General features: G+C 37.1%; 3 protein-coding genes across 4 annotated transcripts; 1 reads left to right on the top strand and 2 right to left on the bottom strand.

Moving 5' to 3' along the window:
* Positions 1-22092: 22092 nt before the first annotated feature.
* Positions 22093-23724, bottom strand: LOC145070982 (UPF0481 protein At3g47200-like). The gene is made up of 2 exons (XM_079017934.1): positions 23626-23724; positions 22093-23539 (listed from the first exon to the last, which is right to left on the bottom strand). The coding sequence occupies exon 2, from the start codon at positions 23501-23503 to the stop codon at positions 22193-22195; it is 1311 nt and encodes a 436-aa protein (XP_078874060.1). The 5' UTR covers positions 23504-23539; positions 23626-23724; the 3' UTR covers positions 22093-22192.
* Positions 23725-39344: 15620 nt separating this feature from the next.
* On the top strand, positions 39345-41118 carry LOC145071465 (UPF0481 protein At3g47200-like). 2 transcript variants are annotated; one of them, XM_079018342.1, is made up of 2 exons: positions 39345-39472; positions 39554-41118. In XM_079018342.1, the coding sequence occupies exon 2, from the start codon at positions 39592-39594 to the stop codon at positions 40900-40902; it is 1311 nt and encodes a 436-aa protein (XP_078874468.1). In that variant the 5' UTR covers positions 39345-39472; positions 39554-39591; the 3' UTR covers positions 40903-41118. The 2 variants fall into 2 exon arrangements, with proteins under 2 accessions (XP_078874468.1, XP_078874467.1); XM_079018341.1 differs by having other exon boundaries at positions 39568-41118.
* A 25906-nt stretch (positions 41119-67024) lies between these two features.
* Positions 67025-70273, bottom strand: AIRP2 (RING/U-box superfamily protein). Its single transcript, XM_079015462.1, has 5 exons — positions 70011-70273; positions 69569-69719; positions 69214-69280; positions 68623-68857; positions 67025-67414 (listed from the first exon to the last, which is right to left on the bottom strand). The coding sequence occupies exons 1-5, from the start codon at positions 70073-70075 to the stop codon at positions 67204-67206; spliced, it is 729 nt and encodes a 242-aa protein (XP_078871588.1). The 5' UTR covers positions 70076-70273; the 3' UTR covers positions 67025-67203.
* Positions 70274-72089: the final 1816 nt, after the last annotated feature.

Consider the following 72089-nt stretch of genomic DNA (forward strand, 5'->3'; position numbering starts at 1 on the left):
TCCATCTTTTTCATCATTTTCAGATACCTTTGAAACTAGAGCCAAAGGACCACCAATAACGAGTTTTGATTCTTCATACATTTCTGAGACCTCAGATTCATGTGTTTTCAGTTGATTGTAGAGATCATTCAATTTGGTTGAATCAAAACTTTGTTGATTCTTAATCATCATGCTTACACTTCGCCACTCCTTGCGAAGTCCCATTATGAAAGTTAAATTGAATTCCATGATAGATCTAGTGATATCGTACCTATTGCAACGAAACACAAGCTCATTCAGACGATCATAATAACTTTCGAGAGTTTCTGCATCCTTCTGTCTGAATTCCTTCAGTTCAATCAGACATTGCTTCACAGAATTGATCTTCGTCTTTTCGCTACCTTGATACTTCTCTTTTAGAGTATTCCAGATGTCTTTTGCTGTTTTACAACTACGAATGTAATTGTAAACTACAGGAGGAAGAGCACCTTTTAGTTCCCTCATGCATCTCTTTTCGTTATCCTTCAGACGTTTTCGTTGATCTGCAACATCAGGAGATCCAGTGGATGAACCAATTTGTTGAACATTTGCAGGAGCTTGAACTGTTCCATCGATACAATTCCAAAGTTCTTCATCAATTCCATTTAAGTAATCTTCCATTCTATCAGCCCACTGATCATAGTATTCTGGAATCAACATCGGAATTTTGGTTGAAGAACCAAGAAAATGAGAGAAAGAAGTCATCGTTTTCATGTTGAAGTTCGCCATTGATGAGAAAAAAAATTTCAGAAAACTTGAGAATTTGATGAATTTCAGAAATTAATCAATTGAATTGATCAAAAATCGCTAATCGAACACTCGACTTAACAATTCAAATGCAGAATCAATTCAAATCTGAAGATCAAAAGTGATTTTCAAAACCAAAATTGCGCGGAAAATTTTGAGTAAAATTTGTAACTCAAAAAGCAATTGATTCTTATACGAAAATCAGATCTAAGCAGTTTGAATCCTGCTCTGATACCAATTGTTGAGAATTGTTATCGAGAATTAAGATGTAAAACAATAGATTTGAATGATGAAAGATAAATAACACACGAAGTAAATATTAATCAGATCTCATTTTATTAAGACTGATTACAGAATAGGCTGAAGAGAGTTTTTGTGTTTCGATCTCTCTCTCTACTTCAAGCCTACGTCCCTATTTATAGGGAACTTACAAAAAGTATACTAAGTCTAATACATTGAAACTTCGCATGCTGTACTTCGCATTTAACATTGACTTAGTAAAATACATACAAAATGCGAATCATTACAAGACATTATTCGACTTTTACAACTTAACACCTACAATTACATTACATAATATTGTTTAAATCTTTTTGAAAGAAAAGTTATACAAGTGTTTTACATATGTAATATAAACAAAAGTAAAGACGAGTCTTCGGGACGCTCCGTCTTCTCCAAATGGTTGCAGTGTACCTGTCTAACGCTGACCTGAGAATACAACCGATTTGAAAATCAGCATAAAGCTGGTGAGTTCATAAGTGGTTTAGTTTTGAAAAGAACGAGTTCCTTTACTTTCTAGAAAAGTTGTTGATCAAGAAAATCCCATATTTTCTTATGAAAACGGTTTGGTTATCCTTTGTTACAATTTCGAAAACAGTTGATTATGTCGTTCCAAGAAAATCCCATATTTTCCTTATAGTTTTAGTTATTCATTTGTTACTTTATCCGTTTATGTACTGTTATGCTACCCAGGAAAATCCCATATTTTCCTATGTGTTGAGTTGTGTATTTGTATCTAGATTCGTTACTGATTGTAATGTTATCCCAGGAAAATCCCATATTTTCCTATGTGTTGATTCTTAGATTTGATTTCGTAGTACTAGTAATTACCATTGCGAGTAGTATTAGTTATGTGTTCTAACCCTTTAGTTATTCTACATTCGGATGACTATAATCTACTAACTTAGTTGTACTTTCGAATATTTGGAATCACACAGAAGTGTACATTACAGTATTTTCGAAGTTCTACTGATTTCCAAATGAGTATATTAGTTGTGTATTCGAAGCTCTGTCGACATTCTGAGGCGGATATATTTGAAACTCAGTAGAGGTCCAGAGGCGTATTTTTGTATTAGATTCGAAACTCTGGTGACACTCAAGGAGTACACTAACTGTATTTTCGAAGTCTTAGTGTCAACCAAAGGCGTCATTTCGTATTCGTATTCGTATTTGTATTCGTATTCATATTCGTTTTCGTATTCGTATTCGTATTCGTATTCGTATTCGTATTCGTATTCGTATTCGATTACATTTGTTGATCTTCAATATGATTAGTATGATTTCTTATTCAAGAGAATATACTTATAACCCTCTTAAAAGAAATCTATGTTTAACCTGCAATTCGAAACGTCAGTTATCACAAATCTTTGGAAATCAAAACATTTAGTAAGTAAAACCATTGAGTTGAAAATCAGTTTAAGTACAAAATACACTTGTACTTTTGCTTGTATTCCCCCCCTCCCCCCCTGAAAACATTGAAAAATCATTGAAAACACGGAAAAAGGGTAGGGGTATGAACTCACCGGACTCGGAAATGCGACGATTTCGGACACTAAACGTCGGTTCGGGGCCTGATTACTCGCGATGTCCCTATGTAAAATGAAATAATGTCCATATATATCTTATTAGATTTACAATCACTAATTATATGGAACATTATACTCCAACGAGGTTAAACACCTCAAAACGAGCGTTTGGAGTGACCCGGGTGACATCTACGGACGGGAATTGAAGCGAGGGACTTGGAATTTGAGTTTACTCCCCAAGAGTAAACTCCCTAATGAAGTTTACGGCCTAAACACCCATTCCCCATGAGTTTATGGCCGTAAACTCATGGTAGGGTGGTTTATGATGTTTAAGGGGTCACAAATGGATATAAACACTTGGAAATGCTTGGAATAATTTTATCTAAGGATTGGAATGGATTAAAATCACCAAATACAACACTTAAGGGAGTTTACAGCCTTGGCATGGGGTCTATGGCCGTAAACTCTCATATCCCCTTGAATAAGTGTTTTTAAGGTCCCAAAATTAATCACATGTGATTCTAAAAATACCTACAAGCCTAGAAATAAATTTTAGGCACCATTTGACATCCTTTTAGGAGTTTACGGCCATGGAGCATGTTCTATGGCCGTAAACTCTCATATGTGAGGTTTTGTTATGTTTAAAGCCCTTAAATTATTTTTGGTTGGTCCTATGATTTATTCCAAGGCTTTTGGTGGTGTTGGATGGCTTTCTAACATCTTGAAAATGTGTTTATACCCGAGTTTAAGGATTTTACGGCCCAAGCACAAGCCTTGGTCGTAAACTCACACAAACCCATCAAAATTTATGTTTAAGGTGTTCTAGGTCCCTTTCCAATATTCTAAACATCATATCTAAGTCTTGTTTGTGTCTTGGAAGGGTTAAATGGCTTAAAACCCCCTTTAAATATGTGTTTACGGCCTAGGCACCTTCCAGGGCCGTAAACTCATATACAAGGCTTTAATTTATGGTCCAAGGCATTCTAAGCTCATTCCATAAAGTCATTTAGCCATAACTAAGGTCCATTTGTAGTTTGGAAGGGTTTTATTGCTCCAAAAACCCCATTTATATGAGTTTATGGCCTAGGATAGTTCTAGGGCCGTAAACTCATGGTAATGGCCCTAATCCATGGTTTAAACTCGAATTTGAAGGCTAGAGAGGTTGAAAAACAAATTAGGGAAGGTACCTTGATGATTTGAAGCCTTAAACTTGAGATTTTTACCCTTAAATCTAGTTTGAGGAGAGAGGTTGGAGTGAAAGTTGTAAAATGGAGCAAAAGCTTCAAAATGGAGACTTGGATCACTTTAAATAGTGTCCAAGTTCGGGACACGTTAGAATTCTACCCGATACCGGCGTTAGACAGGGCTTTTGGTCGCACCCGGCCAATTTGCCGTAACCCGATATGGCTGATTCTAGAAATGTTCCGATCATTAATATGAGACGTTAGAATGATTTCTAAGGTTATTAAGACATTTATTAAGTCATAAAATAAAAATCCACATTAACGACTTAATAAAAGGTCGGAAACGGAAACGAAATCGGAAACGGCGATTGGATGATCGGAACGAGTTGCGAGAAGGGTTGCATTTAGGGATATAAATTTCGGGTTGTTACAGCGGTGCACAAGGCTCGCTTGAGCGTTTAGAATGCTCTTTCTTATTTCTCTTCCCAGTCAAAGGACACGCCTTTCTAGGTCAGGGTTGTAAGAGGTTTCGCTATGCTGGAGAAGTTCTAAATCAACCTGCGACAGTAGCCAGCAAGACCTAGAAATTGACGAATTTTTGTAGGTGTCTTCGGTGCTGAGCATTTCTCAATGGCCTTAATTTTGGAAGGGTCCATGTGTATTCCTTCTTCGCTAACCACATGGCCCAAGAATTCGACTCGTCGTATCCAAAATTCGCACTTGGAGAACTTCGCATAGAGCTTCTCCGCTCGCAATGTTTCTAAGATTATACGGAGATGTTGACTATGTTCCTCCTTACTTCGAGAGTAGATAAGTATGTCATCAATGAAAACAATGACGAACTGATCCAAGTAAGGACGGCACACCTTATTCATCAGATCCATGAATATTGCGGGCGCGTTAGTTAATCCGAACGGCATCACCACAAACTCGTAGTGTCCATAACGAGTTCGGAAGGGTGTCTTCGGAACATCCTCCTCTAGCACTCATAGTTGGTGATATCCGGATTGTAGATCTATCTTTGAGAAGTAGTTGGCTCCTTGAAGTTGATCAAATAAATCGTCAATGCGGGGCAAAGGATAACGATTTTTAATGGTAAGCTTGTTGAGTTCTCTATAGTCGATGCACATACGAAACGATCCATCTTTCTTCTTGACGAACAAGACCGATGCTCCCCATGGTGAGAAGCTTGGCCTAAGGAATCCCTTCTTGAGAAGTTCGTTAAGCTGACTGGAAAGTTCCTGTATCTCGGCCAGTGCCAGACAATAAGGAGATTTGGCTACGGGAGTAGCTCCTGACACTAAGTCAATTCTGAACTCAACTTGGCGTTATGGAGGTAATCCAGGAAATTCTTCTAGGAAGATATCGGGAAAGCAACGTACTTCGAACATTTTCTGAATGTCTTTCACCTCTTGACTCATATCGACGATGTGTGCGAGGAATGCATGATATTCCTTTCGCAAGCACTTCTGGGCTTGAATGCATGAAATGATGCGAAGGGTCGTACTAGGTTTGTCGCCATGGATAACTAAGGTTTCGTTGTTAGGAAGGTTAAGACGAACTGCTTTTTAAAAGCACATGATGTCGGCGTGAAGAAGACTCAACCAATCCATGCTGATGATAACGTCGAAACATTTAATTGGGACCGACATGAGGTATATCTTAAAAGTATGGCCATCTAAAGTTAAAGTACAACCTAAGTATATGCAGTTAGTACTCTCTATTTTCCCGTTATCCATTTCTACCATGAATGAATTATCTAATGCACATGGTTTTTGTTTAAGCAGGTGTGCAAATTTATGACTTACGAAACTTTTCTCCGCTACACTGTCGAAAAGTATGCAAGCATATGAGTTATCGAGGAGAAACATACCAGTAACTATCATAGGATCAACTACTGCTTCCTCGTAGCCCAAGGCCATAACTCTTCCTACTCCTCCAGCCATCCCCGCTTTAGGGCAGTTCCTCTTGTAGTGGCCTACTTCGCCACAACCATAGCAAGCTTGGCCCATACCGACGTTAGGAACCTAGGCGGCCTGAGGTGTTGGAGTCTTGCAGAAACGGGTTGTATGCCCCTTCCTATTGCAGTTAGAGCACTGCATCTCCTTGCAAGGTCCGTGGTGCTGGAAGCTACATTTGTTGCACTTCGGGAGAGTTCCAGCATAAGCCCTTGCTGGTAAGGGGTTCGCAGGGACAATGGGAGTTATCGTGGTAGCATTGATTGCCACAAGTTGCTGTCTCTTGGAGGATTCTTGCGAAGCCCCTCTTTTCCTCTTGTTCCAACCCTTCTTGTTGTTGTTGACCTTTTGTGGTAAGGGTGCAGGGATTGTTGGGTTCTGTTGTTTCCCGTGATCTATGACAGATTGTGCCAGCTCCTTGGCACTATCAAAGGTGACAGGCTTGGAAGCTAACACACTTGACTGGATCTGGGGCGATAGTCCCCAGATACATCTCTCTATCTTCTTGCTCTCGAGAGCAACCATATCAGGGCATAGGATTGCCAGATCACAGAACCTATTTGTGTAGGTTGATATGTCAGATCCAACCATTTGTAGACCCCAGAGTTCCTGCTCGAGTTTTTGTATTTCACCTCGAAGACAGTACTCTCTCATCATCATGTCCTTCAAGTGTTCCCAGCTGATGGAATAAGCCACCACTAAAGTCAGATACCTAACATGGCTGTTCAACCATGTTAGTCCTCTGTCAGAGAAGGTACAAGCCGCAACATGACCTTGTTTCCCTCCTGGCAAGCACAGATTTCAAAGATTGATTCCATCTTTTCAATCCATTGTCTTAACACCATAACCCCACCAGTTTCATTGAAGCTTTGGGGCTTGGTGTTCGTGAAGTCCTTGTAGGTGCATTCCTGAGGATGTCCATGGCTTTCGTCGTGGTTTAAGGGATGTGCACCTGATCCCGATCCACTAGGGATAGGAGCATTGATGGCTGACACAGCAGCTGCTACTGCTGCTATGAAGGCTGCCTGGAACATAGTGGCATCGAAAGGAGAAGGTGGTTGAGGAGGTTGAGGTGGTGGTATCGGTGTTTCGTTATTTGGGTTACGCCTGGGATTCCTGCGTGGCGGCATCTTTAACTATACGTTTAAAAGATGACGACATGGATAAGAATAGATGAATAATGATAGTGACTCATGGACTAACTCCCCTTAGTCCAACAACACAATGAATAGTATAACTAAATGAAGATGATAACATTTTGATAATAACTTCCATATGATTACATATCTGTCAATAATACTGGGATTACTGATGTAACAAGTTCAGGAAAAATGGCCTAGAAGTAGGCCTTACATCAACCAAGATAGGAAAATTTTTGACAGAACTATGACTAGATCAAGACCTAACAGGTCTAAGATTTACAAAGATAGGAAATTAGACCAAAGTTTTTACATAAACTAGGTTATATCCAAAAGATCAGTCGATGAGATTCTATCGGTGACGAGAACTACTAGCATGAGTTCTTGATCCCGACAGTAGGCGTTATATGTCCCTTATACGCCTGTCAGCTCTCGTTTGCTGAGCTCGAAGTTCCCTAACTTCAGCTTGAGTTTCAGCAAGTTCCGTCTGCAGAGCTGCATTGCGGACCAGAGTCCTTTCATGAGCAGACTCTAGTTAGCGAATGTAGACAGTGTTAACGCCAGAGTTGGCGTCAATCTCCAAGACTCGATTGATAGTTTATTGACCATGCATCGTGTTCCTAGAAATCCTACAAACCATGATGGGTAGGACCCTATCAGCGGAACCTCCCTCAGTAAGGTTGTAGTAACTTCTGTCTCCGTTGTAGGGAATGGGTTGACCCTGTTCCTGACTCCATCTATTCAAGTTAGTGGCCCACAAAGGTGTGGGTCCTTGAAATGCGGGACGGGGGTTTAGGTTTGGGTCTTGAGCAGCTGGGGGTAGGTTGTTGACTTCAGGCTCCGAGTCAGAACTATCGAAAAAACCCTCAGCATGGTGATCATCCAAAGGGATTAGGTGATCATCTTCTGGTTCTTCCTCTAGCCATCCAGAGTTGCCTTGGTTTGGGAAGTACGGGTCGCCATGGTGAAATCTAGCCATTAAAATCTACGCAAGAAAAGGGATATAAGAAATAGCTAAATAGACGAACTGACTAAGATAATTACAGTAAGACCAAATACCCCTATGGTATTTCTTTATGGTTGTGTTGGTAAGTTTTTAGACTTGTTGCCACATCACAACCATTCTTGGGCATATGCTAATCACTCCTTGGACCAACATAGTTGATCAGGCTATGCCATTCCTAAGACTGATTATATATCCCCAGGCTTACTTGTGATACTCAACAATCATAATATTTTTGTTCTTGTCGTTGTGACACAGATTTTAGTATGAATGCAGGCACGTATACTTACTTAAATATTTTATTATTTAAAAGTATAAACTCTTAAACAGAGTGTTTTAATCCCAATGTATTTATAGTTAGTATATATTTTATTGGTTGATATACTATATTCACTATAAACAATGCTCTGATACCAATCTGTCACACCCCAAAACCAAAAACGGCGGAAATGTTCCGGGGTGGAGGACGTCATGTACAATATCACAATAGTGTAAAATAGTAAACAAGAAACAACATCATCCATTGCATTAAAAGTAAAGTTTTAATACATGTGTGTTCTTTCATTGTAATAAGACACCAAAATATACAATCAAAATAAAAGACGAGTCTTGTCTGTGCTCCGTCTTCTCAAAACCTGTCCATCGTACCTGTCTACTGGTGACCTGAAAATACAAGTTATTTTGAAAGTGAATATCAGCATAAAGCTGGTGAATTCATAAGTATTTAAGTGTCATTGTCTTGTTTTGGAAAGCAGTTATGTATGCTATGTAAATCTTTGAATGAAACAGTTGATATAAGTATGAAAACCCTAGAAAATCCCATATTTCCTACTAGTATGAAATGTAGTCTTCTACCAAGACCCGAATGTTTTGCTATAAAAATAATAGTTTTTCCTTCCTTTTGACTATTACAAATAGTACTTAGTCTAACTCATCGTTTATGTGAATGTATCACAAAATAAAGTAATAGGAAAAATGTAATCATGTAAGTGTTCTCCTTTTGTATTAGGATTAACACGACATCGCGTCAAGCGAAATGTATAACCTTTGAACATCCGTAGATTGTTCAATTTTCCTCTGTAGCTGCTGCAGGTTTAAGGAATGGTTAATCTCGTAAAGGTACTCCTAATATAAGTGTTAACTGTAGGCATCCGTAGATGGTCATTTACCTCTATAGCGAAGAGCAGGTTAAAGGAATGGTTAGTCCCGTAAAGTACCCCTAGTATAAGTAATAACCGTAGGCATCCATAGATGTTCAACTACCACTGTTGCTAACAGGTGGGTTCCCGAATGGTTAGTCCCGTCTAGATATCCCGTTGAACTGGGATAGGCTGGTCAATTTACACATAATGTACTAGTAACTCATCCTAGTGAATCTAGGTACAAGTATCCATGTAAGTGCGTACAAATAAATGTATCTATGTAAATGTATTCATGTAAGCGTATCAATGTAGACGTATTCATGTAACATGTAATGTATAGTATAGACTCATGAATGAACTGACTCTGGTGTAATTCCTTGTAATAGGAATAATGTTTTGTATCTTCTAACTATCCCTATAATAGTTAACTGGAAGGTAATGGGTTGTCCAAGCAGGTTTATACACCCTTGCTACACAAGAGTGTGGGAAACTGAATGAAGGCCGGAAACTATAACATCAATACATATATAAGAACATAAGTTTATAGATATAGTTTTGTTCAAGAAGATAAAATGGTTTTGCGAGAAATATATGAGTTTTGAACAATAATTAACAATGACTTGATGTCATTTTAATAAACATTTCAAACGTAATACTTTTGTTACCAAGATATTTTTAAGACAGAAAACCATTTCATGCGTCACATTTTGAAATATGTGAAATCTACTGGATGAAAACATAGTTATAAAAACATATGAGTGATTTAATAACATGTCGTTTTGTACTTGTATTCCCCCCATTAAAGCCTTTAAAATCATTTAAAACATTGATTAAGGGGTATGAACTCACCTGAAGATGGTGGTTTGGATGAACTGAACGGTGTAGGATTGTTAGGTGCCAAGTGAGGACTTGTACACACACTATGATCCTAATGAACATATAATCACACATATATGCACCCAATTAGTCTTAAACTACTAATTGAAAATGTTAAGACATCCTAGAACATTATAAACACTTTATATAAGTGTTACAAGCCCTAAGGATTGCATCTAAGTTGTTGTGGGACAAGGATAATGGGTTTAGGGTTCCGAAGGACCCTATACATGAGTTTACTCTCCAATCAAGCTCACAAAAGGAGTTTACGGTCGTAAACTCTTGAGTTTACGGCCGTAAGCTGTGACATCCCCAAAATATCAGCCAGAAAAGACCGATTTCACTTATGCTTTTTAAACATTTTCAGAGTAAATCCTTTTAGTTTTTGAAAGAGATGCGGAATTTGTTCCCAAAAACAAAACACATGATAAAATAGATATTTATCAAAACATTTCATATACAAATATGATTTCATTTCATAATCAAAAGTCGGGATGTCAGGTCCCGATATAGATCATAAGGCATAAACGATAACATTACAAGTCATTCAACAAATATATACATATACATACTTGTAAACAAAACAACTTGATGATTCGCCCATCCTAAGCTCTTGCGCCACTTCCTGTAATATAAATAAACTGAGTGGGTCAGGCTTGGGAGTCTGGTGAGCATATAGGGTTTTCAACACACAATAATTATATTTAATTTCAACAATCAACAACAAACCCAATTACCCATTCCCGTTATCCTCACTTTACGACCCTAAAACAACATCTATTATAAGGGACCTAATCTAGGATTTTCATCGGGATGGACATTACTACAAAGGGGCTTCCTTAGCAATAAATATCCTAAAGGCAACCATGAGGGGGATATAGTACACCGGTGAACACGTCGTTCACAACACCTATAGGTAATGAGTCTGCTAGTGTTCCACAGGACAGTCTAGAATAGTCCGTGGTCGTCATCCATACTCTGCTGAATGACTAGAATAACACCAATAACACCGAGGCCTCTCATCTGTTTATTTCACACCAATTATCTACCCATGTTCTACCCAACATATTAGTAAATAAAAATATACATTTTTATACATTGTTTAAAAACCTGTACAGCATGCTTTAATCAATACATATTCCACATAACAAATGAGGCATACACACATAACACGTATTTCATAGAGAATATATCAAATCTTATGAGATAGAAGAGAGTGAATTTATATTCACACATATAACAGAAAAATATATATATACATCGCACATATTATATATAGACTACTTCATAATATTGCGTTGGAATGAAAATGACTACACACTCACTTGATCGGAAGACGATCGGGCAGCACTACGGCTTGTAGAAGTAGTGTTTCTCCGTAGATCTGGAAAATCTTCACAAAAACCGGGCTCCTCGCGGGCAGGGCTTCGGCTTGGAAATCTCACTTCTCGGGATCCTCGGGACTTCGGAACTCGCTTCAGGGCTCGGGAATAATATCGGGGCTTCGGGGTATAAACGGCACGCAAAACGAGGCAAAAACTAGAGAGAAGAAAGTGTTTGAACAAGAGAAAATGGCTTATTTCGAGTGCTATTTATAGGCTGAGGGTCTGGGATTACGCTGGGCGTAATCTCAAATTACGCTGGGCGTACTCGGGTTACGCTAGGCGTACTTTGACGTCACTGCATGCGTCGACTGGTGGCACTCAAGTATTGGTCAGACAAGTTGCATCCGACTGAGTACGCTGGGCGTACTCAAATTACGCTCGGCGTAATTTGAGTCGTCAACTTCTAAATTGTGTAACTTTCGCATACGAGCTCCGTTTTCGATGTTCTTTATATCCACGCGTAGTTAAGACCATACTCTACAACTTTCATTTAGACTACGTTGGCTAATTTTGACTTTATTTTTATTATTTATTTTTAGAAGGCCGGGACAGAAAAACTTCGTTATAAATTCATACCTTCTTCTTCCGACGTCCGTTCTCGCCTAACTTTTCATCGTTTCGCTACTAACAACGAGATCTTCGATTCTCGTTTAGATTGTTTCGGCTAAAAACCGCTCGATCTCAAATCGAGTATTCGGGCTGCATACTGCCAAGTCGAAACTTCAGAAAATCATAACTTCCTCATACGAAGTCAGATTTGGGCGTTCTGTATATATTCGGAAACCTCGTTTCAACTACTACAACATTATCCAATGATATCAAATTTATTTTACACTTAAATTTTGACGCTCATTTTATTCTTAATTCAATTATATCACATAATTAAGCAAATAAACACAATACTCACATAATTCACAAAATTCACAAATAATACATTTTTATTATTTTCAAATTGGTTTACAAAGATTAACCTAAACTATTACATTGCTAAAAATGGCAACCCCAAAAACACGGGCGTTACAATTCTCCCCACCTTAGAATGATTCCGTCCACGGAATCACACACCAGCAAACAAATGCGGATAGTGACTCATCATGTAACTCTCCGTCTCCCAGGTGAGATTTGGCCCATTCGTGTGTTTCTATCGGACAAGCACTAACTCAACCATCTTACGTCGCAATTTCTTAGTCTTTCGGTCAACGATTGCCTCCGGTTCCTTAATCAACCTTTTGTTCTCATCGATCCTCAACTCCGAAAGTGGTATCATATCGGGAACTTCTCCCGTGAACTTCCTCAAATAACACATATGAAAAGTGTTATGAATTCCATTCATTTCTTCTGGTAGTTCGAGCTTGTAAGCTTGGTTCCCAATTCTCTGAAGAACTTTAAACGGTCCAATAAACCTTGGACTTAACTTTCCCCTTTTACCAAATCTTATAAGTCCCTTCCACGGCGAGACTTTAAGAAAAACCGAATCTCCAACTTCAAAAGTCATCGGTCTTCGCTTTTTGTCAGCATAGCTCTTTAGACGGTCCTGAGCTGCTAACATTCTTTCCCTAATTATTTTCAACTTTTCAGCAGTTTGATGGACTATCTCCAATCCCATAAACTGCTTTTCCCTAGCCTCAAGCCAACAAGACAGCGTACAACATTTCTGCCCGTACAAAGCTTGATAAGGTGCCATCTTTATGCTCGAGTGAAAACTATTATTGTAGGAAAATTCTACCAATGGTAAATGTTCATCCCAATTACCTAGGAATTCCAAGGTACATGCTCTTAGAATATCTTCAAGTGTTTGTATCGTTCGTTCGCTCTGACCATCAGTCTGCGGATGGTAAGCTGTACTTAAACACAACTTGGTACCTAATTCCTCTTTTAGACTTTTCCAAAACCTTGAGGTGAAACGGCTATCACGATCCGACACAATCGTTAGCGGAACACCGTGAAGCCTCACAATTTCCTTCATGTAAGAATTCGCAAGCTTTTCCATAGACCATTTCTCGTTGGCTGCTATGAAATGCGCACTCTTAGTGAATTGATCAACGACCACCCAAATCATGTCGTGACCATTCTTTGTTCTGGGTAGTTTAGTGACAAAATCCATAGCAATGTCTTCCCACCTACCCGTAGGCACAGGTAATGGTTCTAAACTCCTGTATGGTTTCTGATGTTGTGCCTTGACTCTTGCACAAGTCACACACTCCGCCACATACTTCGCAATGTCGAGCTTCATCGTCGGCCACCAATAATAGGGTTTCAGGTCCCTATACATTTTTGTGCTATCGGGATGAATCGATTACATGGTTTTGTGAGCTTCTTCAATCAGAAGATCTCTGACTCCTCCTGTCTTAGGTATCCAAATCCGATATTGGAACACCTTCAGTCCATGACTGTTTACACCGAACACCAACGTTTTGCCCAAACGTTCCTCCTTTCGGTCATTTTTCTCAGAAGCTTCGCTTTGAGCTTTCTTTATACTTTCCAAAATAGTCGAGACAACTTCCATTCTCAACGCTCTTGGCCTTCTCCTTTCAAGAGTGACTTTCCGACTGAGAGCATCAGCAACAACATTGGCTTTACCGGGGTGGTAAAGTATCTCACAGTCGTAGTCTTTAAGTAATTCCAGCCAGCGGCGTTGCCTCATATTCAATTCTTTTTGACCAAAGAGATATTGGAGACTCTTATGATCAGTGAAAAGTTTGCACATTGTGCCATAGAGGTAATGCCTCCATATTTTCAGAGCGAAAACTACCGCTGCCAACTCCAAATCATGAGTCGGGTAGTTCTTTTCATGCTCTTTCAGTTGTCGAGACGCATATGCGATCACCTTAACCTTTTGGGTCAAAACGCAACCCAATCCAACCCTAGATGCATCGCTATAAACAGCGAAGTCTTCAACTCCATCGGGTAGAGAAAGTATCGGTGCCTCGCATAGTTTCTTCTTTAGCTTCTCAAATGCTTCTTTATGCTTATCACTCCAAGCATAAGTAGCTCCTTTGTGGGTCAAAGCTTTTAATGGACTAGTGATCGAAGAAAAGCCTTGGATAAACCTTCGGTAATCTCCGGCTAATCCTAAAAAGCTTCGGATCTCCGTGGGACTTTTTGGTTGTTCCCACTTCATTACAGCTTTAGTCTTTGTTGGATCAACCATTATACCTTCTTGGTTGACCACGTGACCCAAGAATTGGACTTCTTGAATCCAAAAATCACATTTGGAGAACTTCGCATACAACTTCTCCTTCTTCAAGACTTCCAACACTTCACGCAAGTGTCTGCCATGCTCTTCTTGGCTTTTTGAATAAATCAGAATGTAATCTATGAACACTATCACATATTTATCAAGGAACGGATTACAAACTCTGTTCATTAAATCCATGAATGCTGCTAGAGCATTGGTTAGTCCAAACGACATAACCAAGAACTCATAGTGTCCATAACGCGTTCTGAGTGCAGTATTCTCTATATCCTGCTCTCTTACTTTCAGCTGATGATATCTTGACCTCAAGTCGATCTTTGAAAAATAACTTGAACCTTGTAGTTGATCGAATAGGTCATCAATCCTTGGCAACGAATATCTATTCTTTATTGTTGCCTTATTCAGCTCTCGGTAATCAATGTACATCCTCATGCTTCCATCTTTCTTCTTTACGAATAACACCGGAGCTCCCCAGGGTGATGAACTAGGTCTAATGAAACCTTTGTCCAATAACTCCTGAAGTTGCATCATCAGCTCCTTCATCTCCGTCAGTGCTAATCGATAAGGTGCTTTTGCAATTGGCGTTGTTCCGGGCAACAAGTCGATACGAAATTCTACTTGCCGATCGGGTGGTAATCCAGGAAGATCTTCGGGAAATACTTTCGGATAATCACACACAACAGGAATATTTTGCATCACCTTCTTTTCCTTCTTAGCGTCGATCATGAATGTTAAGTATGATGTACACCCCTTGGTCAAACATTTTCTGGCTTTCATTAGAGGAATGATTCCAGAATTTACTCTGTGTTTATCTCCGTACACCATAAACGATTCCTTCCTAGGCGGGTACACTTTCACTATTTTCTTCTTGCATAAAATTTCGGCATCATTGGCGCTAAGCCAATCCATTCCCAAAACGATGTCGAAACCGTTAAGTTCGATAGGCAATAATTCCTCGTGGAACTTATTCCCATTCAAGTTAATTAAGATGTTTTTCATACAATGGCTAACAGGTACAAACTTGCCACTAGCAACTTCGACTAATAAGGCATTATCTAGTCTATCAATAGGCAAAGCTAGTTTTCTACCAAATTCATGCGATATAAAGGAGTAGTTGGCTCCAGAATCAAATAAAATTTGGACATGCAATTTGTTAACGAGAAAGGTACCTGAAGCGACATCAGCTTCATCTTTAGCAGCTTCCAGTGTCATCTGGAATGCTCTCGCCTTTGGCTTTGGCAGAATGTTGGGTCTTGCTGCTTCCTTCTTTTACGGACAATCCCTTGAGATGTGCCCCTCCTCACCACAACCATAACAAACATTCTTGGTGAAGGTGCAGTCGTTGGCATAATACGCTGGCTTTCCACATTTGAAGCATGTGGTTTCCCCGCCACACTTCCCATGATGCTTCTTCTTGCACTTGTCGCACCATTTCGCCTCTACCTTTCCTCCACTTCCGTTCGAACTAGACTTCGAGAATTTACTTTTCTTGCTAGACCCTGAAAATCCATCGATTTTCCTTTTCTCACCAATCTCTGACCTTTCCAGACCTTTTTCCCTGATCTGGGTCTCAACATTTCTAGTAGCCCAGATGGCGGCTTTCAATGTGGTTGCTTGCTTAACCATTGGACCATAGTCCGCTGGTAGTCCAAGGGCAAACTTGTTGACCTTAGAGAGTTCTGTAGGCACCAAATATGGGATAAACTTCATCTTTTCTGTGAAACTTGCAGCGTATTCAGTAACGCTCAATTTCCCTTTCTTCAAATTGTGAAACTCATTACTGATTTCCAGAAGGTCCTGCTCGGAGCAGTATTTCAGTTTTAGTTGTTCCAAAAAGTCTTCCCAAGACATTTTGCTTGCTTCTCCCTTGGGCATAGAGTCAGCTAACAGCTTCCACCAACTCAACACGCCAGATTTTAGCAGAGGGATCGCAAGAGCGGTCTTCTGCCTGTTGCTGCATTCGCAACTTTCAAACATAGTCTCCATTTCAGAGACCCAGTCCATAACTTGCACCGGCGTCGGGCTTCCGGATAGACATGGTGGTTTGGACGCCATGAAATCCTTGTACTTACACCCACGCCCATCATTTCCTCCATACTGGTTATCGTGCCTAACCACGGGTGGGTTGTCTTGACCAATGATCCCACTAAAGTTCTCTCCTTCGGACTGCCCTCCATTCTCCTCGGGCTCTCCCACTTGAATTGACGGTTCTTCACGATTCTACCTAAGCAGACATCTTGTTTCTACCATCTGACGATCCAACATCGTTTGAATCATCATTTGTACACCAGCCATTGTTATCGGCTCAGGTGCTCCAGCTACAATAGGTATTTGCTCAATCACTGGGGGTTGATTCTTGTTTTCATCAGCATTTCCAACTCCGCTTCTTGTTCTCACCATTTTTGATCTATACACCGAATAAGGTGAAATTAGACCCTCTTTCACGATAAGATTTCAATTTGTCCTTAGTACTCCAAACGATTACATGCTAGTTCTAATATCATCTACATACGCTTAGAATCCTAAACACATAAACCTTCAGATCCGGTTGGCAACAAACCGTAGATCCGAACAAATAATATCATATATGGCAACATTTAACATTTAGCACATAAAAGCATTTTAGGCAACTTTCCTAAACTAAACTAGTGCTCGTGTCTAAAATTTATCAGACACACATCTCACAATCTCCACTTAGCATACTAAGTTTAAGTCTAGAAATCCTACAAATTCCTTGTTCGCTTAAACTAATGCTCTAATACCAACTGTGACATCCCCAAAATCTTGGCCAGAAAAGACTGATTTCATTTATGCTTTTTAAACATTTTCAGAGTAAATCCTTTTAGTTTTTAAAAGAGATGCATAATTTGTTCCCAAAAACAAAACACATGATAAAATAGATATTTATCAAAACATTTCATATAGAAATATGATTTCATTTCATAATCAAAAGTCGGGATGTCATGTTCCGATACAGATCATAAAGCATAAACGATAACATTACAAGTCATTCAACAAATATATACATATACAGACTTGTAAACAAAACAACTTGATGATTCGCCCATCTTAAGCTCTTGCGCCACTTCCTGCAATACAAATAAACTGAGTGGGTCAGGCTTGGGAGCCTGGTGAGCATATAGGGTTTTCAACCCACAATAATTATATTTAATTTCAACAATCAACAACAAACCCAATTACCCATTCCCGTTATCCTCACTTTACGTCCCTAAAACAACATCTATTATAAGGGACCTAATCTAGGATTTTTATCGGGATGGACATTACTACAAAGGGGCTTCCTAAGAAATAAATATCCTAAAGGCAACCATGAGGGGGATAGAGTACACCGGTGAACACGTCGTTCACAACACCTATAGGTAATGAGTCTGCTAGTGTTCCACAGGACAGTCTAGAATAGTCCGTGGTCGTCATCCATACTCTGCTAAATGACTAGAATAACACCAATAACACCGAGGCCTCTCATCTGTTTATTTCACACCAATTATCTACCCATGTTCTACCCAACATATTAGTAGATAAAAATATACATTTTTACACATTGTTTAAAAACCTGTATAGCATGCTTTAATCAATACATATTCCACATAACAGATGAGGCATACACACATAACACGTATTTCATAGAGAATATATCAGATCTTATGAGATAGAAGAAAGTGAATATACATTCACACATATAACAGCAAAATATATATACATCGCACGTATTATATATAGAATACTTCATAATACTGCGTTGGAATGAAAATGACTACACACTCATTTGATCGGAAGACGATCGAGCAGCACTACGGCTTGTAGAAGTAGTGTTTCTCCATAGATCTGGAAAATCTTCACAAAAACCGGGCTCCTCGCGGGCAGGGCTTCGGCTCGGAAATCTCACTTCTCGGGATCCTCGGGACTTCGGAACTTGCTTCGGGGCTCGGGAATAATACCGGGGCTTCGGGGTATAAATGACACGCAAAACAAGGCAAAAACTAGAGAGAAGAAAGTGTTTGAACAAGAGAAAATGGCTGATTTCGAGTGCTATTTATAGGCTGAGGGTCTGGGATTACGCTGGGCGTAATCTCAAATTACGCTGGGCTTACTCGGGTTACGCTGGGCGTACTTTGACGTCACTGTGTGCGTCGACTAGTGGCACTCAAGTATTGGTCAGACAAGTTGCATCTGACTGAGTACGCTGGGCGTACTCAAATTACGCTCGGCGTAATTTGACTCGTCAACTTCTAAATTGCGTAACTTTCGCATACAAGCTCCGTTTTTGACGTTCTTTATATCCACGAGTAGGTCAAACCATACTCTACAAGATTCATTTAGACTCCGTTGGCTAATTTTGACTTTATTTTTATTATTTATTTTTAGAAGGCCAGGACAGAAAAACTTCGTTATAAATTCATAACTTCTTCGTCCAACGTCCGTTCTCGCCTAACTTTTCATCGTTTCGCTACTAACAACGATATCTTCGATTCTCGTTTAGATTGTTTCGGCTAAAAACCGCTCGATCTGAAATCGAGTATTCGGGTTGCATACTGCCAAGTCGAAACTTCAGAAAATCATAACTTACTCATACGAAGTCAAATTTGGGCGTTCTATATATATTCGGAAACCTCATTTCAACTACTACAACATTATCCAATGATATCAAATTTATTTTACACTTAAATTTTGACGCTCATTTTATTCTTAATTCAATTATATCACATAATTATGCAAATAAACACATAACTCACATAATTCACAAAATTCACAAATAATACATTTTTATTATTTTCAAATTGGTTTACAAAGGTTAACCTAGACTATTACATTGCTAAAAATGGCAAGCCCAGAAACACGGGCATTACATAAGCTCCTAAGCTTCGTGTCATTTTGTGTTTTGAAGTTCTAAATGATCCCTAGAAGCATTCCTACTTGGTGCTTTAATCCTTGGAAGAGTTTAGGGCTTAAATACACTCCTTTCAGGAGTTCACGGCCCTGGGACCATTTCCCTTAGATATTACGGCCGTAATCTCTCATGGGGATGGGTTTTTGATGTTTTAAGGTGCTTAATTTAACTAGGAGTAAATCTATGTAATTGTCCAAGGCTTTAGGAGTGATTAAGGCACTCTTTGGCCCTTGAGTTTGGAGTTCACGGTCCAAGAACTTCTTGGGCCGTGAACACCTTACTCTTGGTGTTCATGGATGATTTCTAGTCTTATATACACTAACATACAAGCCTAAGGTAGTTATATAACAAGGGGAAAGGACTAGGCATCATTTTACCCTTATAAAAGAGTTTACTCCCCAAGGTGTTCTTGGGCGGTAAACTCTCGAATCTTGTTGTTTTGTTATGAAATCTATGTTATTAAGCACATTATAAGCCATATAATACAACTAGAGAGAGGTACTCACAATTTGGGATGAAAACCCGAAGATCCGTGAGAGAGAAAATGGCTTTTCTCTAGTTGGAAATGTAACTAATGAATGAATATGGCTCAAATTTCTATATATAGTCCTAGGATTTTTGGCAGAAAATATTTTTATTCACAAAATGAACTCTAATATAATAGAGTTTTGAAACAACAGAGTTGCACAAAACCCTAGTGCATCCACTCTCCTGATATCTCCTTAAGTGTAAATCCTGAAATACTCAAACTTATACGGAAAAGTCTGAAAATTTACTGCAACTGTTCTGACTTCTATTGAAGTGATATTGTTCGTATAGAATAGAATTTCGGGTTGTTACAATAAAGCACTTTTATTTGTATGTATGCGCACATAGCGGTACGATACATAGGAGTGTTAATTTCAAGATAAAAACCAGGAAACACGAGAACAGTTACAAGGAGTACATTGTTGAACGTACTAGGAGTACAGTACCGAGTAGGGATGAGAATTTGGCCCGAAAACCCGAACCGAACCGAACTGAATTAGACCCGAATAAGCAATTTGATTCGGTTTTCGGGTATCTATATAAGGTTTATTCGGTTTTCGGGTTATTCGGTCCGGGTTACCCGAATAAGGGCTTATTCGGTCCAAAAGGACCGAACCGAATATGAAAAGTCACAATTTTTTTTCACTTGCACGATTGCTTATTCGGTCTTGTGTTCTATCGATCGTTACCTAAAATACCCACGTAATGTTTAATTTTTAACTTATATACTTATAGATAGATTTTTGGGTGTTTTAGATGTTTAATATTTAGTGTTTTATATGTTGCTTAATTACTATATCTTAAGAATGTGGTTGTTGGATTTTACATTTTATATATCAAGAATAGTTAATCCGTGTTATTTGTGTTTATCATAAGCTACAAAAGTCATACAAAATACAATATTTATAACACATTGTAAATGTTATTTGGGTTATTCGGATTATTCGGGTTATTCGGGTTATTCGGCTCCTTAATCATCTTGTACATGTTATTTGGGTTATTCGGGCCGGAACCGAACCGAATCGAATAATACCCGAATCGAACCGAACCCGTATTGTTTATTTGGTTCAGTTTTCGGTTCATATAATTACCCTTATTCGGTTTTCGGTTTATTCGGGTTCGAGTCGGTTCGGTTCAGTTCCGACCCGAATAACATCCCTAGAATATACAATATAAGGAATTAGGCTGGGGCCTGACTGGATCACCTTTGGGCCGAGAAAATCCCCTTTCGCATGGGTCGACAAAGTCAACTTGGGGCTGACCAATTAGAGCTATCACATAGTGAGCTTGGGGCTGCGCACTTGAACCGAAGAGGTTGTCCAAAACCATTTCATATACGTTGTTGAATAATTGAATTGTCACTCATGTTTCTTATATGTTCGTGGGTAACCACGGGTACTTGTAAACATTTAATACCAATTTTGTGGTTCCATGAAAACTAACAAACCGTACATATATCTCAAATAAAGGATTTCTCAATTGCTGCTTAACTAGGAATTACCAACTATTGATTATTGTACTACAAATCTATCTTGCTTAGAAACACTAGAATAGAATTATCAGAAATATTACTACATTGTCCATTCGATATCTGGTTTTCATCATCAATATAACTTGTTTCTGCAAATTCCAACATGGTTGAAACAATTACGATGCAGCAATAAAATTCGATAAGAAAAATTGACAAATTACCGATTTTCTAGTCAAAGAAATGATTTAATCATTAACACCTATACATACTTCTTTATTACGTCTAAAAGGTAAAGTACATTGTCCTAAGGTTAAAAAAACAAAATATTTTGTTTACTCCCTACAGTTAGTTCAATAACTTTTTGGAAACCCTAAGACTTTTCTCATTGCATAAAACATATATGAAGCTTTTTTTATAAGTCTAGAGGGGGGTGGTGCCACACTTGGTGCACGATTTGACAACTTTTTGTTTGCCACATTAGTTTTGATACCCTACACGTTTAACTTGCCATGTAGGAGGAGTGAGTTAGTTGGAAAAAAAAATTGAAAAGTGGGAAAAACAATTGAGTTGGGCTTTCTCTCTCCCTCCAAGCATTTGCAGAGAAGCTCAACATGTTGAAGGGAAGCCCGGAGAGGGCAGTATATGGTGCACTTGGTGAGCACTTGCCCCACTCGCTCCCTTCATCCTAAAGAAATAGTTTAATAGCAACATTGAAACTGAAAATTTCAGGATGAAAAACATGGATGATTAATTTTCTAAAGACAGAGATATATGAGTAACATAGAAGAAAAACAAATGTCGAAAATCGATTAGCTAAAAGCAAATGTGGTACTAGATGGCGTTAACAGTATAGATGGTCTGAACCACTGTAAGAGCAAAGAGCACGATTGCAGCAACTAAAGCAATCATACTCCATGGATTACTAAAATATGTACGCTTCAAAGCCGCAATGTTTTTGGGCCAGTAACTATTGTAGTGCCTATCCATTTCACGCCAGTCATCAAAGTAATAGAACCTTCGGAAGGGAAGTTCTTTGCAAAGGCTGTTGATCATATCTGCAGCCTTTTCATTTGAACCTAAGTGGTTGACAACGACTTTTGACTCTATCAACTTAGCAATGTCTTCTTCAGTATCGACTAGCATATCCATGGCAAGGGCATATGATGTCACGTACCCACATGTTCTATAAGTGGAAGAAGACTGCTCATAAGCAATGAGGTTCCTTAAAATCGACTCTGTAAAGTTGTCAATACGCAATACTGGCATTCTGAGAGTAGGTTTATCCCGACTCCATGAAAAGCAGTTAAACGCAGATGGTTGAAAGTTCATGGCCATTGCCCATCCTGCATCTGTTTTAGGCTTAAACATCACCCCTGCCCTCTCTAGTTCTACAGTCGAGTGCATTGCTACACTTGGTAATGCTTGTAAAGGAGAATATTCTTTTGATGGCCTGCAACATTTTTCAAGAAAGCCAAGAATATGATCATTAGGTTCTATAGGGTAACTACTTTGAACTGGTATGTTTGTTTCAAAAATGTTGAAAAATTGTACAAGTTGGAGGATGAGGGCGGGAAGAGAGGCTTTTGGTTCAGATGTCAAAATGGTGGAGTCAAAGATGTCTTGAAGAATAAAGAAAGGGATCTGGTTTTCCAACAGCATGAGGTCATAAATTATAGATGAGGCACGCAAGAAGGCTACAGCTTCATCGCTGGAGTTTGTAAGCACACGAATGAATTGGAGTATGAAACAAGCATCGATAACCATCATTTTGGCAAGTTCATTATCATTGTATTTTTCGATCTTTATATTGTCATAACATGCCCTGATTCGGTCAGTTGTTGCAAGTACTTTCTGCACACATTCTTTTAGCGTCTGATTGGATGAGCGACGAAGAGAATTTAACAGATCAGAGGCATGCATCAGTTTCTGGTGTTCAAATGCTTGTAGAGTTTTGTCTTCTCTGTGAAGAGGTCCAATAGAGACCACCCGAGGGTCGAAAGAAGTTGGGCTGATATCTCGGCGTCCACTAGGAACTATATCGATAAATATTGGAATTAGTGGAAAAGCAGATGGTGAACTACGTACAGATTCAAAAAGACCCTGTACGTCTTCAACAACGATATCTACATCTCCGTTTGCCATATTGAATTTTAGCTTGACTTAGTTCCTCTGGTAGAACTAAAACAATGGAAAAATTGTAAGAGAGTACATATATATATTCTGCTATTTGGAATTTGTGATGTACATGCAGATGCAAATCGTACCTTGTAGACTGTAAATCACACTACTAGTTCAATTGTTCAGCTTTCATCTTTGATAGAATGATATTATAGGTCTATAGTCTTTCAAATAGACTATATCAGATGAATAATGCGCGAATTTTTAAAACATTAAAAGTAGGACCATAAAGTCTTCTATATTTCAAGTTGGAATTTTTTATTTGGCAATTTCCGAAACTTACGTGTTTGTTCTTATGTTATTTGAGCTGGAATCCAAAGTTTTCTGCCATTTAATAAAGAAGGGCAAGGAGTTTTATTCTGAAATAAACTTTGAACTTTTTAACTCCTTTTAAAATGTATTTCGTCAATTATATAACATAAAATATTGAAATGTTGCTATATATACTCTTAAAATAGTATGCTGGATTAGAAACACAAGAACTAATTGTATAGTAGTGTGGTCCCTTAAAATAATTTTTAATGCCGCATGATTTTTATAATATATAACACAGAATCTATAAAATACTTACGCATTTTACGTCATATATTTTTATTTTTAACTCTTAAAAAATATAACATAATAGTGTGGTCCCTTAATATGTGTTATGTGTTGTCATGGTCTTAATGGTCTTAATTGTTATATGTTAAATGTTATGCATGTCATAGTCTTAATTGTAATGTGTTATGCATGTTATAGTGTTAATTGTTGTATGTTTGCATGTCATAGTCTTAACCTTGGAGTTAACCTTGGAGTTAGTGATACGACACTTCCTTTGGAAATTATTTTTGGAAATTATTTTTAAATAATGTTCCAACTTTAACCTTAAAATCATTATTATTTAAAAAGTATGATTAAAAATATAAAAGCAATTAAATTTCAAGCTCCTAAAATAAGATTTGTTTTGTTAGAATTAAGTAAAACTTTTTATGACCCAAAATAAAAAAGTAAAGTTGAAGTTTATTTTTAATTCTTTTGGGAAATAAGAATTTTTATTTGATATGGTTATTTAGTATAATGTTTTATTTGTTGTTAATATGGTAAGTAAACAATTGCATTCTAAATCTATCTATATTCATACTACTATTAACCGAAGTTGTAATATTATGTATAGAAAAAAATATGTTAGATAAAAATAATCATGGTAGTATTATTAATGATTTTGCATCTAAAAGTGCTAGGAGAAGATTTTTCATTAAATTTTTTGTAATGTTGTGGTCATATTTATGTTTTTTAATATTACTAATGAATTTTGTGAGTTTTATAACAGTAATTTTTATTATATTTATAACTTTAGTGGCTCATTTATTCGTTTAATCTTGGCCCCGGTATATCTTTGGACTGGCATTGCTTAAAACTCAACCAAAATTTGACTCTCAGCTCATGTGATATGCCTTTAGCTTTATTTACTCATCATATAAATTAAAAGGCGAGAAAATATAATCTTGATTCACTCACAAGAGAAGATTAATTAACACTATGCTAGATCATGATGAAGAACAAGGCAGAGTTGAAAAAAAAACAAACACGGAGAGGTTGTTACTAAACCGCTGAAGACATAGGTGGCAGATAATCGCAAGACGAGATGCGTTAATTAGGTTTTGTTGTAGGCCCACCTAAATTTATTTATTAGCTTTTAGGACACAATTAAGATACTATTTTCTCTTTATTTAAAATATATTACAACTTATTATTTTTTGTAATCACTTAAAGTTTGTCCTTATTGTAATACTGCGTATCAACTTTGGTACAAATATCAGTACTTTTAACATCATTTTGTTAAATTTAGCAGCGATAAGAGCAATTAGCAGTAATAGAAAGTGGTAAATGGAGTGAAATTCTTTACGGTCATTTTTTAGGGTATTAGCAGGGATTTTGTCGCTGCTAATACTCTTGTACGATGAATGAAACCTAGTCGTCTAACTCATAATCAACGGAGGGGGTGCTCTCTTGGACTTTCACATGGATCGTGGTTTATCACCATTAGAAGCAAACCCAATGGCGACGACACTGGAGCACGAAGTTCAGTGACCGCTGCTAATAGTGGTGTTGTCATTAATGGCATGTTTGCTTGTTGTGATTGTCATAATAGACAAGTATAGTTTTCTGACAAAAATAAAATATTTGGTTTATAAATTGCAAATCCAGTAGCTTTCAAAAATGATATTAGCAAGTCTATGGTATTCGACCTGGATGTTGGAATTAAAGATAGTTGTTTGTACTTTAGAAGACCATGAAATTAAGTTGTCCCCTAGAAAAATACAATAGCTAGAAGTGGATCCCCTAGTATCGATGAAGTCCACCGAGTCAGCATCTATGTAGGTAGTAACTTGAGATAATGGAGACTTGTGGACCGTAAGGTCATAGTGAAGAATGCATTTGAGGTCATTACGAATGTGTTTTAGTGTCATCCTCTATTATCTTATTAGAGTAATTTCGACTGCTTGGATGTTTTTTTCCACCATTACAAGATAAACTTTGAGATGATCAAAGAAATGATTATTCGACCTAAGACGATAAGCACATAACTTTCATGAAGCATCGTCCATGTATGTCACGAAATACCTACTTCCACCAAGTGATTCTAGGTCCACATACGTCAAAGTGGACATGGCTCAACAATTTGAAGTGGTTCTTTCTTGTAGAGCTAAAGGAAACTTTATGTTGTTCCTAAATATACAACATTCGTAGGGATCCATGGCAATATCTTTTGACATTGAAATTGGCTCATTCTTTAGGTCGGTCCCTTTACGCTCATGTTGCTTAGTCTTTTATGCCACTAGTTTGGTGACGTCTCTTCTTGATCAACATTCAGACCTGACTGAAACAAAATTACAGAGGTTTTATTAAGTGTACTATAAAATTGCACCCTTACAATGACCATAACACCTTTTAAAACTTTTGGGTGCCTTCTTTGAATTGATTATCATATCCCTAATCGTCAAGAGCTCCAACAAAGATAAGATTCATTCTCAGCTTTGGGATATGTCAAACATCTTGCCTACCAATGTACACCCTATATTGGACCTTTTTTTTACATCGCAAATGTCAGCAATGCTTGAGAAACTAGTGTTTCCCATCTTCACACTATCATGGTCTTAAGGTTTATAAGTAGTGCATAAATCTCGGTTTCGAGAGCAATGATATGATTCAATTATCAATCACTCACTCATCATAATGAGTTCCAACATGCATACATGCTTCCTCCTTATATAACAAGGGAACGTACTGAGTTATTATGATCATAGTTTCACCATTCTCCTTGTGTGAACTTTGATTCGTCTTAGGTTACTCTCATGATTTCCTACGATCTTTGGATCTTCTTTACTTTAAGTGTGTTTTCCTTTACCATCTTCTTTCCTTTTGCATTCCTTATTCATTAGGGTGTTTGGAACCATCTCCATTGTCACTTTGCCATCGGGGGCAAAATTATTGAGATTGACAATGAGCGTCTCCTTGTGATTTGTAACGTCCGTAGATCTGAGCTAGTCAATGTAGAGATAATAATGGTCGAAAACGACTATTCAACAAAAGATTGTTTATAATAAATAATCTTAACCAAGTTTTAGAATATGTCTCAAGAGTTTCGTACATATAAAGAACGCCGAAATCCGAGTTATAACGAAGAAGTTATGGCTCGTCAAAGTTTGGCTCGTCAAAGTTTTACGATAAAAATGACACGCCACCGGGAGATGTAAATAGTGAAATTTTGATACATGACTTTTTATCCTTAGTTATCTAAACAAAAGTTGTAGTATACGTTGAACCGAGAGTGTCCATAAAAAGAACGCCCAAATCTGACTTCGTATAAGGAAGTTATGAATTTACTAAGATTTGGCATAGCAGTACACGACCCGAAACTGAAATTTTAGTTCGAGTGGTTTTTGGCCAATGCGACCTAAATGAGAGTTGCAGATCTCATTAATAGGAACTCAACGATAAAAATACAAACAAAAATGGAGTACGTATGTAGAAGTTATGAATTTTACACGGACATTTAACAATATAATCTCCTCCTACTGTTAAATTTAAGATCAATCGAGAATTAGCCGACGGAGTCTAAATGAAAGTTGTATATCTTGCTTTTACCTACGCTTGGATATAAAGAAAGTCGAAAACGGAGCTCGTATGCAAGAGTTCTGATTTTTCTATGTCGGGAAGGTGTTGTACGAGTTTAGGTGATGTGGCACGATACAACAATTGCTTTCTCTCTAAGGAAAGCCATCAGATGATGACACATGGCATTGACTCAGCGAGTCAGTGGACCGACTCAACGAGTCCATTAGAAATTCAACCTATAAATAAGAGTGTCGGGTTCCCTCATTTCCTCACCCCTCACCCCTCTTCTTTCTCTCTCCAAGCTCCCTAACCCCCCTAAAGTCTCTGAGAGGTGAATGAGGCTGGTTTTGGGCTATAATGACGTTTAAATAGGGTACACACCCTGAAAATTTGGGCTTCATCCAGACTGGCAGACTCGCCGAGTTAGGAATATCGACTCAGTGAGTCGCCACGCCAACTTCACGTGTTGACCCGCTGCTACTCGACGAGTTAGGGCTACTGACTAGTCGAGTAGCTTCTAAAATAAGAAGAAAAATAATGTTTTAAATGCGTACCAGGAACGGGGTGTTACACATCACTTTTGAGGTGCTAAGCTCTTGTAAGGCCAAGTTCTACAAGCTACAACAAAGAGGTAATCATATTACTTGTTTTTATGTATTAAATACCAAGTTGTATGCTAGTTAGGCTTCATGCTTTGGAAAAATGAAATTGCATGTGTAACTTGATAAAACTTAGATCCAAAGCATCTAGGGTTGAATGTGTACCAAAGAGATGTTATACTGCTCAAAACCCATCAATTGTATGAAAAAACTGCATTTTTTGCCTCTGATTACTAGAATCAATGAGTCCCATGAAGGAACTCGACGAGTTGATACTGAGTTGAGCCAACTCGACGAGTCCATTGCCTAGCTCAATGAGAAGGATCACCTGTTTGCAGTTTTTTCGAGTTTCTGGCCAGAATTGGATTAGGATCATTACCGTAAATTGTTTTGATTGATAAAATTCGATTTTTTCTAATAAAGTAATGATTGTCCTCATCCAATTGAATGATGATTGATAAATTCTAAGATAATTACTAGATTTTGTGAAAAAAAAAAACTAATTTTTGTAGAGTTTGATTTGAATCATCTTGATGTGAAATTAGATTAGGTCAATTTGTGATATAGTTAATTATATGATTAATTTAATTGTTATCAAATTGATCCCAAAGACTTTTGAAATGTTTCAAAACTTGCCCTCAAGTTTTGGAATTTGAGAAGTCTAATTTATGGAACTTTAAATTCTAAGTTATGGAACTCAAAAGGTTTTGAAGAGTTTTCAAAACTTGCCCTCAAGTTTTGGAATTTGAAAATCTCATTTATGAAACATTAAATTCTAAACTATAGAGTTTTAAAAGTTTAAAATTCAACCCTTATACTATTATAATATTAAAAGAGTAGTATTTATAGATATATATATATATATATATATATATATATATATATATATATATATATATAAGACAGTCAGTCTTACCGTTAGTAGACCTCATTCATGAAGCTAGTCTATAAGGGGGGTATAAGGAAAATTTCCTATAAAATGACGATTGAATGAGTGTACACTCTCACCTACCGCTTCCTTGACTAGTGGAGGGTCGTTAGCTGAACGGGCAGGATAGGACATTAATTATCGTTAAAAAGTATAATGACAATTATAAAAGAACTAAATGTTTTTATAAATTCTCAATCTTAGTTACTTTAGGAAAAATGTAAAATTGGTCCTATTCCATGAAATTGCACTTTACACCTTGCCAAGTCGTTAGTGGAGCGTGTGTGGCTAACCGACACACTAAATTAGACTAGCAAGGGTGGCAAAGGGTACCTTGATATTTATCATAGATCAGTGGAGCGTGTATGGTTAACCGGCACATTGATTAGGTGATAAATGACATCGAGAGTACCAAGCAAATTTGATGGTTATTCACACCTTGTTTGTGATCCTCGGTATCCTAGTCACAAACTTGAAGGGCATAATCGAGATTTAAACATGCATTGAAAAGTTCAATGAATCTCAAAAGAATCTAGGAATTTCAATTCATTTAAAACTTAATCCTCACTTTCATTTTTTATGGTGGAAATTGGTAAATCGTCATTTACCTACCTTCAAATATTTTGCAATTGGATTACGGTATCCCTCTTCCGAATTGTGAAATATTGTGTTTGGGTCCTAGCCTTAATATTTCATTTGGGTGTTATATTAAGGAATTTCTATCTAATAAAACTTATCTTTTCTTTTTAGATGTCTATCCCAAACGCTGCTGTCTCCAACCTTTCCGACTATTTCTCCCTTACAAACTTATGTGGGAGGGTGATTTTCGACGGGTCGAATTTCAATGATTGGATTCGAAACATTCAGATGGTCAGTCGTTACAAGGATAAGGAATATGTCCTCGATAAAGAGCTAAAAGAGGTTGATGAAGCGACTGCTACTCCTGATGAAATTGCTGAATATAGGGCTCATGAGAAGGACGCGACAAAGGTGATGTGCATCATGCTTGCCACTATGACAGTTGAACTCCAAAAGTCCTATGAGGACTACTATCCTTTCGAGATGCACCAAGACTTGATGGAATGATACAATCAAAGTGCTCGATAAGAAAGGTATGAAATCATTGCCTCCATGATAACAACAAAAAAGAAGGATGGAGAATCCATCATGACCCACTTACAAAAAATGCAAAGGTTTGTAGACCGCTTGCTGAATTTGAATGTCAACTTCGATGAAGAGTTGGCTATTGACATTATCCTACACCCTTTGCCTCCTTGTTATGATCAGTTTAGAATGACTTATCATATAAACAAAGAGGAAGTCACTCTAAGCAAGCTTCAAGGCCTACTGAGAACTGTTGAAAGTAGTTTAAAAGGCAAGTATGTTGTACTTACTCCTACTGATGCTGCCCCAGTCCTGGCAATTAGACATAGGAAAGGGAAGAAGAAGAAGGCTCATTCTAAGAGCCAAAAGGGATACTCCCATGATGGATCCTCTTCTAGTGGGACCAAAGGTGGTTCTGCTCCTCCCTCTTCCAATCCAAAAGAAGCAGAGTGCTTCTACTGTCATGAAAAAGGGCATTGGAAACGAAGCTACCCCAAATACTTGCAGGACATCAAGGATGGGAAGATAAATCCCACCTTCGTAGGTATTTATACTATTCTATCTAATAATTCATCACATGGTAATTCTTGGTTCCTGGATACAAGATGTGGTTTTCACATTTGTTCTTATTTGCAGGGTCTAAAAAGAAGTAGGGATGTGGAGTACGAGAAGATGAACCTGATCATGGGGAATAGGAAAGCGTCGCATGTCACCAAGATTGGAGTTTATTATTTATTGCTTAGTAGTGGCTTAGAATTAGATTTGAATAATTGTTTCTACTCGTCAGATATGGCAAGAAACATTACTTCTTTTCATGGTTTGTATAAACAAGGTTTTAGATTTTCATTTAACAATGAAACTGGTTCTATTAATGCATTTTAGAATGGTAAATTTTATTTTGAAGCATTGCCTTGTAATGGTATATATGAAACTGTGATGGTTGTAGACAACTTATGAAATAATGTATTGCATATTGATTCGTCCAATGGTTTAGGCAAGGCATGCTTGTGGCATTGTCGTCTTGGACATGTCCACAAGAAGCGCATAGCCCAACTCCAAAAGAATGGAGTGTTGGAGTCATTTGACTTAAAGTCGGATGACACATGTGATTCTTGTTTACTTGGAAAGATGACCAAGTCACATTTTCACTGGTACTTGTGAAAGAGGTGAGGGTTTGTTGGATCTCATACACACCGATGTATGGGGGCCCTTCAGATCTGCCACAAGGGATGCTAGCCGCTTCTATGTGATTTTTACCGATGATTATAGCAGATATGGATATGTCTACTTAATCAAGCATAAGTCAGAAACATTTGAAAAGTTCACAGAGTTTAAACAAGAAGTGGAAAATCAATTGGCTAAGAAGATAAAGATGCTTCGATCCGATTGAGGTGGTGAGTATCTTAGTATCGATTTCCACGACTATCTTAAGGAGTGTGGAATTGTTTCACAATTGATGCCACCTAGGACATTACAACTTAATGGTGTGGCTGAGAGACGCAATCAAACCTTGTTGGACATGGTTCATTCCATGATGAATCGAGGTTCGTTACCTATCTCATTCTGGGGGTATACCTTAGAGACTGCCGCCCATATCCTTAATCTAGTCCCAACTAAGAAGGTTACCAAAACACCTCACAAAATGTGGACAGAGAAGGTTCCCTCGTTGGCACATATCAAGGTTTGGGGTTGTGAGGCTTTCATAAGACGAGGGACTCACGAAAAGCTCGAACCTTGTAGTGAGCGTTGTATTTTAACCGGCTACCCACAAAAATCCTTTGGATATCTCTTTTATAGACCGAGTGACAATGTTGTCTTCATTGCAAGGAGAGGGATTTTCCACGAAAGAAAACTCATATGTCAAGAGGACAGTGGGAGGCAAATTGACCTTGAAGAGCTTCAAGAGTTAAGTGATGAAGGAACCTCAAACACCGGCGCTTAACCCGAGGAGGAAACTCCTGTTGAACCAGTTGACGAGTCCATACCTCTAAGACATTCCACTAGAGTTAGTGTTCCACCTGTGTTATATGGTTTTCATATAACAGTTGAACGTGATGCATTTATCAGTGATAATACATTGATAAATTTGGATGAACCTAACAACTACAAGGAAGCCATGGTGGTTCCCGAGTTCGCAAAATGGAAGGAGGCTATGGACAGCGAGATTCAGTCCAAGTATGATAATCAAGTTTGGAACTTGGTTGACAATGTACTGGGTCTTACGACAGTCGGGTGCAAGTGGATCTTCAAGAAGAAGACCGACATGTATGGGAAAGTACACATATATAAGGCGCGATTGGTTGTGAAGGGCTTTACTCAATCTCCTGGATTTGACTATGACGAGACCTTCTCCCCAGTAGCGAAGATCAAATCTATACGGGTTATGCTAGCAATAGCTGCGTTTCATGATTATGAAATATGGTAGATGGATGTCAAAACCTCTTTCCTTAATGGAAAGTTGGCTGAAGATGTTTACATGAGTCAGCCAGAGGGTTTCGTCAATGCAAAGTACCCTAATAGAGTATGCAAGCTTGAGAGATCCATTTATGGATTGATACAAGCATCTCGCAGATGGAATCTTTGTTTTGATGAGAAAGTCAAAGAGTTTGGATTTTCGAGAAGCGAGGATGAGTCCTGTGTGTATGTTAAGGCTAGTGGGAGTATAGTTAGCTTTCTGGTATTCTATGTGGATGGCATACTACTCATAAGAATCAACGTTCCAACCTTGCAGGAGGGTATGTTCTGGCTTAGGAAGTGTTTCGCTATGAAGGACCTCGGGGAAGTTGCTTACATTCTAGGGATAAGGATATTAAGAAATAAGAGTAAAAGACTATTAGGACTTAGTCAAAGTACCTACTTGGACAAGGTGTTGAAACGTTTCAGCATGGAGAATTCCAAGAAAGGAGAATTACCTATCCAGAGCAATACCAAACTGAGTAAGACTCAGAGTCCGAGTACCGATGCTGAGATAGTAGAGATGAGCTGAGTACCATCTGCTTGCGTAGTAGGCTCGATCATGTATGCTATGACTTGTACTCGCCCTGATGTGGCCTTTGCTTTGAGCATGGTCAACAAATATCAGGGAAATCCTAGTAGAGCTCACTGGACTGTAGTAAATAACATTCTTAAGTACCTGCGGAAGACTAAGGACTGGGTCCTAACCCTCGGTGGGAATGATGACTTGAGAGTGACAGGGTATGATGATGCCAACTTTCAGACCGACAGAGATAATTTCCGCTCTCAGTCATGGACGAGTAGTAACATGGAAAAGTTCCAAACAGGGAGATTGTAGCTGATTCAACATGCGAATCAGAGTACATAGCAGCAAGCGAAGCATCGAATGAGGCAATATGGCTAAAGAACTTCATCGGAGACCTTGGAGTTGTACCAGCTATAAAGGAGCCTATGGAGATTTTCTGTAACAACGAGGGTACAATTTCCTTAACCAAGGAACTGAGGGATCATGGCAGATCCAGGCACATCGACAGAAAATATCACTTTATAAGACATCGAGTAGAAGGACTCATCGTAGTAAAGAGGGTATCATCAGAAGAGAACCCAACAGATCCACTTACAAAGGGACTGAGTATGGTTAAGCACTTGCAGCATGCTAGGAGTATTGGGCTGAAAGACGATATTAGTTTTAGTGATTAGATAGCTATTTAGAAACTTGTAATAGATAAGATGCAATTAACATTTGATAATAAAAGGAATTTTATTTATGAGTAAAGTTACTATCTTGTGTCAATCGTTTACTATTGTTTCATTTTGCATGGTTTGACTTCCAGAACTATTAAGATTATTCAAATTTTCCACAGTCGATCATGCTTTGGAAGTAGGTTATGAAGTTAGACTGTCATGAAGTAAGACACAGTAAAAGTTTTCTACAAATTCATGAGTGCTCCTGATATAAGATTTGAGTATTGGATTAAACTCACACTCACATGAATCACTTCATGGAATATATCACGAGTGATTGTGAGACGATAATATTGTATAGTCTTCAAACCAAGATATATTAGTTTTTGATTATGAGTTCGTTGTATGTTGATAGTACAAAAACGCATCAGTAACTTGTTGTTATAAAACGTTTTGTTGTGTATAATTTAACAATAATTAGTACAAGCATATAATTCGAAGTTTATCTGTTCCTTTTTTCCTAAGAGGATTAAAAGCAATATCTTGGGCACCTTGATGATTTTGTTTAGACTTATGTGTTGGGCCCGGTCAGGACACAGTTGATGTGTTTAATTAGGTTCTATCTCAAACAAATTAGAAATCGAGAAACAAACTGTTGGACAATATGTATGACTATGTTCCATGTATTTGTCCACACGATATCTTGAAGAACAGAGGATTATATGATCCCTTATCTAAAGGACGCGTCAGTGTTCGACGGTGCCTTTTGAGAGCTACAATTACTAATCAGATTTTGAAGTTGCATTGGCAGTTATAGTTATCAGAATTATCCAAGTGGGAGACTATTGGATTAGGTGTCTAAGACCATAACAATAGTTGGTATGTACTTGACCCGATAGTAGCATGGTCCATTTGGGTTACCTTCACCGGAGCAATTTGATAGGATGGATATTTGAGAAAGAGGTTATTTGTGATTTATTAATATATTATAAGAATAATATATTAATTGAGAAATCATATTATTTAATTGGTATTGATCAAGAATTAATTTGTAATTAATTTAGTGATCAAAAGAGACTAATTAAATTAACGGGGACTAATTATGTTAATCAGTGATACATATAGTTTGGACTAATGATCCATGATTGATTAGTAATGGACTAAGCTTATGTGAGAGTTCATGAAGTGTTAGTCAAAATGAGTTATTGGATTAAAAGCCTAAGTGAATGAGTTAGGGTTTACAAGTGACCCTTGGAATTCTACACTATAAATGTAACCCCTAAGCCCTAAAATCGGACACAAGGGTATTCTAAGAATAAGGTAGACAATTTTGGTGTTTCCAAGCTCTCTCTCATTGTCCTCCATTGTTCTTGGTGTTTGTGACTTATTTGAGGCATCACACTTGAGGTGCTAAGCTCTTGTAAGGCCAAGTTCTACAAGCTACAACAAAGAGGCAATCATATTACTTGTTTTTATGTATTAAATACCAAGTTGTATGCAAGTTAGGCTTCATGCTTTCGAAAAATGAACTTACATGTATAACTTGAGAAAACTTAGATCCAAAACATCTAGGGTTGTATGTGCACCATAGGGATGTTATAATGCTCAAAACCCATCATAAAGTCATCTTCTTTGGGGTGGTTTTCAAGAAATCCTCCTTTATAGATTTCTAAATGTTGAGAACCAAACGAAGAGAAGACATGTGGCTTTGATAATCTGACGAAGGAACGCACTGGCTGAATATATGAAATTCCAAAGTGTTGATTTTGGAACTACCGAAACAGCTTGGTAAGCTCTGATCTGTCACATTTTATGTCAACAAAAATATGATATTGTGGTTTCCTAAGTTTACATAACCCTAACAAAACCGTAAAAATTTATTGTAATTGCAAGTGATATTTCTGATGATAGTGTTTTGGCGATTATGAGTGATGATGTTTATGATATTGTTGTGTTTCCTCGTCATGTTGTTGCACACTAACTATATCCCTTGCTTCTGGATAAATCTGATTTCCCCACTTTTCTTCTCTTCGTTTTATGTTGTATAATCTCTCTATCAGGTACAATCTCAAATCTTCCAACATTGTTATAATCAGATTCTTTATGGAATCTACAATTAGAGCATTAAAACTCTAAGACATGTCGTTCTCAATTGAGTCACAACATCTACCTGGTTGGAAGAATGCTATTATCCTTGTCCATAACGTACTTAGGTGCATTTGTGTTTAAAATTGCCAATTCAGTCAGTGCAAATCAAAATTCATTTTCAGTTGAAGCTTTTTATGCTCTCTAGAAGAGTGTTTGATAGTGGACACTACTATATCTCTTTAGCAAATTCTGGCAAATATGTCTAGCACACTACATGTGCTCTACGAAAGCATCATCTCCTTTACAACTTCAATCAAGCCATACACACAAAAGGTATATAAAATGTTATATTAAGAAATATGATCAATAAAAGATCCAATAATAAATGCAATAACCTTGTGTTGATCATACATCAAAGACTAACCATTTCTTGAATTTAAATGAAGATCATTAATTAGAAGATCTTAAAACCACTTTTAAATATGCATATTCTCCACACACACCATTGCCCATGCATTAGGAAAGATTTTGTCATTTGCATCCCTAACAACAATGCAAAACAACTCTCCTTTACAAGTCCCCTTCAAAAAACAACCATCAAGTCCAATTATGTTTCTACAACTTTCAATCCAACCTTGTTTCACACCTTCAAAACAGACATAAAACTTGCTGAAATGTTCTTCCCATCAGGCATGTGATGCACCTAAAGTTTTACAATAGAACCTACATTTGTTCTCAGTATCTCGTGGTTATATGACCACTGCTTTGCATAATGATCCACAATATTACCTTTAATAAGTTCCATTTCTTATTTCTTTACTCTTCAACATTGCCATATACTGAAATTTACACCAAACTACTTGATCACTGCTAATCTAAGTTTCCTGACATTCATTTTCTGCCTATGTAAAATTTTTTTGGCATAGTGACTCCCAATCCATGCATATGTCACTAGTGAACCCAACTTAAAGTTCATCGTACAATTATGTTCAACCTTCAAAGCCTTGATCTTGAAGGTATCTTCATCACTCATCCAAGAGGCGTATAATCTAACTGTGCATACAATTTTACAACACCTCACAAGAAGTCTATGTATGTCATTCTTTTCAAAACGTATTGGTACCCATTAACCACTCCCTAGTTGCACAACATGTTTTTCAATTGCTTTGGATCCTTAAATTTTATTCCAATAATAGGATTTTGTTTTTCCAATGTAAGTAGTCACTAAAAATGGAATGAACCTGTATGGAATCTTTTATTTCCTACTCATCATCATCATCATCATCAATTATATCTACAAAGTCATTTCCGTCATCCTCAACCCTCCAATGCATAATTTACTCAAGAAAGTATATTTGGATATTTTATCCATAGGGATAGCCTCTTCATCATTTTCCACCTCAACATCCTAAAGATATTATCTCCATTTTCCATACCATCAACACCAAAATCCTTATCATCATCTTCATTATGTCCTTTATAAAACCACCCCTCAACTCCAACCCTAACATGATCAAAATAAATATAAATTATGCCACGTATACCATAGGTGTTACAAATAAGAGCAACATAATCTACATCATTTGAAATAGGTCAGATACCATCACATAGAATTTTTTCTGGTTCATAGTAATAAATGTTTTTAATTTCATCTTGCATGAAACGTTCTAAGTATGTGACATAGAAAAATATACATCATTGAAGGTGATTTTCACACCCCAAGTAAGAGAAAGGATTAAGAGTAAATACATCTTGGTAATTGAATTCCACCATCGCAAAGAGCCCATCATCATGACTTGGTTGTGCCATTTTTGCTTACTAGCTTGCTTCTTGAAGATGATCGACAAAACTTATACTTTGATCGTAAGCGACTGCAAAAAAACCCGAATTGTTGACTAGTCCTTGACTTGCACCGTGAAATGAGGCTCAACGAAGAAGGAGACACAATAAGTGACAACCCCTCGAGTTAAATATATCATTTAAATGTCGTTGGATAATTTTACACCTCATTACCTCTTAAAACTAACTGAAAATAAAATCCGCTCGGATCTATAACTGACTTACATATGTTCTTAAAACAGTCATAATGACTTCATTGACATCAACAAGAAAAGTTTCATGGCCTACTGTTCAAAAAAAAACATTAGTTTTCGAGCCCGTAACTTCATTTTGCTACAATAATATTTTCTTAAATAATAACACTACATGCACACATGACACATAATATGTGTTTACGGAAATTGAGTATTACAACCAACACCAACAAACCACTCGTCTTTTTCATGAAAACTTAAAATAAAAACAAACAAGCAATTTTTTAAGAAGACTATAAAAAATTAAAAAATATATAAAAATTAAAAAATAAAAATAAAAATCTTGTGGTCCACGAAGGCATTTTACATCCTCTCAAACCAACACCACTTAATTTTTGCATACCAACATGCCTTTGGCTTTACGATATGATGAGATTACACTCCTTCATGAGGTTTAAGATTCAAATCTTTTCAAATAAATAGGTGAATTATTTAATGAGTCGTTGTAGGAGTAAATTAGAGTGTACTTAATTCCATTCTAAAGGAATTTTTTGCATTGCTAGAATTAGTATTTCATACAAGATGGAAAAAAGTCAAACAAATTTAACCGTGTCAGTTCCGTGGGTATATACTCATGCGTAACTTTGTGGGTATTCTGGTAGACGGAATTCCCATGGATTTAATTAAACATGGGAAAACGACAAGTTTTCTAGTAGTGATAGAAGTAAGCCTCTTACAACCACAGGCCATAGTTTTCAAAACCTCAACGCTAGAGGCCCTGTTTCTTGTAGTTTATTCTAGACATCACGAGCATGGAATATTGTCATTAGTTATGGGAGAGGAGTTTATCAGGATATGGTCTTGGAAAAATTCAAATCGTATATATATGATCAAGTTTGTAATTAAGAAACATGTGTTTCAAGAGAAATATATAGTTAATTTGGCTTATGAAAAGAAAGGAAAGGATGTTCTATATTGACGAGGTTTCAATATAGAGAAAAACTATAAAGAGAAATTACATTACCACATCCATTATTACTTGTCACGTATATTCGTCATCCATCTCTGGATTGCATTATTCCATGTCGTGTATAGCTGGCCTGCATATGAAAATAATATATTAAAACAATGGCAGGCGCAATAATCACGGATCATCAAAAAATTATATATTAAACCATCAACTAGTAGGTCGTCGTGTTTCCAATCAACAACCTATATGTAATATTATATTGCAGCATTTCAACATTTTCAGTATGGTTCTTTATTAAATGAATGATGAGTTTCGACTTTAAATTACAAAGTCTTTCTAGGTCCTGTTTTAACATTTTAAAATTTATGCAACATTGATTAGTGTATATATTTAAGTGACTAGAAACCCATACAATTGAACCAATACCAACCAAGAACAAACCTCAATTTGCATTGAGATTTGTAGTCAACCAAGGTACGTTTGTTCATTTATATCAAAAGATCACAAATTTTTAATGCAAAATTATATAAATACTATATATACTCTCTTACTTAGTTTTCGTACCACAGGAAGTTAACTACCTAAGTTTACCAATGGAAAATGGAGATGTGGATACCAATAACATCGCCAACAGTACTCTCATTTCGATTCTTGATTTCGTGAAAAATCGACGTTCTGAAGACCTATTATCAACATCTATTAACATGGTTCCTAGTGGACTCAGAGATGTCAGTCCAAGTTCTTATGATCCTCGGGTGGCGTGTATAGGACCTCTTCACAGAGAAGACCAAAATGTGCAATACTTTGAAGAGCTGAAAGCAAACTATGTTCAGTTCCTATTGGACGATATCAACTCCCCACCAGAGCAAACGCTAAAAGAATGCGTGCAAAGAGTTCTTGCTTTAATACACCGAATCAGGGCATGTTATATGGGGACAAGCGTCATCCACAGATATGATGACATTGAGCTTGCGAAAATGATGGTTACAGATGCTTGTTTCATGCTCCATTTCATTAACGTGATTACAACATCAAGCGCTGAATTACACCGCACTTTGCGTGGCACAGCTATACTTTACGACCTGATACTATTAGAAAACCAGATCCCTTTCTTTGTTCTTCAAGAAGTTTTTAACTGCACCATTCCAAAATCATTACATAAAGTATCCTCTCTTCCTCACCTTATCCTTAAATTTGTACGCTATTTGAACATCTTTGAATCAACCGTGACATTTGCGATAAATCTCCCATCACCACCGTATGATCATATTCTTGGTTTTCTAGCAAAATGTTACTGGCCATCAGATACACATTCTTCATTTTTACTACCAACATCAGCAACCCACTCCACCATGGAACTGGATAGAGCAGGAGTGATCTTTAAACCTAATGAATATGACAGTTTGCAATTGGCCATTGAGTTCAAATCATCTAGGTCTCTCTGGTGCTCATTGTCTCGGGAGAAGCCTACACTTAGAATGCCAGTATTGCGTATTGATAACTACACTGAGTTGGTTTTAAGGAACATCATTGCTTATGAGCAATACTTTGGAAATGTTAGTTATGTTACGGGATATGCCATGGCCATGGATATGTTAATTGATAGTGAAGACGACATTGCCAAGTTGATAGAATCGAAAGTCATTGTTAACCATTTAGGTTCAAACGAAAAGGCTGCAAATGCGTTGAACAGCCTTTGCAAAGAACTTCCCATATTAAACTTCAGTTACGAACGTCAGTGGCGAGATATGGATGCTCATTACAATCGTTACTGGCCCAAAAATATTGCGGAATTAAAGCGTACATATTTTAGTAGTCCATGGAATTTAATTGCTTTACTTGCTGGAATCATCCTCTTTGCTCTCACTGTGGTTCAGACAATCTATTCGGTCAATGCCGCATAGTGCAATATTTGCTTTGAGGTTATGGAAGTAGTCATCAGCAGTTGATGTTTTCTATTTGTTTTTCTCTTATGTTTTTGGTTTCTCTCCCTTGAGAAAGTTCATCCTTCAATTAGCAATTATAAAAATATCATGGTTGAGAGGAAATTCTTCCAGTTCTCACTTGTATGAGATGAAAAAATAGTTTAAGATAATTTTAAGCTTTTTATCTTTGTTCTACACTGCCCATTTAGTTTATTTGTCGGTTTGCAGCATTTTGAAGGTTTCCACAAACGTTCCGGGACTGTTTATCTTTTTATATTGATCGATTTAATATCTATCACCCCCTAATGCTAAGAATCATGGGATTCTAATTAGTAAACATCATTGTTATTGATTTTAGTGTCATCAAGTAATTTGGTATAATAGGGATTAACTCGAGACATGTTGAGTTCAACTTTAGCTACAATACGAGATTGGAGGTGCGTAGTGTACATTCAGATAAGCCAAAGTTAATTTGGGAACATGAGGTCGGTTGGCAACGCCCCTGATGCCTACGATGGGATTCCAAGCAGGGTCAACCCCCCCCCCTCCCCCCCCCCCCCTTTCCCCGATACTATTTCGCTGCTAAAAAGCCAGTTGTCATGTGTGTTGGGAACAATTTGGGTTTTTTTTTTATTATCCAAAGTTTGAATTTGTGTAACCCTAAGTAATAGGGTTTGAATTATAGAATTTGTGTAACCCTAAGTAATACGGTTTGAATTATAGATTTCAGAACGTGTTCCTACTTCCTAACACGATCCTTAGAAATTATCCAACGTGTTTATTGATATTCTATCCCATAGTCTAACATAGTGGATATCAATCAATGTTCTAAAAAACTTGTCATGGCTCCAAAGCTTGTATGTGCCGCCAAGCTTTAACAAACGCCGTCTTGACTCATAGATGTGTATAAAAATAAATAATAGTTGAAAATACATATACAAATATGAGTTGCATTCAAAATTGTCGTCTTAAGTCACGTCTTACAAACGACGTGACTCGCTAAGGCTCGGAAAAGCTTGAGGATTGACATTGTCACCAAGTTATGTCTTACGTTATTTAGAACCTTGATATCAACACACATCCAAAAACTATTATATCAATATTTTCACTAGATATTACCTATTATTTCTCGAATGAGGGGTAAACTACAACTAATCTTGGAGTCAACAAGAGCTGAATTGGAAAAGAGCTTTAATGAAAATGGGGATATCTTATTGCATCACAATGTACTGAAATTAAAATTAGAGTTTAATGACTTGTCACATTATCAATCCATTATTCCAAGGTTGATTTTAATAACATTTTGGGACCAAATCGTACACAAAAATTTCTTTAATGCATATAAATCGATATAATGTTTTTGCAATATGCATTTAAAACTAAGGCTATGCTCCTTGAAATATGAAATTGAAGCAGAACAACTACCAAAGTAAACAAAAAATAGAGTGTTGAAAAACTCCAGAGAGTATGTTTTTATTGAATTCAAGAATCAAGATGTTTCTAAAGGCTTACATAGGACCCTATATACGGTGCTGCTAAATTATGTATGTCCAGCCAATTTTAGATAATTGAAATTAACAATAAATTCAGAAATTAAATAGTTAACCAACCATAAAAAAATGAGAAATAACATATTTTATCATTAAAAAAAATCAAGGAAATTGCAAAAATGGACCACAATGGTGTAAACTCATGAATTGGAAGCCTAAACAGAGGAATACGTGGATCAACGGCAAGTTACCATCAGCTATCTATAAGGAGCTTCGGCTCACCTAGAGCTTTGCGATGATATGTATCGTGGGCCTCGAAATTCAGGAGTGATCAAAAGTAAATTATGTCCTATTGTAAGTTGAATTTCTTTTGACTTTTTTGTGTTTCTTCCACTTTTACATAAAGACATGAGCTAAATCATCGATATGCTTAGTCTAAATGAGATAGTTACAAATTTCCCATCTTTATTACTCCAATGGCTTTACGTTTTTAAGAAAATATTCATCAATCCCGCACCTCTTCAAAAAAGATAAAAATAGGTAAAAATGACCAAAATTTTTGATAGATTTATCCTTAGCCTAAATGAAATAGTTATCAACTTATCATATCTTTAGGACATAAACTACATGTACAAAAAAAGACTACAAATTACAAAATAGTTTATGAAAAAAATATCTTAAACCAACTAGTTGCAATGATAAGACATATGTCTTGTCAATCACATCGAATTAGCGAATTATCCAAAATAGTTTTGTGTGTTGGAATCGACCATTTGCCCTCGTTATATTCACGTATGAGAAGGAGATTTGTTATTTATGTGGCTAAAGAATTTAGCACTTTAACAAATATTACAATAAATAGTATTTATAGTTTATATTTGGAACCATCATTGGACAATTTAAAATCGAATGCCTAACTTCCAATGGAAATATAATAGATTTGTGTATATCAATAATAGAATTTTTTTTTTTTTAAAAAAGATTTGATTGAAACTCAAAATATCATACATAAGGTGAACCATATTGTATTATAGGTGTAACTTACTACAACTTGTAATAGAATATGACGTTGTTAACCATGTTCCATTGCTTAAATATATTACCGTTTGGGAGTAAAGCGGATATAACACGAAACCAAAAGCACACAAGACACGATATTCACTTGGTTTGGTACAAATGGCATATGTCTACGAGTAGGAGGGAAATATTCTTTATTTATGAGATCTCATATAGAGATTATAAGTACAATGTAATAGAGATTATCTACTTACTAGAATTCAAGACACAAACAAGTGACTAACAGACATCCGTATTATAGACTACAGATTAGATGTAAAACCCTAATTGACCAAACATATTAATCCATAGGCCCATAAATGGTGTCGACCAATCATTATCTACCACGTAGTAGCTTGTGGAACCTTCATCCTTGATATACATTGCATGAGGATCAGCAACACACATCATGGCTCACCAACCTTAATGTTGGCGCATCATGCAATAATTCTTGTGCATCTTCAACTTCCGAGAAACATTGGACAATCTTGAGCATGATATGAACATCATAGCATAAGTGGCTCATCAAGGGATATCATGGCTCATCAAGAACATATATGGTGCACCCTTGCACCAAGATCGTGTACCATGCTTGAGGATGGCATGTCATGTACAAGGAATGACACATCTTCTTATAGTGTGGCGCATCCACACACAATGGTTAATCATACATCCAAAGTGGCACACCTTCACATAAGTAGTGCACCTACTACCTAAATGGCACATCCAAGATCCTAGTGTAACACCAGTTTTCCAGGATAGATTGATGGAAGGATTAGAAGGATCAAAGTTAAGGTTTTTGGAAAAAAAAAAAAACCTTATGTCATGACATGATGAATGAAGCACCATGATGAGGCACGCCAATTGAATAATCACATATCTTGGATAACCGTCACAACATGACGAGTAGATGGCCACGATGTGACGGTAGTTGCAGCCTAAGCCCATGATCTTTTAGGGCCTCTTCAATATTTAATCCCCTAAACTCAAGGTTTATTGCATCCTCTTCAACCTCCAACCCTTTCAACGAAATCCTAGCCTCCATTGTTGAGTTCTTGAGCTTTTGATGGTGCTTTTAGTGTCTTGAATGAGAAGAAGCATCCTTGGTATATAGATTCAGCTTGCAAGTCTCATAACTATCCTCCAACACATACTCTGGACCATTGTGAGTGTTCAAGTTCCATGCTTTATGTTCTATGGTTCTAGATCTAGGCTTTTTGTGCATTTTCTCCGTGTTTGGGAGAGTTTGAGTGGTTGGATTCCATAAAGTTGGAAACTTTATGAATCCTTAAGGTACCTTTGAGTTTTAGTGCTCCAGGTCTGAGATTAGGTTGGGATTTGGCTTATGCATGAGATTTTTAACCTCAGTTCCACCATTGTTATGACTTGTTTTATAAAAAGACATGCATTAGATATGCATGACTATAAAACAATGATTTTTATGACTCATTAGGTGTATGGAAGCCTTCTAAAGGAGATGAACGTGTGGCTTAATGGATTAAAGGCTTAACCCATTAAGATATCCAAAATCATTTCCAACGACATAACGATATACCTCTCATGTCATGACGTAAGAGGATCTCGTGAATGTTTCGCCCGGTTGTTCCCACGATATAGCCAAGAGTCCTCCACGTTATGGTAAGGGTTTAGCATTGACCGATGACTTTTTGACCAGTTTGACTTTGGGTTAAATTAGAAGGAATTAGGTTATTGATTAAGGTTCCACCTTTATTTGGTGCTAGTCAGTTCGTGCGAGTGATTATTGATGGGTTTGAGCCATAAGAACTTTCCTATGTGCACATGCAAACCCTAATGCTTGGATCTAGGTTTCTCTAATTGAACATGCAATGTATCCAAGGCTTACAATTCTAGATCTAGTGTAAACAATTGAATCATATCATATGAAATCATATCTAGAAGAATACCTTAAGTTGCTTGCTTGAAACTTCTTGTTCTTGGAGCTTAGAGTCACAATTGGCACTCCTCTAATGGCTTACAAACACCAACTAGCAAGAAGATGATCTTGAGAGAGAGAGAGAGAGAGGAGGTGAGGAAATTGGCTCTAGGGTTTCTTCCTTGCAAGTATGGACGATTTCTCTCACCCAAGGGGTCTATTTATACTATGAGCTACTAATGTTACACCCTTAACCCTAATTGAATAACTTAGGCCCTAAGCAATCCAAAGATCCTCCTAGATATGAGGCTTAGACGATATTAAGGTATATAAACCCTAAAATCCGTCCATCCTAATATCCATAAGGATACATAGCCCAAAACACAACTATCATATATTTGACAGTTTATGCCCCTTTATTCAATTAACCTCTTTAAGTCACCAAATTAATTCTTAATTAATTTATGACTTATATCAATAAAATAATATTATTATTCCTTTAATATATTACTCTCATAATATATTAACAATAATATCTCTTCTCTCCTTACAAATCACACTGTCAAGTTGTTATGGTGAAGACAACCCAAAAGGACCATGCACAACCGGGTCAAGTACTTACTAAATATAGTTACAGCCTTAGACACTAATACAACAGTCTCTCACTTGGATAAGTCTAGTAACTATATATGCAAACACAATCCAATTAGCAATCGTATCTCTCAAAGACGCTGTCAAACTCTGATCTTATCAGTATCTTGTCCTTCAGATAAGGGATCATATAGTCCTCTGTTTAGATATTGTGCGGACAATCTCATAATCATACTTATTGCCCAGCAGTTGGTTTCTCGATCTCATATTCATTTGACATAGAACTTAATTGAACACATCAATTCAGTCCTGACCGGGCCCGACACATAAGTCAAATCAAATCATCGAGGGGCCCTAATATCGCTTTTAACCTCTTAGGATAAAAGTAACAGATAAACTTCGACTTATATGCATTTACTATTTACTAATCAAATATACACAACAATGCGTTTTATGACATCAATTTACTGATGCGGTTTCACATTGTCAATGCACAACCAATCAATAAACAATAAACCATATATCTTGGTTTTAAGACCATATGATATTATCGTCCTGCAATCACTTGCAGTACATTCCATAAAGTGATTCCAGCAAGCGCGGGTTTATTCCAATGCTCAAAACTTGTTCATAAGCACTCATGAATGTTGCAGCAAACCTTTGCTATGTCTAATACCTTTTAGACAATCTACACACGAATTCATGACAATCTTCATTCATACCTACTTCTAACATATGAACGATTGTGGACCATTTAAATAATTTGATTATTCTTAATAACTCAATTATTCAGGAAGTCAAAACATGCAAAGTGAAACAATACTTAAACAATTAACATAAGACAGTAGCTTTACTTATAAATAATACTCCTTTATTTAATCATCAAATGTCAATTACATTTATTTATTACATGTTTCCAAACTATCTAATCTAAACTAATATTGTCTTTCAGCCCAATGCTCCTAGCGTGCTGCAAATGCCTAACCCTACTCAGTCCCCTCATAAGCATATATGCTGGGTTATCCTCTGACGATACCCTCTTTACTACGAGGCATCCTTCTTTTACTCGATGTCTAATAAAGTGATATTTTATGTCGATATGCTGAGATCTACCATGATCCCTCGGTTCCTTGGTTAAGGCAACCGCTCCTTCATTATCACAGAAAATTTCCATAGGCTCCTTTTTGGCAGGCACAACTCCAATATCACCAATAACCACATTGCCTCCTTTGACGCTTTGCTCGCTGCAATGTACTCTGATTCGCACGTTGAATCAGCTATGGTCTCTTGCTTGGAACTTTTCCAAGTCACTGCTCCTCCATTAAGGGTAAAGACCCAGCCCGACTGCGAACGGTAGTTGTCCCTGTCGGTCTGGAAGCTTGCATCACTATACCCTCGCACCTTTAAGTCATCACTCCCTCCGAGGACTAAAAAGCATTCCTTGGTCCTCTGAAGGTACTTAAGGATATTCTTGACAGCAATCCAATGAGCTCTGCCAGGGTTCCCTTGATATCTACTGACCATGCTCAAAGCAAAGGCCACATCAGGGCGAGTACAAGTCATAGCATACATGATTGAGCCAACTGCGGAAGCGTAAGGTACTCGGCTCATCTCAGCTATCTCGGATTCTGTACTCGGACTTTGAGTCTTGCTCAATTTGGCATTACTCTATATTGGTAGTTCTCCCTTCTTCGAGTTTTCCATACTAAAACGTTTTAGTACCTTATCCAAGTAAGTATTCTGACTAAGTCCTATTAGTCTCTTACTTCGTTCTCTCATTATCCTTATTCCCAAAATATAGGAAGCCTCTCCGAGGTCCTTCATAGCGAAGCACTTCCTAAGCCAGAACTTAACCTCCTGCAGAGTCGGGATGTCGTTTCCTATGAGCAGTATGTCATCGACATACAAAACGAGGAAGCTAACTATACTCCCACTGGCCTTGACATATACACATGATTCATCTTCACTTCGTACAAATCCAAACTCTTTGATTTTCTCATCGAAGCAAAGATTCCATCTGCGAGATGCTTGCTTAAGTCCATAAATGGACTTCTCAAGCTTGCACACTCTATTGGGATGCTTCAGATCGACAAAATCCTCTGGCTGAGCCATGTAAACATCCTCAGCCAACTTCCCATTAAGGAAAGCGGTCTTGACATCCATCTGCCATATCTCATAATCATGAAATGCAGCAATGGCTAGAATCACCCTAATAGACTTTATCTTAGCAACTGGCGAGAAGGTCTCATCATAGTCAACTCCGGGAGTTTGAGTAAAGACCTTCGCAATCAATCGTGCCTTATACGTGTGCAAGTTCCCATCCACGTCGGTCTTCTTCTTGAAGATCCACTTGCACCCAACTGTCTTACATCCAGGCACATTGTTAACCAAATTCCAAACTTGGTTGTCATACATGGACTGAATATCGTTGTCCATTGCTTCTTTCCATTTTACAAACTCTGGGCCTGCCACGACTTCCTTATAGCTATTAGGTTCATCTAGATTTATTAGCGTACCATCACTAATATACGTGTCCCCTTCGGTAGTAATATGAAAGCCATAAAAATGGGGTTGAACTCTAACTCTTTCGGAACGTCTAAGAGGTAAGGACTCGTCAATTGGTTCAACCGGAGTTTCCTCCTCGGGTTGAGCGCCAACGATAGAGGTTCCTTCATCACTCGACTCTTGAATCTCTTCAAGATCGATTTGCCTCCCACTGTTTCCTTGGCTTATGAGTTCTCGCTCTCGGAAAACCCCTCTGCTCGCAACGAAGACAACATTGTCACTCGGTCTATAGAAGAGATATCTAAAGGATTTCTGTGGGTAGCCGATGAAAATACACCGCTCATTACGAGGTTCGAGCTTGTCATGAGTTTCTCGTCTTACGAAAACTTCACAGCCCCAAACTTTGATATGTGCCAACGAGGGAGCTTTCCATGTCCACATCTCATGAGGTGTTTTGGCAACCTTCTTTGTAGGGACTCGGTTAAGGATATGGGCGGCAGTCTCTAAGGCATACCCCCAGAATGAGACAGGTGGTGAAGCACAACTCATCATAGAATGAACCATGTCTAATAGGGTTCGATTACGCCTTTCTGACACACCATTCGACTGCGGTGTCCTAGGTGGCGTCAATTGTGAAACTATTCCGCATTCCTTGAGATAGTCGTGGAATTCAAGACTTAAGTAATCTCCTCCTCGATCGGACCGAAGCATCTTGATTTTCCTGCCCAATTGATTCTCCACTTCATGTTTGAACTCTTTGAACCTTTCAAATGTTTCTGACTTGTGCTTGATTAAGTAAATATACCCATATCTACTATAATCATTGGTGAAAGTCACATAGAAGCGGTTCCCATCCTTTGTGGTGGATCTAAAGGGCCCACTCACGTCGGTGTGTATGAGATCCAATAAACCCTCACCCCTCTCACAAGTACCAGTGAAGGGTGACTTGGTCATCTTTCCAAGTAAACAAGATTCGCATATGTCATCTTTCCTAAGGTCGAATGACCCCAACACTCCATCCTTTTGGAGTTTGGCTATGCGCTTCTTGTTGACATGTCCAAGACGACAATGCCACAAGCATGCTTTATCCATACTATTGGAAGAATCCATACACAACACATCATTTCCTAGGTTATCTACAACCATAACAATTTCATAAATTCCATTACAAGGCATCGCTTCAAAATATAAAACACCATTTAGATAAGCATAAATCGAACCATTCTCATTATTAAACGAATATCTAAATCCTTGTCTAAAAAAACCATGAAAATAAATGATGTTTTTTGCCATATCTGGCGAGTAGCAACAATTATTTAAATCTAAATTCAATCCATTACTAAGCACTAGAGAATACACTCCAATCTTGGTCACAGACGACGATCTTCTGTTCCCTATTATTAGATTTATTCTCCCACGCTCCACATCCCTATTTCTTCCTAGTCCCTGCAAATCAGAACAAATGTGATAACCACATCCTGTATCAAGAACCCAAGAAATAGCATGAGATGAATCATTAGATTTAATTGTGTAAATACCTGCGAAAGATGGCTTGATCTTCCCATCCTTGATGGCTTGCAGATATTCCGGGCAGCTTCTCTTCTAATGCCCTATTTTGTGGCGATGGTGGCACTCTGCCTCCTTTGGGTTTGGGTTGGGCTTAGCAGGGTCAACTTTGGTCCCAATAGAAGAGGAACCATCTTGGGACTTTCCCTTGCGGTGGTTCTTTGAAGAAGCCTTCCTTTTCTTGCCCCTTCCTTGCCTAATAGCCAAAACAGGAGCAGCGGGTGGATTGGGAGTTAGTGCAATAGACTTGTCCTTGAGGTTGCTCTCAGCAGTCCTTAGGAGCCCTTGTAGTTTGCTTAGGGTGACCTCTTCCTTGTTCATGTGGTAGGTCATCCTAAATTGGTTGTAGCACGAGGGCAAAGAGTGAAGAACAATGTCGATAGCCAAATCCTCCCCAAAGTTAACATTTAACTTGCGAAGACGATCAACATATCTTTGCATCTTTTGCATGTGCACAGTTAGAGAATCTCCACTTCCCATCTTAGCAGTGATCATATTCATTATGATCTCATAGCGCTCTTTCCTCGCGCTTTGGTGGTATCTCTCCATCAAGTCTTGATGCATCTCATAAGGATACAAGTCCTCATAGGACTTTTGGAATTCGGGGTTCATCATGGCTAGCATGATGCAATGGACTTTCGTTGCATCACGCTCATGGGTCTCAAAGACAGCCATTTCGTCGGGAGTAGCAATTTCTGGATTGATCTTTTCGAGCTTCTCATCGAGGACATACTCTTTGTCCTCGTAATGCGCAATTGTGCGAATGTATCTTATCCATTCGCTAAAGTTCGATCCGTCAAAAGTAACTTTTTGACAAAGGCTCATTAGCGTGAATGAGCTAGCAGCAGCGTTGTTCGCGTCCAAGGTTCTAAAAGGCGTGAGGCGTGGCGTGGCGGCAAGGCCAAGCCTCAAGCTTAACGAGTTATGGCGAGCCATGACGTTTTTCAGGGCGTGATGTAAGGCGGCGATTTTGTATTAATATATAATTATATTACCGCATAAATATAAATTTATATCAAATATACCTAGTTTTTAGAAGTGTTATATCAACAACTAATAACAGAAAGTTAATAAAAAACACAATACTTGTATGTCCGATTAGAAAAGGTATAAAAAAGAGCAAAAAAACGTGTCTCAAACGAAAAAACACGCGCCATAACATGCCATAACGCGCCATGGCACGCCATATCACGCCTTGCCACGCGCCATGCCTAACAGCAACGTTATGAAGCTATTCGTAACGGCGACGTCGCGCCTCATGCCATGGCGCGCCTTGGCGCCCGCCATGGCGCGCCTTTTAGAACACTGTTCGCGTCAGACATCTACAAATAGAAAGGAACAAAGTTTGATTAGAGTTAAGTCCCTAATTAACACCCAAAATAAAAAATTAGGGCTAGGACCCAACAACATTATTTACACATTAGAAAAGGGATGCTGTAATCCAACATGCAAATAATTTGGAGTTAAGTGAATGACGATTCACTAATTCTTCACCACGAAAAACATAAGCTTAAGTTTTAAATGTATTGATAATTCCTAGATTTCTTTGAGATTCATTGAACTCTTCAATGGCATGTTTAAATCTCGATATGCCCCTCTATTTTGTGACTGGGATGCCGAGGATCACAAAGTGGGTGTGAATAACCATGCAAATCTACATGGTGCCTTCATTGTTACAATCACCTATTCGATGTGCCGGTAAACCACACACGCTCCATCGGACTATGACAAACAATGAATTACCCTTTTCCACCTTTTCTTAGAAACAATTAGTGTGCCGATTAACCACACACGCTCCACTAACTTCTCAGCAAGGGTGCAAAGTGCAATTTCATGGGATTGCATCAATTCACTTTTCCTAAAGTAACTAAGATTGGGATTTTTATGAAACACGTTTAGTTGCTTTATATAGATTCATTATACTTATTAATGATGAGATTGTCCTATCCTACCCGTTCGGCTAACGACCCTCCACCAGTCAAGCAAGTGGTGGGTGTGAGTGTACACCCATTAGGCGTCATTTTATAGGCAGCAACCGTATACCCACCTTATAGACTGGCTTCGTGAATGAGGTCTACTAACGGTAAGACTAGCACTTTTAAATCATATATATATATATATATATATATATATATATATATATACATATATATAAAGCTTGTAATATATTAGTATAGTGTTGAATTTTAAACTTGTAAAATTCTAGTGTTTGAAATTTAAATTATTCAAATTAAACTTTTAATCACAAAACTTAAATTTCAAAATTTGAGGACAAGTTTTAAACTTTTCAAAACATAAGGATCACATAGAAAATAATATAAATCAACTAATTAGATTATTTAAATTTGATCAAATCAATATTACTTGCAAGACAATTCACCAATTTAATTCAAATAATCAATTATTATCATATAAGAAAATTATTATTCAATTAAATGGTAATTATCTTTTCTTTGAACAAGAATATACTCCAATATATCATAAAATTCGGATTTTAATGACCCAAAACAATTAAGGCAAGTATCCTCAAGCAAAAAGCAAGAAATCCTGAAATCGACTCTTTCTGGCGCTAGAACTCGTCGAGTTCCACTGTGAACTCGTCGAGTAGGAGCTACTCGCTGAGTCCACAATGGAACTTGCCGAGTTCACCATTCAAAATCACAAAAATTGAATTTTTCAAGAAAAAATCAATTAACCAAAGAATCAATTCAATAGAAATCAATCAAAGCTCTGATACCACTGATGGGTTTGAGCCATAAGAACTTTCCTATGTGCACATGCAAACCCTAATGCTTGGATCTAGGTTTCTCTAATTGAACATGCAATGTATCCAAGGCTTACAATTCTAGATCTAGTGTAAACAATTGAATCATATCATATGAAATCATATCTAGAAGAATACCTTAAGTTGCTTGCTTGAAACTTCTTGTTCTTGGAGATTAGAGTCACAATTGGCACTCCTCTAATGGCTTACAAACACCAACTAGCAAGAAGATGATTTTGAGAAAGAGATGAGGTGAGGAAATCGGCTCTAAGGTTTCTTCCTTGCAAGTATGGCCGATTTCCCTCACCCAAGGGGTCTATTTATACTATGAGCAATTAGGGTTACACCCTTAACCCTAATTGAATAACTTAGACCCTAAGCAATCCAAAGATCCTCCTAGATATGAGGCTTGGATGATATTAATGTATCTAAACCCTAAAATCCATCCACCCTAATATCCATAAGGATACATAGCCCAAAACACAACTATCATATGTTTGACAGTTTATGCCCCTTTATTCAATTAACCTCTTTAAGTCACCAAATTAATTCTCAATTAATTTATGACTTATATCAATCAAATAATATTATTATTCCTTTAATATATTATTCTCATAATATATTAACAATAATATCTCTTCTCTCCTTACAAATCACCCTGTCAAGTTGCTATGGTGAAGGCAATCCAAAAGGACCATGCACAACCGGGTCAAGTACTTACTAAATATAGTTACAGCCTTAGACACTAATCCAATAATTATTGTGTAGAGTGAGAGTGTTTTTGTGTTCCTTGGGTGTTCGATTCCGGTGAGTTTCCTCACTACCCTATGTCTTATAGTGTATATCTATGTATGTTAGGATAAATAAGTAGTGGTATGTTGGTTAGAGTGGCAGTTGGATGGTGATCATCTAGTGGAGTGCCCTATGGGTTATATGTAGTCATGTAGGATAGCCTGAGAACTCTTGATCTAGGCTTTCTTGCATGTTCTTTGTTTAGTTGTGGCTTTAGAGTGAGATCGCATGTTCGAATGTCCATCTCACCTCTAGTTACATATAACTATGTATTCCTTGGAGATCTTCTGGTAGTGTGGTAGTGCTTTATATGAGGACTGGTATGCGGTAGTGAGCTGTTAGACAAGTGGACTAGGGTAGATAGTATCCTTTTTTATCTATTGACTGGATTGCTCGTTTATTACAAATTTTGACATATTGTGGTGGGTTGGATTGAGGCGGTCCTACTTTGTGCTAAAGGTTATGATACTCGGGGAGGCCAACGGTGTGATGTAGGTAAGTGGTGGGTCAGGTGTATGCTGAAAGAGAGCAGTCCAGGTGAACTTTTGGGCTTGTAAGGTGGGCTAGTCAGATTGGAGGCTCAAGAGCAGTCCAGATAAACTGATGGCTCATGTGTGCATGCATTGTATATATATTGTGTTGTGTGGTATTTTTTGGGAACTCACTAAGCTTTGGCTTATAGTTGTGGTTTAAATGTTTTTCAGGTACCATTGGTCATCATGGGAAGGCGGAGGCATGACTATACATATTCATCAGTAGTCATGTAGATTCCACATTTATTAAATTTCTCTCATTTTCAAATAAATGTATTTTAGAACAAATGTTTTCTTGACTTGGATTTTGTTAACATGATATTTACCTTAATTAAAACGAAAGTTTTGTTATATAAATGGGCCGTTACAAGTTGAGTGGTGTTAGAGATTTGGAGGAACACTTGTGTGAATCCAAACATAAACTAGGATCCGAGAATTTTCACAAAACATTTGTGAAAAAAGAAATTTTAATAAAATGGTTAGGTTAGGGATATGGACTCGGTATCTTGTCATTTTCTTATTTAATTATTGGCTTGGGATCATGAACATGGCCCTTTGACTCAACCTCAGTTCTACAAGGAGATGCAATGAGTACTGTCAGCCAGAGCCCGAACATGGAAGTGATTCACAAAATACCCATACTTGTTAGACATGTTGTGTAACACTTGCACATTGTTAAGTTTCTTATTTACCATCTTTATCAAAAAGTTTTCAAAATGGTCCCTCAGCTAGTACGCGGAGCGTACTGGGGTGGTACGCTTGGTGAACTTGCCTTACATTGACGCGGAGCTCATCCACGTACGTTGGGCGTATGTGGAGTACGCATCGCATACATGGGAAGATTTAAAATCCTATTTTGAGGGTTTTTCACCCTATATAATCCATGAGATAGTCTCTTTTGGACATGTTTACTCAGCCTCCTTACCCTTGAAACCCTAATTTCATCCTTTAGCCTTGTCTATTTCCTTTGGAGTTCTTGTGAAGCATTTTTGGTTTTTTTGGTGCATTTTAAAGAGGAAGGAAAAGCTTTGAGATCCACCTTTAGCATCTCCATTTCGTGACATTTGATGTATAAAGCTCAAAGCTAGTCGACTCATTTCATAGATCTATTCATTGGCTTGTTTTGGATATTTTGGACCTTTTGGTTGGTACTTGTGAGATTAGGTTGTTTATGGAGATTATTCTCTTAGATCGGGATGTTTTAAGGTTTTATCAAGCATAAAGGTGCAAACTATATGGTGGTTTTGCTCTCATGCATGTGTTAAGTCACTTATGAAGCTCTTTTGAGCTCTAGAGCCCCATTAAGCCATGCATGCACGTAAAGTTTGCAACTTTACATGATAAACCACCTCAAGGAAGTCAAATCTGAGTATTAGGCTAGTGTCTTAATCAATTAAGGGTTGAATGAAGCTAGTTAGCCAAACTGAGGAGTACGTCGGGTGTACAAGGTGGTACATTGCGCATACAAGCCCCTAAGCGAGTACACTTATCGTACAAGCTGAGTACGCCCTATATACTCAGCAGTGGGCTTCGGAGCTATTAGGCATTTCGGTTTTGGGCCTTGTTTGGACTCTAGATTATTAAGGCCTTGTTGGGTGATCAAAATATTATTTTGGGCTAATGATATTTTATTGGACTTTTGGATTGGAGGCCTACGAATGGACTTGGGCCCAATTTGGAAATCAGGCCTTAGGATGATCATTTTGGAATCCGGGCTTTCTAGTGTAGATAGTTGGGCCTTGATTTTAGACCAAGCTAGATAAAGGGGTAAAATGCTATTTCACCCTAATTTAGGCTGATGGTTATGGTTTGGAATCCAAGTATTAATTGGATGTATTTTGGTATTAATATCGCGGAGAATTTTCAAGTCAGTAGCCAAAGATTTATCAGTGTGATTCAACAGATCAAGGTGAGTTTCCTCACTATGTTTAGCGGGTCGAAGGCACCAATGTAGGCTCATGGATTGTAGGTTTAGTATGCTAGTTGTTACGTGAGTCTTGCATGTGATATGTGTTTATATGTTCAAGGCCTAATGTCAGGCTGGTCCCGGTGACCATTCGGTATGTTATCTATCTTTGTGATTATTGTACGTGTTATGTGATTTATGCTTATGTGTTTACATGTATGTTGGGCGGAAACCGATGACTGGCATATCTATATAACGAGCGAGGCTCAATGTCGAGCTGGGCCCGATAGCGGGTGGGGCCCATTATGTGTTTATCATGTATGGTATGTGGTAGTTTGGGGAACTCATTAAACTTTATGCTTACGGTTTTCAATATATATTTCAGGTACTTCTGATTCCAAAAGGAGGAGTTTGGGGTGATTGCAGCACACACCACTCGATTTCACATTTTGTGACTTACTCTGATATTGTTGATGTATTGATACAATATTTATTACTTTGGTTTTAATACAACGACATGGTTTATTGTTTTATTAAACTAAAAATGAAAAAAATCCAGGTCTTGTTTTGGGACGTTACAAGTTGGTATCAGAGCATTTGTTTGAGGGATTCGGACATACTCTTGTGAGTGTCTAAACTCAAACTGAGGTTTTGGTAAGTTTTTCAAAAAGGAAATGTATTTTTTTAAATATTTTTCTAAGACAAGAAAGGGGGTCGTGCATGCAATCGACCGAGCTCAATAAATTTTTCCCAAAATACCCATACATATTATTCATTATGATTTAATTTGTGAATCTGTGAATCGCATGCTAGTTAGGGCTAAGGATCTACTCAATATTTGCATGATAGAATGATAGGAGAGATGCTTTTTTATGTTTATTATATGATCTTGTAGACTTTCATGCTAGTACTAATCAGTAAGTGATAGGATGGCCTGATTAGGTGATGCGTGGTTTTGATCACTTAATGCTTGAATGCTGCTTGCTTTGTGCTTTTAGGAGTTCTCACTATTTTCAACTAACTAGTAAGCGAATATGCTAAGTTACATATAATGGGAACTAAATAATTTTAGAAGGTTAGTTTTTAACTCTATTGTGCAGCTCTTGTTTAAGTCAAACAATTGTAGTGTGAGACCTCTCATTCGGAGAATTATCTGGTTTTGGTGATATATAATTATATTTGTGAGCTAGTTAGAGGAGGTTAATGGGAGTTCCTTCTATAGCTGATGGCGGAGAGTGGTGTGGAGTTTGGCCTAAGAAAACCTAGGAAAAGATTTAGTATTGGGAGCCTTATCTAGCTGAGGGTTGATTGTAGGGATATAAAGTCACTTGGCTGATTCAAGGCAATCCTTGAGGAAAGTACGGATAGATGTGGAAGGTAGTATGGGCCCGTATTATTGGAAGCAGAGGATTCGTACTCGATTCAAGGAGAGCTACGACAAAATTAAGAAGCTTGAAGAGTTTTGATCCCCTCGATATATTCTAATGCTTATTATGATAGTTTATATGGTCGACTTTCAGTATGGTGACTCTGTGGGGAAGACCTGTTGGCAGTTCTGGTGATGGGGAGGGCTTGGGCCCAGGTTCAAGAGTCAGGTAGCTGGATGATCAGACTAGGGAGTTAATCTTGTATGAGATTACGCGTTGCATTCTTGAGCAGACTCATGTGATCATTGGTATGGTCAAGGAGGGCATTCTAGAGATTTTCGATGAGCGGTTGAGCTAGTTTCGTTCTGAGATGGTGGCCTTGGTTGGAGCGCCATCTTTGACCTTTAGGGAACACTGAGCATGTGGAGATCTTGACTATCACGGGGCGAAGGACCGGATAGCGAGTAGGAGGTGGTTAGCAGATATTGCTAACGCCTTCCACACAAGCAGTTGCCCCAACAGGGCAAAGGTCAGACTTGTTTCATGTCTTCTGAAGGACAAGTCACGAGATTGGTGGGAGGAGGTGGGACGTGCGGTTCATGACCAGGTTGCTGATACGATGCCAAGGGAATATTTCATGACAAGATTTAGGGACGAGTTTGCACTGGTGATTAAGGTGCAGCAGTTGGAGTGAGAGTTTTAGGATCTCTACTAGACTATTGAGACGGTGGTTGAGATCACCACGATGTTCCGATAAAGGGCACTTTTGGTTCCGTTGTATGTGGTGGACGAGGAGATGAAGAAGGCGAGGTATCACAAGATGTTGAGGAGCGATATTCGACAGTTTGTGAGCCAATCCAGCTGCAGGAAGCTGGAGGGTATGATAGTGAGGGCTAGGGAGAGGGAGATTGGTCTTGAGATAGAGAAGAAGAGGAAGCCAGATTATATGCTGAGTGTAGAGGGTTCAGGAAAGAGGTCCAAGGTATCTAATTCTAGGACGAGAGGCCAGCAGGGCCGGAGCCACTGTGGCAAGTGCGACAAGATGCACGAGGGGGCATGCAGGGTAGGTGGCTCAGCCTGCCTTAAGTGTGACCGAACGGGTCCTATTAGCAGGGATTGTACTGCTACCAACACCACCCTAGTATCTGACCTAATTTGCTTTCATTGCAATCAGAGGAGCAACAAGAAGGCCTACTTTCCTAGTTTCACTGCAGCAGGACCGGTGCCAGCATCAGCTCCTGCGACTCTTCAGATCACCGACGAACGCCAGGGAAAGGCGTATGCACCTATGATGAAGAGCAGGGTTTTTCAGCTAACGGCCGAGGAGGCTCGTGCAACTCCTGATGTAGTTACGGCTATGTATCTTCTACTTATATCTTTATTTATATTAAATTGTTTGCTTATATTTATGTGTTTTATTTTAGGATCGTTCCTTGTGAATGGTATTTCTGCTCAAGTGTTGTTTGATTCGGGGACTACCCGATCCTTTGTGTCGCTTGCGCTTAGCAAGAGGTTTATTGGAGCTCCTGGGGAGCTAGATGGTCCTTTGAATGTTGAGGTCGTGGATGATAGATATGTTCAGGTGCGAGGGTTCATTGGGATTGTACTCTCTAGATGTTCAGTGAGCAGTATCTGGTCAATTTTGTTCCCATCTCTTTGCATCTGAACAAGGTTATTATAAATACGGATTGGCTGAGCCCCAATGGGGCGGTGATCGATTGTGAGCAGCAGTTAGTCTGGATTTGAACCCCGAGTGGGGGAGAGTTAGTGGTTCAGGGAGAGAGAACTCAGAGTGGGCCGTTATTGTGTTTAGCAGCGAGGGCCAGGTGTTATATTCAGCGGGGTTGTTTGGGATTTGTCGCCTATATTATGGATACCCAGGATAGGGGTAAGGCGATCGTGGATGATGCGCCGATTGTGCGGGAGTATCCCGATGTGTTTCCAGAGGATTTGCCTGGGGTGCCTCCAGAGAGGTAGGTTGAGTTCAAGATTGATTTGGTTACAGGTGCGACTCTGATAGCCAAAGCACTGTATCAGTTGGCTCCTCCAAAGATCCCTGAGTTATCTACGTAGCTGTATTGTTTTTGAAAAAGAAGGATGGGTCTCGTCGTATGTGCATTGACTAACAGGAGCTGAATAAGGTAACAGTGAAGAACCGTTACCCACTCCCGAGGATTGATGATTTGTTTGATCAGCTTCAGGGCACATCTTGGTTCTCCAAGATTGATTTTCGATCGGGTTATCATTGAATTTTAGGTTGGTAAGCAACACCACTTTGATTTATTGGTATTGTGTGGATTAAGTTATTCATAATAAGCAAAATATTTTACACAAATTAATTATAAAAAGAATCTTATAAATACTAAAAGGCTTTTGCACAATCTATGCATTACATATTGCAACACATATCACCCTTTTTCTAATAAATTCACCTTAAAGACACTGAATCATGCGATTGTTTTGACTTCTCATTCAACAAAGCGTGCGATATCGTTTGCATAAAAGAATCAACATGTTTGGGAAGGAATTATTATCGTTTAAGGAGCTTTAACACATCCTAAAAGTTGTAAAATTGCATAATAGTCCAGTAGAAAAACAAAACATATTCCGGTTATTTAATACTAATAATACCAAGAAATAAGTAATTTGAGAGAAGGGCATACGAGTGTTTTCTTGTGTGTGACTATAATTCTTTTAGACTTGATACCAAGCATAAGGCAGACTAATTCAACACCAACCTGTATAGAAAACAAGAATCTCAATTAAAAAAAACAAATAGATTGTAAATAAGAATCTACCACAAAAATGTTAAGATTGCAAAATTTTTACCAGTTGCAACTATAGTCTCGCCGGGAGCAAGAATAGCACCTGGGGAATGCATGAAACAACTATTTGGTAATTTATCTCTTCATGGAAATAAGATATAAACCAACCAACTAATATTTTAGCAAAATATCCACATAATATGGGGATTTTACCCATTTTCAAAGAAAAGATAACCTTTTTAAAAGGTAAAATCCTAATGAAAATAGGGTTAAATAGCTTTCGCAAGTAATATTCAAAGAAAAGGACCAAATTGTCCTTTTATTCTAACGAAAAACAATATCCTGATGTTACCAAATTTAGAGCAAATCATAAGATTGTTATAATAAAGCTTCAATAAATATCATTCCTTAATAATATCGGTCAAACTCCAAAAGATTTTAAAATTCAAATTGCTCTTAATAAGAAAATGAAGATTCTACCAACAATACGCTTCATTAGTTTTGCTTCTCCAAATAACCAAGTTTTGATTACATGTAATCCTCTTAAACTCGCAGCTTGTACACTAAAATTCAATACATGGACCAAAGTACCCTTTCCTTTTCTTTTTAAACCATCTTATGAACTAGATGAAATTTAAATCACTGTAGAGCTAGAAACAAATATTATGACCTTTATTCTTGAACCAATAATCCATATTGTTTATGCAGTCACAGTCACAGTACAAATTGATATTTTAAACTGATTTTTCACAAAATACCACTTATGTCCTTTCTTACTATATTCCATATGACAAAAACTTTATCTCTTTTTCCTTTCAACCTCAATCTCTTTTACCTTTTCTATCGATAAGAATGATATTTATGAAAAAAAAAACATGTCACAATTATCTTATACTTCCTCATTAAGACCGAAATAAGCTTTTTTCAAAACCCAACAATTTGTATTTAATATCATCAACGATAAACCCAACTACCTTCTCCATATTATTCCTTTCTTTTTTTAAGAATATATTATTTCTTTCTCTCCAATCATAATACACACTAGTCGCTAAATGAATTTTTTTTGATAGCATTTTTGATATTTTTACCTTCTAAAGATCTCTGGATGTTGACATATAATTAAGACCGTAAGATCATTGTGAATGATCTTTGGATAACCTAATACATATACAACAAAACCATAACATCTTATTCAATAATGAAAAAAAATAGTTATTGAGAAAATGAACTTATGAAATTCATGCAAGTTAAGCCAAATCACGGGACGGACTAGCACCAACTCTAACTCGGGTCACCAAGTCCATAATCGGCATGTCTGTGCCTATAAAACAATCCCACATAATCATGGACAGTTTATAGAAAAAGAATAAAAATTCAATGACTGAAAACTAGTTTGACGTATAAGTAGGATTTTTATGTTCTAAGTTTTTTTGGCATAAATAACTAAAACTTCAATGGAAAATTAGATAGATTCAATTGCATTTCTGAAAAATAAACACTTCAAGATTCCATCTTGACTTGTTAATACACTTCCAAGCTCTTCCAAATTCTGAGGTCAGGATTTCCTTCATACTCAACAGAAAAAACATAGCACTTTCAAACCTACACAAAAAGTAACAAATTTCACTATAAATAATATCACAGTTCAGTGGTACATTTCATCGAACAGTTGGTGTTCAGTGAACATGGGATGTATTCCCCTGCCCCTTTTTTATGAGGTTGGAGTCTCCATCCTTTATTGAATGAGTACAAAATACAGAATAAACAATAAATAATGCAGGAGAGGCCAATTATAAGAGATCAGCAGCGATTGGAAGAACTTGCGGATTCAAAATCTTATGGGAAAGTAACAAAAATTTGGAAAGACAAACCAACCAAATCAGAAAAAACTCTTACACAAATCAAACCATGTGATCTTGATAGCAAAATAAAAATTGAATACAAATTAGGGATCACATAATCAAATCTCAAAAACGAAATCACCTTTAAGAAAACGGTGGAGGCATATTATCTTGATAGCAAAGATGATTGAAGGGGGTCGATTGGGCAGAGTTATAAGATCGCTTGTGGAAGGGAGGCAATGAATGGATGAAACAAGCCCTAACAAATCCAGAACCGAGCAGCATGTGGTGATGATGGAGCGTAGCCATGATTTAAGGTTCGGGAGTGGTGCTTCTAGACAAAGAACCACCAAGTGCAGATGCGTAAGTAAGAGAAGTTGATGACATTGCGTGAGGATGGTTCGGGCTCAAAACATAAAGCTTACATGGAAACCAGATCTTGGTGAATACAAAAATATGCAAAGAAATAGTGTGTTTGTCGCCCTTTACGTGTTTTAAACTAGACGAGAGGGATGAGATGGAAATACGAGAGTGAGATAGAAAAAATAAGGGTCGGATTTAGGAACCCTAAATCATCGGCTCAAATTTATAACTGGGAGGTAAAAACCCTAAATCCTCAGCTCATTAGGGTCGAATTAAGAGTGTAAGAACTTGTTGGAACCGAGAATTAGGTTTTTGGTGGAGGTGATGGATCGAGGAATTGAGGAAGCTGTGGATGAAGACGAAGGCCCTAATTCGAAGAGGCGGGGAATTTTTGGGATGAATAGGCGGGGGTTAATTTTTTGGATTTCATTTTTCCCCCTAAAAATGCATGTTTCCTTAAAAAAATATAAAGCGACATAGTTACACGACACACATTTTTTGATAGGTGCCCTCCGTATTTTTTTTTTCTAACACTAATTTTAGGGCACGCAAAAATGCGTGTCCTCTATCCTTCAAATTTTGGAAAACTGACATTAATTTTTAGGGCACGCACAAATGCGCGTCCTCTATCAGTGTATGTCATTAATTGCGCTTCGTAAAAGACTATTTTTCTTGTAATGAATGTTTACAAAAATCCCATTTTTTCAAAGTATAATCAAAACCAGAGTATCCCAAGATCGAATGTCATAAAAACAGGAAGATGTGCACAATCATGCCTTCTCTTTCCCATGATCCTCTAAATTACTTGAAACAATAAATTGAAATCGTAAGCCAAAGCTTATTGAGTTCCCCCAAAGTACCATCACACAACATAACAAACAATAGCATGCAAATATGATCCTTCAGCCTAAGTGGACCGCCTCACAGGGGCTACAGCCTATCTGGACCGCTCTCTAGGCCTTCAACATGACTGGACTGTCTCGCAATGCCTACAGCCTATCCGGACCGCCTTTGGTATCTTGGTCTTTAGCACAAAGCAGGACCAACTCAAACCAAGCACAATATGTCGACACATGTAACATATAAAAATAAACGCATATCCGACAAATACAAATATTTATACATATCTACTACTCAATCATATATATATATATATATATATATATATATATATATACACATACTAGCATAACACCATCCTATAAACCAGGATACATAACCTAGTGGGTCGGAATTGGTGTCTTTGACCCACAAGCATAGTGTGGAAAAACTCATCTCTCAGTCCGAACGATAGTTGAATAAATCTTTGCTCTGAATATCGGCTCTACTCGTCACCTATTAATTAAATCATGGCCTAACTTAACTTAATATCAAAATACCCCTTTTGTCAAAATTGATCAAGCCCTGGTCAAGGTCAAAAGTCAACAAAATAGTCGAATCAACTCGGCTGAGTATGATGGGTGTACTCAGTGGTACGTGGGGCGTACTTAGCTTGACCAAGAAGTCAAGGCATTGACCACATACGCACAACATACCAATTTCGTACACCCAGCGTATTCGCCTGACCACCTCACCTTCTTATTAAGAGCTTAATCCTTAAGCTCTTTTGCACATATTCCGGATCTAGACTTAAATCATGTCCTTAACCATAAAGTTTCTAACTTTATGGTATACCATGGCTAGGAAGTGCCCAATAACAAAAACCCTAATTACTCAACCCATTAAAACCTTGTAACTCAAGGAAACTAACAATTAAGATTACATTTGTATACTTCTAGATCCTCCAAAACGTCTGAAATGGCAACTTATATGGATTAGAGTAACATATGCTCATAATACCAAGCTTATTGAACTTAAATAACATCATTTCATGACTAAATAAGATCTAATCAACACTTAACCAAGTTCAGAGATTTTTACCTCCAAATAATGTTCTGATTCTGGATCTAAAGTGTCCCACTCCTCGTAGATTATCTTCTCTTCTTCCTTCCTCCTTCAAGGTCACCAAAAATGCACTAAAAGTCTCACAAATGCTCTCAAATGGTTTACGGTTTGCAAAAGGGTTGAAATAAGGTTGGAGGCTGATGGAAGGGACAAGGCTTAGGACTTAAGGATGTTTAAATATGGTCCAAACCCTAAAAGTTAGGGTTTGAGGTTTTGGCACATACGCCCAGTGTACATGAGCTCTGACCAAGATTTACAAAAATGCCACTATGGACCATTTTGCAACACTTCTCATATACAAGGGATAAAATGCAATGATCTCCATACTTAGGGTTAAAATTTGGAGTTACCTCATCAACGTGATGTTACAAAGTTTGTAGGCGAGGATCTTCACTTGTCGATTGTCTGATATATCCATGATATAGAAAAAATTATCAACCTCATATAACCAGTTGAGAATACCTTTGAGGTCCGAATTCCTATTGAATTAAGGATCTTGGCCATGATAAGGTAACTAAATTTGTAATCATTTTGTCCGCCTCTAGCATGTTGATCATTAATTTTTCTTCATCTTCATCATTAGAAAATCATTCACATAGACTATCTTCTGTTTTTGGGGGAGGATGACGACCTCCTGTAGCACTACCACCATCATGGTTGTTTGGTATTGCCTTTGATTGTCATTATTTTTTCCAACCTTGTGATTTCCAAATACATTATGACCATCTACGATGTGTGTATGGAAATAAGTTGCGTAGTAAGAGCATCCATCAGCTGCTACAAACCCTCAACCATGCGACCCCACCATTAGGGTTCATTCGTGGACCATATTCAATGTCATTCTCCGCTAGGATGCAGATGTTCTCCGATACCATGTGACGCATAGTAAAAATAAAAAATAAGAAAAAACTCAAAGAGGATTTATTATTGAATTTCACAATGCCTCTAAGGCTTATAAAGGCTACGTTAGAGCTAAATTTGGCAAGTATGGCCAAATTTGAAAAATAAAATTAATGATAAGTTTTTTGAAATTAAACAGCTAAATAAACAAGAAAAGTTTTAAAATCCAAAAAATGACATGTTTTTTCATCAAAATTGAACACAAAAGTTAAATTAACCGAAATTGAGGGAAATCACAAATTTGAGGCCTAAACATGAAAGATGGTGATCGGGCAATGGTGAGCTGTTAGGAGCTCTGACCCAATGAGAGCTTTATGTCGATGCATCGCATATCTCCAAACTTCTTACGGATCAAAAGTTGTATCCGTTTTAAGTTGGGCCTCTTTTGGCCCCTTTTGTCCTTCTCTCACTTATCCATAAAAGTTTATGCTAAATCATATATATATATATATATATATATATATATATATATATATATATATATATATATATATATATGCTCTCCATCAACATTTAAACTATGTACTACAAATTACCAAAGTTGCAAAAAAACGTTCGACGTTAGCTAGTCGGTGGACTGGGGTCAATGGATTAATTGGCTAGGCGGAGATTAATCGGAGGATTAATCGGGTACCATTAATTGCTAATTTGTTGAATTTTAAGAAATTAAATATGACTAATATCATATCAAAGTTCGTAAGTATCACTAATATGATAACAAAATAGGTTAATATGATTAATACAACACTAATTATGCCTCAAATAGCTTCCATTGAGATAAAACTTCTTCAAAATGTTAAAATTTCATCGTTTTATAATGTTTCATTCATTATGTATGCAACGATTAATCGCTAGGCGCCCTCTAATTGGTCGAGTAGCGCCTAGGGATTAATCAGGACCTAGTCAGGATTTTTACAAAACTAATTAAACAAAACCAAATATAATTAAATTAAGGACTAAAGGCAAAAAAATAAATAAATAAAAGAAAAAAACCTCACGTCATTTCACGCAACGCAATAACTTTGGCCACACCGATTGCATCTATAGAAAAATATTTAGCTTGTCTTAAGTTTTTTAGGTGGGAAGGATATAGATGTTCAGACTGGGACTGAGACTAGTACTGGTACTAGTACGGGGACTGATCCGGGACCAACCCATACATGAAGACTGAAATCAAACCATTGAGAGACCAATCCGAACCGAGATCAATCCGACCCGAGACCGGCTTGGGACCGATGGTTTGCTGACTGCCCCAGACCGTCAAATGCGTTGGGACATGCTCGTTTGAGATCTGTTCAAGCTTGGTCTAATCTGGAATAGGAGCAAATGAAATCAAAGTAGTGAATTATATGTGTTCTAGTTTTCCTTTTGATTGTATTCGTAATGGGTATCTTGGTCAATAGACAATGAAGTTTCACATATCATCTGTTGTTGTACCATGATTCAGCCCCAAAATAAGGCTGCTTTGGCAAGAGGAAGACGACATTCACCTGATTCAATCTCTAATTCGCTTCAAGATTTAGCGAGCTCCTTCAGTTTTCATTCTCATTATTCATCGTATTAAGGTATAAAATGTTGCACATGAAAGAAAGATTATTCAATTAAAATGACACGTTCTCACGTAGAATGCCTGACTCAACTAACGAGACAAACCAACAACTGTTGATCATATCAATGAAAGATCAAGTGTTCAACAGCCTGTTGAGTACAGTTAAAGAATTATTGAATACTTTAAAAAAAAAATTAAAAAAAAAAAATACTAACTCGTGACAAAGAAGAAAAAATTCAATCTTTTTGTTAGTTATAAAGCACAAACGCATCAAATTAGTTGAATCTTTTTACAATTTTCAGGTTACAACATATATCCAACCAAGTGTGTTCAACTGTTTACAAATATATACAAACCAATGCTATATTTCAACAAATCCAAAACAATGTAAGTTCAAATCAAACAACAATTATATGTACAAATGGATGATGCCCACAACAACACTACAACGCCTTCATCGGAAGCGAGGGTCATAAGAAATATTGACAGGATCCACAACAATAAGAGGTAGCTTTTGGATATACATAACAAGTCTCCTCAAATTCTCCCTTGCAATAGCTGATAATTCAATGACTTCATAACGACAAGTGTAGATCCATAGGTCACCCGAGTTAACTCGTTTCAAATTATCACGGCAAAATGGACATGATTGAGAGCGAGCACGCCTGAGTTTATTACACGTTTGAATTTATAACTAGTTGTATACCAATAAGTAAAAAGACTCGTTTACCCTTTACCATAGGGGTAGTTTAGCAATGTCAACAATATTCAACTCTCTTCATATTAAATATGAAAAATAATCATTGTATTTGTATCTGTATATATGATACCCATGGTGAAAATTTACTAATATATGAATGCACAAACTCATAAAAAAATTCACTTCGCATATAGTTACCATATATATGGATACCATAGTAATGTTAGCGCTAGGTATTGACATAGAGTCATGGACCAAGATAAATAGATTGTATATGTATTATACGCACATAGTAAGAGACTTTACGAGAAATTAAATATCCTCCTACTTTTGTTTCTACAAATCATCCTATCCAATTAAATGGTGACATATATCATTTTAGTATATTAATATATCACTAAAATGTGACACATGTCATTATTTAATTGGGTAAGAAGATTTGTAGGAAAAAAAAATAGGAGGATATTTATTTCTCCTTACCAAAATATGCAAGGAAGTGGATTTCATATGAATCTATGCAGCCATGTTTCATTTTGTTACCAAAAATACCAATCTATGAAAGATAAAATAGAGAAAAGAAAAGCACTTGTACTTTCATCATTTTATCGAATTAGTCGCTTAGCTACTTTTTGTAATGATTAAACCATTATTCTTTTTCTTACTGTTAAAGGAAAACATTTTTCCCGGTTATTCGGTTTCCATATCAGGCTAAATATATGAAAACGTACTTTGACTATTTTATTGATTTGGTAACTACTATTTTTATCAATTTAACCGGTGGAGTATTATTATAATAATCATAGAAAAAATAATAATTCAGCAGCTAAATTGATAAAATGGTAAAAACATATTGTTCTTTTATGTTTTTTGCCATTTTACAAAACCGGGTAACCGAAAGAAATGTCTTCTTTTCATGGTCACGAAAGGTATAATTGTTGATCACAATATAAAATAGCAGTCAAATTGATAAAATGGTGAAAGTGCAAATACTTTTCTATATTTTGTCCATTAATGAATGCATAAATTGATTAAAATTTTCAAAATTGTTGCATAAACTAGTTAAAAATATTGGTAACAAATAGGTAAACACATGCAAGCTCGTTACTTAAATAAGTCATGAACCATACACCTATATGTATGCATATATATAAACAATGAATGGAGTCGACTTACCAATTTGTGTAGCACTTCATACACAAGGAATGGTTGCAATCAGGCAAGACAACTTTGGTGTTCAACTCTAAACAAATCCCGCATTCTTCCTCTCGCTCCATATCAATTTCAGATAGTTTACCTTTTTTCATCTCATCCTTTCTTTGATACTTTGATGCACAAAGCTCCTTTTGTTTCCTATCTTCAATATCACTTATTCCCCTTTGAAGTTGCAATAAAGATGGAAATATAACACCTATTCAAAAGATCCCACAATGAGTACCCTCTTTTTCATTTATTATTGTCCAAAGAAATGGTGTTTAAAAGATATTTGAGAAAATTATTACACTTCGTAAATGGTTGGTAAATGGGAATTAAAAACAAAGAACGAGGGCAAATTTGCGAAAAAGTAATAGACTTAACAAAAAGCCTCAATTTTTTAACTTTTGTTCTTTAAATCGTACTTTGTACGTTAAGTGTAAAAGAATTTCTTGTCATGACGTATCTTTCTCCCTCATGAAATGACGGAAGAGACAAATTGTCATTTCAGTTTCATATACTTCCTTTTTGGTTATTTGCTAAAATAAAAAATAAAGGTCGAGCTAAACGAACCATAAAATTCTTTTATAGTAGCTTTACGCTCATGAATATACATGCTCGTCTTTCCATCCTCATATGCCTGCAATGCCATATAATGACAAGTTACATCATTCACAAATGTCGAAAATACCCCTCCATTCCCAACATACTTGTACATGAAGAAACCATTAAGATTGTAACACATGGTAGAATAAGATGGACACAACCATCAAAGAAAAAGTATATACCCTCATCCTCCTAATATTGAAAAGACAAAATAATGCAAACATCATGTGGATACACATACATAAAACATATATATATATATATATATATATATATATATATATATATATATATATATATATATATATATATATATATATACCTTGTAAATGAGGATTCTGAGTAAACCAAGGGCGCCAGCAAGGTGACAATCGCTCCACTGAACAAAAAACAGAAAGAACTGAGCACATGGACTGTATGATAATCTCATCTGAAGGCATCCACCATCATACTCCTTTGGATAATCCGATGCCCTGTTTTTGTTTTACAACTAAATAATCAGCCAAATTCTCAATTTTTCTCTAATTTAAAGATTCTTGATAGAATTAAACAACTTAAAACCACATGTTTTGAGAGACTGATTACTCAGAGACTCTTTCAAAGCTCTGTAATTCAAAGTCATGTTTTGAGAATGACAACCCTTAAATCCAACATAATATTCAATCAATATTATATTAAGAATCATTAATTTACATAATCCATACTTAATTAAGACAGAGAGAGAGAGAGAGAGAGAGAGAGAGAGAGAGAGAGAGAGAGATTACAGAGTATTGGCATGTTGTATATCGGCTTCAAGTGCTTTAAAAGAATCTTTAAAAGACTTCCTCATCTCCCACCTTACCCAATTCCCATCAAACGAAACCAAATCTTCCTTAAAACCCTAAAATCAACAACCCCAACTCACTTCAATAAACAATAAACCCCACAAACTTCTCGATTTCTTGCTATGTTTTCCCCAAATAAGTGAAGTGAAAAGAGCTTGAAATAGCCAGAAAGAAAAAGACGATTCTATCTGAGTTGCACCAGAGGAATCTCGAAAGTTTGCGTATTGTGGATGAAGGGTGAAGTATCTTCTTAAGAAATTATGGTGCCCCACACACACACTTGCACACACACACACACAGAGAAGTAATTAACTACGTCTTTTCACTTGAACAGCACGCTTCTTGCTGAATTGAGATAGTACTAAATAAAACTTCCAGAGTTAGTACAACTTTTACTTCGAAAAGTACAATCTCTCGTAGTATGATTGGTCTGGGATCGGTGATTACAGCTCTGGAAAAACGAATTACAGTTCTGCCGTCTTTTTCTTTCTTGCTTTGGATAGCTAAATGTTCAAACCCTTGTATTATGAAATTATGTCATAAAGACCCCTCATTTATAGAAGATCACATATATGGACCTCGTGGTATGGATATACTCGGAGAAAGCCTATGAATTTGTTAATAGGAAGGATAAAAAAAAGGACTTGTTTTTTATGAAGTTATATTTCTATAAATTTCGTTTTATATACTTTTCTACTTTCATTTCCCTAAATATGTCATTATTCTCTTAATTATATTTGAATATCATATTTTTATCTATTAAAACAGATATTATAATTAGTTTTCACTCCTTATGCTTATAATATTCTTGAGTCTTGAGTTCTATCTATTTTTTTTGTATGTGATACATTTATGTGATGTAAATATAAACATTAAAAATGCTAATTTCGGAAATTACTAAAAAACGATATTTTTTAATGAATAATGATATGCAAATGGAACTTCCGAACAAGAATATATGTACGCATCCTCCTTCTCATGCACCAGTTTTTGGCACGTAATTGTGGTTCTCACATGTTTTACGTGTATTTTTGTTTGGTTTTAGTTATCTCATGCTAATTAGGTATCTTGTACGTACTCACAAAGATAGAATTGTTGTTTATCAAACAGGTGTGTCGCGTAAGATGATAAAAGTTGCTAACCATCAAAAGAAATATACAAACTTTAAAATTTAAAATTGTTACTTCTGATAAAGATGTCAACAATGGTTATAATTGTAACAGTTACACATTTTTCATAACCAAAAAATGTGATGACTCGAGGGATAGTTACAAAATGAGAAAAGAGAATATATTGGTAATTGGGCCAATTTTGACGGTGTTGGCAGAACATGAAATTTCAAATTAAAGTAATTGAATATCGGAGTGTCGAGTTTTTTGATGAGATTAAAGAGACCAGAAGTATTTTGCGTTATAACATTTTAGAGTATTTTTCAAGAAAGTACAATTCTGAATTATTTTATCTGCTGTTGTTCATTTTGGACAGCCATTACGGGTTGTCATTTCGGAGTCCGTAATTTTTTTTCCAACTTATCTAGGTTAAGTTTTGACAAACTTATCTGATGCACAATCCATATATATATATATATATATATATATATATATATATATATATATATATATATATATATATATATATATATATATATAGAGAGAGAGAGAGAGAGAGAGAGAGAGAGGGGTGGGAAGAATCATCTGAGAACTCAAAGTTTTCGGAGAACCTGAGAACCAAACTAGGGCCGTTAGATCAAAATAATAAAAGGTTAGGATCCTTTATGGCATTTTTGCAAATACTTGGGAAAAAACAACACGGGGGCATGATAATTAAATGGTTCAGGGGCATTTTTGTGATGAAGTAACCTGATTCAACCCCCACCGTTTTCTCCCTTCGCTCATGTTCTTCCTCATCGTCGTTATCTTTAGTCGTCGTTGATCTGGGAATTGGAATCGATTTCCTTTTTCTCCACCGCAAGTCGCGACAACTGCTCCTACTTCTCTTTTTTCGGCGTCGATTAAAGCT

The sequence above is a fragment of the Lactuca serriola genome, chromosome 8 (genome assembly GCF_051521515.1).
Source record: "Lactuca serriola cultivar US96UC23 chromosome 8, Lser_US96UC23_V15, whole genome shotgun sequence".
Lineage (NCBI taxonomy): Eukaryota > Viridiplantae > Streptophyta > Magnoliopsida > Asterales > Asteraceae > Lactuca > Lactuca serriola.

Coding starts and splice junctions, on each gene's coding strand:
- LOC145071465 (XM_079018342.1), top strand. CDS start 39,592: ATGGAAAATGGAGATGTGGATACCAATAACATCGCCAACAGTACTCTC.
- AIRP2 (XM_079015462.1), bottom strand. CDS start 70,075: ATGAGGAAGTCTTTTAAAGATTCTTTTAAAGCACTTGAAGCCGATATA. Junction 69,720..70,010: donor ATACAACATGCCAATACTCT/GTAATCTCTCTC, acceptor AAACAAAAACAG/GGCATCGGATTATCCAAAGG. Junction 68,858..69,213: donor TACTATAAAAGAATTTTATG/GTTCGTTTAGCT, acceptor TCTTTTGAATAG/GTGTTATATTTCCATCTTTA.
- LOC145070982 (XM_079017934.1), bottom strand. CDS start 23,503: ATGGCAAACGGAGATGTAGATATCGTTGTTGAAGACGTACAGGGTCTT.